Below are 62655 nucleotides of genomic sequence, written 5' to 3'. Positions count from 1 at the left end.
ATTTTTGGAAGCCAACTGAATGCAAAGTAGGACTAGATCTGGCTCCTTAATATTGATAATTTCCATGTTACAGCAATGCCTCTGCCTTATGTAAAGGTAACTTCATGTCCTGTCCCACCCTGCGACTCAAGCAGATAAAGCAATATCAAGCATTTATTCTAAAACACCCAATAATGTATATAATCTGTTTGGCCCTTTTCATCTCCTTTCATTTTTTAATCAGGGATGAGAAATCATAAAACCAGGGATGGCACCTTGGAAAGTGAAGAAACCTTTTCAAGAATCGCTGGGAGATGGGCTGTTACCCCAAATCCATACAAAAGAAGAAGGTTGGTGAGAAACTTGCTCCTAACTCATAAATTTATGATGCAACTGTCTGCCACCAGCTTCTGGTTGGTTTGGCACTGCCAATATGATGCAAAGCGCTCTTCATTGCATCACTCAAAGTAACCTCAAGACTCGCCCAAGTAGAAACTCAAATATTGAATTTCTTTCCCCATGATACTCACCTGTACCATGGCCATCCTGGCTAAGGCTGATGAGCTCAGCGATGGCTACCAGCGGCAGCAAACAGCTTGCCGGCACTGGGTGACAGTCAGGGTGACAGCCAGGGTGACAGCTGGGAGCCTGCGAGGGGGACAGGCGACTCTAAACACATGCTTAAACACGGCGCTATTTGCCCAATAATCGGTAACATCGAGAGGGCGACATTAAACAAAATAATAAATCGTGCGCTGAGCTTCAAATTGGATCCCTTTTTTATTTGATTTTGCTAGGATTTATTCCATTTGACAAACCATGCTGTTTAGAATACAATAGTGGCATAATCACAGCCCGGGGCCCTCATTCTTCAAGATAATGGGATACTTATTCATCTAAGGCAGGTACAAGTCTGTCCTTGGCTTTCATTTTACAAGATTACTTGTATTTCTATCTCGTTTGCAATAGGTGATATCTGTCAGAAAGCAATTTTCACCCAATTTGGGGTTCTTAATATTTTGTCTTTAAACTCCTTTGTTGTTGATTTTTCCTTCCCCCCCACCGCTTGGCACGCATTTGGCAAGCAACGTGCAGACAAGCCACCTTTCCCCCCCCCCCCAGCTTTTAAACAAATAAATAAATAAACAGCATCTCTGGCCCTGTTTACATAGCTCGACGATTTATTAGTTAAGCGTGACAGCACAGGAATTTTTCATTGTACAAGACGTCCTGGCTGGTGTGTGTTCCACTTCATCGTCAAGAAAAAGAGCGCCGCGCTCGCTTTTGTGTGGCCTGACAGGCTGTAAGTTCAGCAGATAGGAGCCAACCTCGTCCCCCCAGAGACGTGCCAAAAAGCAGTGTTTTACAGGCCAACCAGAGGGCTGAGCTGAGGTCCCGATTCAGGCTTCGAGGGCTTAACTTCAACATTTTTTTCAAGTAATGGTGAATAAAAAGTGTTGGGTTTTTTTTTGTTTTGGGGTTTATTTTGCAGGAGCACAGTGATTTTTTTCAGGTATTGTTGAGAAATGAAAAGAAGAAAAAAAAATGGCCCACTAGCAAGGTTCTGCTTGGTGCTAAAAAGAAACATTTGTTATTTCAGTTAAAAATGAAAGGAAATGGGGAAAAAGATGTGATAATCTCTTTGAACCTAAAAAGTATTTAGATAAAATTCTACCTGTTTGGGCTATCAGCCCTTCCAGATTCTCTACGTGAAAAGCTCTTCTCATTGCCCTGCTTTCCCATTTCCCTTTGCTTATCCCTGCAGCCCCCTGTGCTGCTTTTGGGTCCCCCAGGTTAATTTGTCCTTGAATTTTGATTGTGAAAATGCAACACCTCCATCTTGGTTGATGATTTTCTTTTCTTCTCCCTCTTCTCCCTCATCCTTGCTGATAGCTGCAGGAACGTGGGCAGATGTGAAGCCCCCTCCCAGCCCTGGCTCTTGTGCTGAGACCTGATGGAGACGTGACACATTCCTGCAGGTAACGTAGCCCTGCAAACGTCCTGGGAGGTGGAAGGACTTACAAACGCAGGTGGAAGCAAAGCAAACAAACAAAATTGGGGAAAAGGGGCTGAAATCAAAAGCTCATCTCTCATCTCTCTTTGTTTAAGCCAGTTAGAGGAGTTCCGTGCAAAGAGGAATTACTTTGAGGTAACTCAGACACCTTTCTTTTCTCCGTGGGTGTCTCCAAAGGCAAAACTAATTCACTTCTTCTGCTCCATCAGGTCTCCCCTCCATTGTTCCCCACTAATGTAATTTTTTTTTTTTGTCTTACTTCAGAAACATTCCTGCCTGAGTAATCGTCTCCAGCACAGAGAGCGAGGAGAGGAAATTAAGACGTTATTGAGGGTTTGAGAGATATCTCATGTTTCAGAGAGGATCAGGCGGCCTTTTTTTCCCCTTTAAGGTGTGTGTTACGGGGAGGTTAGGCAAACATGTTGGATGGCTTAGCTGTGGGGGAGATGGCTGGGGTGGAGCGGGGCTGATGTTCAGGAAGCTGCGATGCTTCTCTCGTCACAGCAATAAATATGTCCTTACTTCCACACGTGGGTCTGTCTACAGCAGGTGATCTCTTGGGGGAAGAGTTTCATGTTCAGTGGTCTCCAAGGGCAATCACAAGAAGTTTTTAATAGGTGGTTCCCAATTTTACTTGGGGAAGGGAGGAGGCTGGACTACAGGAGGTGTCAGACCAGATTTTTTTTTTTTGGTGGCATGAAGCAAAACTGAAGCTGACACATAACTTTTGAGTTGTTCTTTCACTTTCAACAACCACAAGCTGAAGGAAACTGAGCTGCTTCCACCAGGCAGGTGATTTATCTTCTTACAGGAAAGTTCATTTTTTAACTAAAGAACAACGAGACCTTACACATGAAAAATCCATCAGCAAAGGTTCTTCCAGGGTAACACAGTGGATTTCAGTTTTTCCCACGTGTTTCCCAGGGCAGCTGTGGAGACCTGCATGGAGATTTTAAGCCAGATTCAGAGCATCTTTGTTTTACTCTGCTCCTTTTCATGGAGTCCTTGAAGAGATGGTGTCCTGTCCCCAACAGCCACCCTGGCCGTGGCCACCAAACTGCTGAGATGGTTCACTTTGCTTAATTCACAGAGCCTTTGTGGTGCTTGTGACCTGTTGGTTGACTCCATAAGAAAGAAATAACGGAGAAATTAGCATAAATATTGCACTTGGGATTAAACTGTGCTTGCAGGTGCCTTTGCAGCAAGGGGTGCAAAAATGATAGCTCCAAAGTCGGTCTGGGAATAGCAGGTGCCTCACCTGAGCTTCCTGATGGTGTAACTTTTAGCCTCCCAATGTCCTGTGGGAAGGAGTTCCCCCAGCTAATGTTGCACTCTATAAAACAGGACCTCCTTGGTTTGTTTTGCAGGTGATGGAGTGACCTTGGGTTTGTTCATTGAGCACCCCGGTTCTCCCCAGTGCAAGAGGAACAACCCCACGGTTTGGAGGCTTTGCAAACTGCGGGTGAGCTGTGCTGGGAGCTGGACAGTCACAGCGTGCGGTGGAGTGGAAAACAGTGCTGTGCAGATAGTGTCACCAACACGGAGCACTTTATGTCAGTTTACAACATTTTTATTCTGTCTGTTATAAACCTACCCAGATTTCTCAGTCATGTCCTAGAGTGGACCAGTCATTGTGATGTGTTTTCCCACTACTATTCATACAAAAAAACATAAGGAGATTCTCTCCAAGGAGATGAAAAATCCTACTAATGTCATCTTTTATTGGACCTTTCACTATGTTTATTGAAATAACCTCGCACCCGTTTATCCGTTCACCCATGTGTTTTCTTGCGGATAAGGTGCAATCCAACGCTTTGATATTTCGCTTTACTAATGCAGAGAGAATGTGTTTGAAAGAAAGCCAGGCTGAAGGAAATCCGTACCTTGCTGGTGGACTGAATATGCTTTTTGCCTCTGTGTGTGAATGAATTAACTTTGCTTGAGCTCCCTGTATTCCCTGCTCAGGACTTGGTGGGACGACGATTTCCAAAACCTTGCGGAGTGGATGCTGCTGAAAGCTCGAAGGTCTATGAGCATGGCCTCTGCTCTGGTGGCTTCCAGGAAAAGCAAAGTTGAGAAACGGACTTGGCTTGTCCCAGTGCTGCCCTGCTCCCAGCAGGAAAACATCTTGAGGTGCAGGTTTGTGAAAAAGAAGCAGTATTAGGGCTGCAAGGGCGCAATACAGACACCCTGCTCCCAGTCCTGCAACGTGGAGGTGAGACTGGGACTAATCGCAGGTCTTGGCTGAATCCTTGGTGAATCAGGGCTTGGAGAAAACTATTTCTTTGATGTCTGTTGATTTCTGTGGAAGTCAGACAGCTAAACACCTTTTGGGCTCTGGGTCTAACCTGGGAAGCGTGGTGTAGGTAAGGTGCTGTCCTACCACTTCTGCACTTGGATGCTATCCTGCCACAACAGGAATGGAAGTATTTTCCTCCATAGACTGCAAAAGGCAAAGGATCAGCTGCAGTCTGACGGTGGGGAGGCTGGTTTTCACCCCACCAGACAATCACGGTCACCTGGGGATGCTGGACTGTCCGTACCTGGTGGTGGGAGAGACCAGAGGAAGGGGGCTGAAGAATTTCCCAGGGCTGAGAAAAAAAGCCAGCCTTCATCAAAAAAAAAAGGGGCTACAAATCCTGAAGACACCAAGTACAATGGAGGCAAAAGCCTCAAGTGATATACAGACAGAAGTTGCAGGTATTTAAGTCACTTAGGCATTATTAATATTTGCTTTGTCAAAAGTGAGATAGGTTTCTCTGGCATGTGCCTTGCAGCAGGTTAAAATAAAAGACCAGCATGGTCCCTTCTGGACTTGCAGCTCCTGAAAACAGAGCCAGCCCCAGTGTGTAATAGGATCTTCGCTGGTATTCCGGGGCTTGAATAATATTATGGTGACTTTGCATAGATTTTGCCCTTAATGCAAATAGGGAAATGATTTTCTAATCAGGTAAGATAAGGCTGAAACATGATAGATAGAGTTGGACTTGTTAATGAAATATAAAGAAGTAGACTGTAGGTCCATAAACTATTCTTTAAAATAATGCAACATTTATAAAAAAATGAGTTTGGCTAACAGTGATGTGAGAGACCCTTGATGCAAATCTTTGTAATGAGTCCATTTCGATGAGCATTTGAAAAATATATATGTATTTATTTGCATTGATATGTTTATATGGCTTTACATATCAACTTAGTCAGGAAAAATTGAATAAAATGTCTCAGGTCTGGGAAATGAGAAGAGATTATGAAAAGCAGATTTAATATAGCACCGTTTTTTGATGTTTGTGGCACATTTCATCATATTGCCAGAGACACCCAATTACACAGCTTGCAGAGTAATCAGCAAATGGGGGATCTGAAGGAGAATATTAACTGTGGTCTTTTTTTTCACCTTCCTCCTCCTCCTTTTTTAGCAAATATTATGTTATGCTTTATGGAAATGGATCAAAATGCCACATGTGCAGTTAATACTGAGCTCTGGAGCTCTTTCAAATCTTATTTTTCCCCTCGCATTGTATTTTTCTGGAACAAACCTCCTGATAACTTTAGGACATGGTTTTTAAGGCCAAAACATCACCTTGAACTTCCTGCAGGTCTGGGTTCCAGTTTTAGCAGGTGGCTGACTTTACCTCATTGACCTTGCACGAGGGGCAAAATCAGGTCTTATTGTTAATTGCAGATAACCACGTGCGAGGACGTGACTGAAGCTCATCCGTTTGTTTCCCTCTTGGTGGAGGCAGGAATTGACTGAGCTATTTGGTAGCCTTGAAGGTCACAGGCTCTCCTTATCCACAGGGTTTTTAATATTCAAAGCAAACCTGTAACTGCAGTGGAAAAGGAAATCTAGTGATTAATATTCCCCTTATTGTGGAAACAAATAACAATGGTTGCAGTCTAGGACAATTGTGGCTGGCTGATATTTTGGGTGCATGTGATCAAACAGTCCTTGAATGCACTGATGGAATCGGGTCGTAAAAGTTAGAACTAAAAATATTGCAGGCAGGGGTGTTCCCAGGCTCTGCCCATATTCCCACTGTTCCTGGCCCTCTGCCCAGCTTAAGAGAAAGTCACTTTTCTTGAGAATGCCAGAAAAGTTATTAATCATTATTACAAATGTACTTGCTTTTTTTTCCTGATGACGTTTTCCCTACTATCTTTTTTCCTCTACGATATTTCTACGGTTGGGAACAGAAACAGGGATGTCATATTGGTGGGGGGTGACATTCTGAAATTGAATAATTTGATTCTTTTTCAAGAGCTTCATTATCAGATGACTTCAGGAAAAATTCTCAATAAATTCTTTCCATCAGCTTCATCAGGCATGAAATTAGGCCTGTAGCCAAGATGTAAAGCCTTTGACATCGCTAGCAACTTCTTGCCCAAACAGAAGTTTTGCCGTGTGGGTTGTGTTCAAACTAACCCTGAGGGAGCAGCAATGTAGAGGAATGAGCTTTGTAAAAGCATCTCCACTGTCTTCTCGAGCACAGCCCACCCTGGCTTGCTTGCCATAGAAAAGGGAACAAGTCTTCCATCAAAAGAACAGAAACATCTCCAGCATTGCAGGAGATCATTTGAGAATGGTCAAATTTACGCCGCACTGCTGTTTTTAAAGACAAACTCTCCGATCAGGTCTTTCTGATCACTGCCCCATCGGGCAGGAATTTATCTCCTGGTTCCTGGGAGGGCAGCACGATGTGGGCACCGTTACCTGACCCACACCCCGCATCCGGGTTTTCTGCACTAGAAGATGCCTCATAGACACGACTGAGGTACAAACCAGGTCAGCCTGCTTGCATTGCCACCCCTGCTGATGGGCTTGAGTAGTTGTTAATGAAGGATTCACAAAATAAATTTTCCTTGATTTTTTTTTTCTTTTTTATTAGCGGAGTATGAAAACAGGCAATAATTTTACAGAAAGCAGGACTGGCACAATTGGTACATAGCATCATGCTGCAGCTTTTCAGAAATGTATATAAACTCTTTTTTTTTTCATCTTTTACCTACCAGAATAAATAAATATGATACACATTTGAGTTCCTCGATAGTGAATTCTAAAGCACAAGGTCTTACACTACAGCTCAATTTTACAGCGATCTGTACAGTATAGTACTTTGATTTCCTTTTTGTTCTCCTTTAAAAGCCTTTGTTCTTTTGCAAGATAGGTTTGACACACAAACACGGTTACACTTTGGAGCTAACTGTACGCCTTGGGTCAGAAGCTGGGAAAAAAAAAATAAATTGATTGCCTCTTGGCATGAGAAAATAAACCAAAAAGTTATTTTCCATTGCACAGACACATCTAAACTTCTCTGGTATGAGATGGCCCTGCTCAGTAGCTAGAGCTGTTAGAAAAGGCTCCGGCCATTCGTAGGGCACCAGAGGCACTGTTTAACTTGCTATGGGTTTAATGTGTGTCTTCCTCAGGCAGCTTTTGCCGAGGGCTTTTAGCTTGGAGCCCAGACTATTAAAAAAAAATAATTGTTTTTGTTAGAATGTGACAAATCTTATATTATTTACAAATTAATTCTGGGGCTAAATTTTGTCCTTAGCTGCATCATTGCTCCACTGAAATCAGTGCGATTACTCCACTATGGCATCACAGCAGTTCAGAGCAGTGGCTGGGTCTTGCTTTACAAGTGTTGGCATTAATGAGAGCTTTCATTAATGAGAGGCACCCAGATTAACAGAAGAGGTGACATTAGCACCTCAGCTTTTGCACCTCTTCCCCAGGCAGCCTGAGAAAGCAGGGGACAACAGGGACGCTGCTATCTGTGCAGCTGGGAACGAAACAATGCGTCTGCAAAGTCTGTGGAAAACAGAGGACATTAATCATTACCCGGCTGTTTTGTAACATGGTGGGAAAGTTGCACACACACACACACACATATATCAGAGTGGGGGATATTTTGTTTGTTTGATCTTGCTTTGCTGGAAATTTGTTTGTTTGGGTGTTTTTTGTGTTTTGTTTATTGCACCAACCTTTTCTTACCCCTCTGCTATGGATTTGGACTGAGAGCAGACCTACTCAGAGAAACAGCCTTTTTTTTTTTTTTTTTCCCCACTCAATAGAAAACACAGGAGATGTATTGTGTTGCTCTAGAATAGATCATAAAAAATCAGCAAGGGGTGCATGGAGGGGTAAGGAGGGAGGAAAAGAAAAATCAACACGGCTTGTAAAAACCAGCAGGAAAGTTCTCTAATTGACTTTTTTCAAGCTTAATTGAGTTATGTTTCATAGCTACTGTAATTAAACTAATAGAATATGTTGGATCTCAATTTGCATTTCCTTTCTACAGAGGTTTATTTAATCCATTACGTATGAACTCTTCAGAAGTGGCCTGAAGTTGCTCAAAATTATCATGTCACTGGAAGTACCCCATGTGGCACACAGGGACAGAAATAGCTCCGGTTCCCTCCTCTGTGTCCACCTGCTTTGGTTTTTCTTCAGCAAAGATGAGCATCTCCTTGGCTGGCTGCCGTGGCAACAGAAACCTAGGGCTGGTCAAAATTCTTCACATGGTAAAATACCTAAATGAGAAATGAGGTGTGGGGGGATCTGCTTGTTGATGGTTATTGTCGTGTTTGGGAGTGGTTTTGTGTTTCCTACACAGAAAATAGTGATTTTTGGTGGGGCAAATACAGGCAAAATTTCTCTCTTTCTTTATTCCCCTCTTCACCATCAAGGATATTTCCACTTGTTTGGCAAAAAATAAAAAAGAAGAAAAAAAGGAGAAAAAAAAGGTTCCCTTTCTGCCTCCCAGCACCATTACTGGATCTTTTCTCACTGGTAATATTTAGTATTTCTCCTGCACTGTTTAAATACCTCCTTTATTTTGTTAATATCTATCAGACTTCTCTTGCCGAGTAGAAAACATTTAACTGCAAACTCTTACCCTGAATAGTACGACCCGTTCTCTCCTGGGCCCTGATCCTGCGAGGGCTGTAGCTAAAACACTTCAAAATTGGGTGAGCAGGGTTTGGAGCTGTAGCTGGTTCACCAAAGAGAGGCACCGTAAGCAAAGCCATAGGAAGGGGAAAAGACCAGCAGAGGAAATTTCCAGATACACAATCTGTTTCAAAATAGGAATTAGGGAGATTATTTTTTTTTTTCCCAATCTCTCCATCGGTGTTTTTAAAGGACCGGGCATATCCTTTTCCCAGCCTCCATGCCATTCTGTGCATTTATTTGGCATTCCTTTCATGCATTAAAAAAATCAACTTGATCGTCTGCATCACGAAACACAAAAGGTTGCTTCTCTTCTTGTATTTATCTCCTTGCGGCTGAAGCTGTAGCAGGGATGCCCTGCCCCAGCACCAAGCTGGCACAGCATCCAGAGAAGACAGATTTTTTTTAATATTTTTTTTCCCCCCATAATATTTTCTCTATCTGACGGGCTAGGATCTCGGGGTTACACTCTTGGCATTTTATACCTGTGATGGAAGAAACTGTGTTATATCAACTGCAATGTTTGTTAAAATGCAGCAGATGTCTGCCTGGACAGTGAGGGGAGTGAAACCTCATTCCATTTTGTTTCTGAGACTCCATCAACAACTTCATTTTCCAAAATAGTTGGGGCTGGTGGAAGGGAAGGGAACAAGCAGACCTCACCTTCTCCATCACAGATCAGAAGGGATTTGCAGTTCTTCCCACCTGAAAAATGTTCAGGTTTGTAAAGTTCAAAGAGGAATGATGCAGAATCTCTTCCTTTGGTCTTCCTGCTACATTCACAGGCTGGAATTGGATGGAGAGTTTCTCCCTGTGTTTTGTTTTGTTTGGTCAGAAAAAGCCCAAAAGCCTGGAGGCATTAAAATAATATGCAGGAAAGAGTCAGTTTTGACAGATAATTCATTATTAAACTTTTGCAAGCTGGGAGCCTAAATTCTAGCTTTTTTTAAATTTCCAAATCAATTTTGGCTTTACGTGTCAGCTTATTCCCATCGTGGATGTATAATTTTTACCATAAGAAGATAAAATCCAAACTGGGCATAAAATACCTCAAGGGCTCATATATATTTAGGGCAATATTTTTTTCTTTTGTTTATTGTTAAATTTTAGATATTTTCATCCTGATTCAGAATGGGAGAAATAATCTCCACGTAAAAAATATTCTCACGCCCTGGTCCAGGACCAGCTGCACCTCGGTCAGCTGCTGCATCACACAGAGGCAGATGAGGATGATACTGAGCAGACGTCTCTGGGGACTGATGGAGATCCAGACATCTCCTCTCCCAGTTTGCTTTCTGGGCTGTGCTGGCCTCATCCTGATGTCCGTGATTTTAATGGCATGCCAGATGCTCTGCCTGGGAAGTTGCTGGTAACTGCTCCAAGCCTGCTGTGAGGATGTCAGCGATACCACGGGAGATGAAGGGGGTCAGGCATCAGGGCTGGTCGAGATGTGTGAAGGCAGAGAATGTTAAAATGAATTTTTGTGCTGAGGCACAGGGAAGAGTTTCTCTCCAAGGCTCGGTGGGGAAGGTCTCGTCTCCCTCTGGAAGATCACGGCAAATCTAGCGCTGGATCAAGCGAGCTTATCTCCTGCTCTCCCTGTCCCCGCCTTGCAGAAGCAGAGCATAAATCCACATGTTCTGACCTTCCTGTGGCAGATGGTGCGGTATCCACCGTGACCTATGGTATCTGCCCTGATCCCAGCCGTCATCGGCCTGCCCAGCCCTGTGGTGCCCAGGCAGAGGAGAGATGTCCGTCTCACCTGGGACAGCGCAAGAGTGACTCAGACCCTCTGTTCCCTGCCGGAAACACCCACTGGCACGAGGTGCAGTTCCGTGGGCATCTTTTACTATTTGAAGAAGAGCTGAAGTCCAGATCTGGTCTCACTGCTGATTACCACCCTCATTCGCTTCATCAGCTCAGTCTAGACTGGCAGCAGGGAACAACATCAGAAGGGGTGTTAATTAAATTTGCAGTTTCTCTGCTCTGGCAAAGCAACTGCATAGCCTACCCATGTGCTGAGGTTAGCAGGAGGCAGAAAAAAAATAAAGGTGAATATAGCTTTATTGAGGAAGGGGAAGGAGAAAAATTAAAGCTTTGTTCTGGTGTCCCTGGTGTGGGTGACAGGCTACAAAAAAATGAAAACTGGGACTTTCAAAGGATCTTTTTGGAGACAGTAAATGTACTTTGGTGGTTTTAATTTAATCAGACTCCTTTGAAAGTGGCAGCCAAAAATCTACTTCCTATGAATACATTTGGTTTTGGCAAAGTGGGAGAATTCTGCTGATCACGAGGGCTGATTTGACAAAGTCAGAAAAACTAAAGCAGGAGACAAAACCCTAAAACTGAAGTGTTTGGCACAATAGGAATATTTAAGGAAGATGTTCCATTCTCCTTGGAAGCTGGTGTGGTCGATTAGCTGCCCCCTCGGGATGTCTGCTCTTGCTACAACTTTATGAGGGACAAAACTTCGTTTCCCACCAAACTTGGCTATTCTTACGTCTCTATTTGAAGGAGTTAGATGTTTTTTCAAGAGGCATTAGTGGAGTTGAAAACACTCCTTTCCCCGTGTTTTAAGAGGTGATTTGACCCCTGGCTTCTGCCAGGTGGGAGGGAGACGGGCAGGAGCCTATGGGTCTACGCTTCATGCTTAAAGCAAGTATGGACCAGCGGATCATCTGTGGTGAATTAGCACAGCTCTGCCCAGTGTGTTAGTGACCGACCTGGCTGAGACGCTTGGGATTCAAACCCAGCACCTGCCACAGATTCACTCTGGATTTTATGCAGTAATAGAGATTAGATCTGGGTATCATCCCTCCCTAACGTTCAGGGTAACAGCAATGGGTTCAAAGGATTTATTTGGTTTGTGGGGGAAAAAAAGAAAAAAAAAAGTGATTTGAGTTGGCAGAAACAGTGCTTCTCAGCAAGGAAAACCGCCCCAGATTGAATGACGGGTCATTCCAATGAAATGAGGCTGAAACCTTACTGAAATAATTTTGAAGCTGGTGAATTTTGGTTACTTGCAAACCTTGTATTTTTGGCCAGTTTAGCTATTCCCCCTCAGCTCCAGTGAATACAAAGAGAACATAAAGCCCCTGCTTATCACCTGCTTTGCCTCCAGCAGTTCAGCATTTTTCACTTGTTATATTTTCACTTGCTAACCAGTTTCTGAAGCTGCAAGGCTTGAGGGTAGAATTTGGTGATCAGAGTGTTTTTCTAAACACAGCTTGCATTAATCAAGTTTTTGTCAAAGAACCATATAATTCATGGTGTATGAACACACCAGGAGTTCATACAAAGTTTTTATTATTCTCTATTGTCAAAGTTGAATCAAAATGCTCTCCAAAAAGAAAACCCCGTAATTTGTAAATAGAGGAGTTTACACTTCACTGAAGATCAAAGAGGAAACAATCTAGATCAAAAATAATCCTCTGAATTTGGCTTTCATTTTTCTCCCCAGCCAGCAGCATTTGGCCAATAGTTTGTCCTCTCTCTTTGAACAAGTGCTATTAAAAAGTAAACAAAAAATGCTTGCCTTAGAGGAAGTGCTTAAACAGGAAATTCACCTTCACATCATTTCCCAGCTGTTATAAAACTGGATTTAGCAGAGAAGGGAGAAGTGGAGCGGTGAAGTGCACAATCATTTTTCTTTGCCATAAACACCTTTAGGATGCTGACCCAAGAAGACCAACTAGCTACGAGCTGAGATCGGGAGGATGGCTGATTTGTTACTTTGATACTAGCTACTAAAATTGAGAAGGAAGGGGGAATAAAAGCAAAAGAGGTCACAGTTCTGTAACACTGACAGTAACACACAGGTGATGGGTGCTGTCAACATTATAAACTATATACAAGACAAAGCAGGACTCTTTCTTTTCCCAAAGAACGCAACAACAACAAAAAAGGTGTATATAACATAGTTGGCACATTATCGCGGGGGTGAGGAAAGGGGATTTCTCCTGAATGTTACAGGTTTAACTCACGGCAGTCCAGAGGACAGTTCGTCTGTCTAAACATACATCCTCTCCCCCTTCCTCCTTAAATATTTAGCGAAGACCAGGCCAGTAGCAATGTCTGATGCAATCATGGTGCTAATATGACATTAATAAGTGCAAAGTTTTCCCTGAAAGGGAGCACCTTACTCCAGGAAGAGATGAGGGTGGGCGGTGATTGAAGGAGTGACATGTCTCGTGCCAACCTCTGGTGCATCTTCTCACGGGCAATGGTAGCTCATCCGGCAGTCAGTTGGGTAGGGTGTCAAGCCCAAGGGACGCCGCGTGCTGCTTTGCCCGGAGCCTTAGGTTCTCAATACTCGTTGTTTTACTGTTCAGGCTTGGAAGGGAGCTGGAGGCCTGCAGGATGGGTGAGGACCAGACCTGCTGAGCATGGGAGAGCGACTGGTAGTACGACTGACAGTGCAGGGAGCTCAGTGGCGCCATGTTGACGTTCATGCCCAAGTAGGGCATGGCAGACGGTGTCCCCATTTCGAAGGAGGAGTAATGGACCAGGTTGTTGGTGGCCGCCATGTGCTGGCGGAATTGCTCCTGCAGGCGGAAGAGGCTCAGGGGCGAGGAGGAGTAGGAATGAGTCTGAGCCAGGCCACTGCTGGATGAAGGTGTCACAGTCGTGCTGATAGGGGACTCTGTAACAGGAGACACAGGGGATGGGGGTTATTTCTACAAGCTGGATGCAGGTGATGATTGGCACCCTAGTAGGGTTCGGACCGCAGCATGGGCATCTCTCTTGCATCGGGGGGGGTGAACGAGAGAAGTTGTGTTAGCTCAGGAGGACTAAACACGTCTGTTCTATACTTAACATCTTACTTCCTAGAAATGGGGCTGACCTCTTTGCTATGGCTTTCCTGCTGCCACTGGGCACTGTACTCCCCAAGCTCTAAGCTGAGCAGAGGGTCTTTGGTCTTTCTGTACTCCTGTTACAGTAGACATCATGCCCTCCATGGGTCCTGTTTAGTGCCATGGACAAGAAGACAAGTCTGGGCAGCCTACCTGCAAGTACCCGTGCCATAGGGAATAAGGGATTATACCCAACCACCAGCATCCCCCTTGGTACGCCAGGTCCTGACACCAACCCCCATCGAGATGCTGCCCCTCACCTGCTTTTGGGCTCGCTCTCTTGCAGTTCAAAGCCTTGCCGTCCACACCAGGGCTTTTGTCCACTTTAGCCTCCTCCAAGGCGCTCTTAAACTCCTCCTCTCTGTCGGTCTGGTCCTCGGGTGCAGACTCGCTGGCCGACTGCTCTGACAGGGTTAGGTTGAGGTCCGTGCCTACCTCGCTTGGGAGGGTCTGGACCTTCTCGGTGTCTGGGGTGGTGGCCTGGGTCTCTAGCACAGGCGGCTCTGTCTTTCCCTCACTGTGGCTCCCTTCACAGTCCTTTTGCTTCTGCAATTGCTCCTTCTGCAGGCTACGCTGCTTCTTCCGGAATTTGGCCCTCCGGTTCTTGAACCAAACCTTCAATTCCACAAACAGCAAAGAGGAAAACTGGTGAAAATCCTGCTTAGTGCCAAATTCGGCATCATTCAGCCCGGGAGCTTCAGGGGAACCCCAAGTAATGAGTACTACAAGCCTGCTGTGCCCAAATGTCATTCCACTTTGTTGGATATTAGAGCTCTACCTGTTTTCAGTGCTTCTACAAATAGCACAACAAATATATTTTTTTAAAATGTCCAGCCTTTATGTTGATTCTTTAAGCTACTCCACTGGTGGTGGTTTTTGGGGGTTTTTGTGGGTTTTTTCCTAAACTGGTTAGGCAGTTGTGTCCAACCAGAATGTCTTATAGCTGAGTCTGATGACATTACATTGGCTTACAGTAGGGTGTTCTGTTAGTTTCTAAAATAATTCAGTTATAAGTGTACCAAAACTCTGGCAGCAACACCCAAAATAAGTAATTAAAGGCACAGGCTGTTATCTGGGAACTGAATTTAGGGAAGGAGGAGAGAATCATGGGTTTTTTAAGCTAAATCAGTAAACATGGATTGGAAGAAATATATCTGCAAATCTTGTTAGTGTTGTTTGGTTAATTGGATGAGGAAACAAAAATTTCGAAGATCAAGTTGTCTTGACATTTATATGAAAGAACTATTTTTTTCTACTGCTTATCCACTGCACACTGAAGAACTTACTATTTAGTCTTTCAAAGCCCAGCAATGCAAGGACCTCCCCAGCAGCAGGTTATGAAGCATGTTGTGCTAGTTGAAATTAAAAAAAAAACACAAACCAATCCTTGGCCTGAGATGTTACAAATATTGACACTGGTGGAAAAGAGCAGCTGGAATTACTTGGGTTTCTGCTCTTCTGAGAAAGCCAGAAAAGCCTTGCAAATAAATAAATAAGTAAATTTCTGTTGATGTTTCTAAAATTTCCCTCAAAGAAATGTGAAAGAACAAATGAAAACCAGTGTACACTTCAGACAATCCTAAATTTAAAAAATGTGCATGTGGATTAAGAATTTCTTTAGCAGATGTGTGACTTCAGATGATTTTTATTCCCCCCACTCCTGCCTTTGACAATTTTACTGCCCCAAAATCTTTGGTTACCTTGGAAGAATCTGGAAAGGTCAAGGGAGCTGTCAATCCTTTGGGAACCCCGCTATATTCTTCTACACATCCCCACTCACAAACCCACAAAATATCAGTACCTGGACTCTGGCTTCAGGTAGGTTTGTGCACATAGCCAGCCGCTCTCTCATCACCACATCGGGGTAGTGAGTCTTCTGGAAGGTCTTCTCCAGCGCCTCCAGCTGTTGGGCGGTGAAGGCCGTGCGACTTCGTCTTTGTTTGCGGTGCTGGGATCCATAACGTGCCTCCAAAATGATGTCTTGAAATGTACAGCCGTTGGAAGACAAGAAAAGTGGCCAATTTAATTATTGGAATTTGTACACCGACAGTCGAATAAAGCACTTGCTAACCCAGATGAACCTACAAAACCTTTTTTTTCATAGCTCTAGATCTAATAAAACACATACACACATTTTTCTGGTTGAGGTGTCCAAGGAGATAAAACCTCTGACTAGAAAGCCTATTTTGGAGAAGGAACCTCTTCTTAAGGCAGCTGTGGAAACTGTTGAGACTCTGATGCTAAATTTCATTGAAATAAGCCAACCTGCTCCAACATCAGTGGGTCAGGACACACAGATGCCCAGATCCCACTGTGGCATAAGCCTCTTTCATTAAGAAACACAGTCTAAAACAAGGTAGTGTTGTAATCATTGTAACCATTGTAATCATCGTAACTATTGTAATCAGGAGAGGGGCCCAACATTTTGTGTCACGTTCTTCCTTGAAGCCAAAGGCAGAACTTTCGTAGGCTTCAACACTGCCATGATGCGCTGCGCTGATGGGTGGGAAGAGTCCACGCAGCTCAAACACAGCTGCTTCTAGCTCATTTTGTGGGCTGCAGCTGCATTAGAAGACATGCACCTTCTCAGAAACTAAGCTGAGCTGGCTCTTCTTTAGTGTCTCGTATGTAGCTCACTGTAGTTTTCAAGGCATGATATTGGAGAGCTGTTCTGGGCTCCAGTTCAGGAAAGCACTTAAGCTCATGTGCTTATGCGTGTTTAGCTTGAAAGCACGTGCTTTACTGAGCGCGGACACTCTCCAGCATCTGGGGTGGAAATATCAGCCAGGAACCAAGCCCAGCCCCACTGATTGCAAGCCCAGAGCTCATGTGCTGAGCTCTGCTCAGTAGAGGAGCTACTCAGAAGGTCTGAATTTGCAAACTATGCTTGCAAAATTGATGGCAGAGAAGAAATTCAGACTAGGGAAAATCTGAGGCTCAGAGTAAAGGGCTTATTATTTTACCAGAGGCCTTATTATTGCACAACAGTTAATGGGAGCAGAAAGATCTTAAATCAATGAAAATAAGTTACTTTATAAAGAAAAAAAAAAAAACAAACCCAACTCAACACCCTTTATTATGCAAGTTGGGACACGCTGTGCTACAGCATTGGAATGAAATAGTCTGGCGAGAGGTTTGCTCTCAAAGAGGAAATGCAGAAAGAACAGTGTCTGGTATCATTTTTAATTCAGTTAAGAATGTGACTTCCAGTAGAAGGGAGGAATGAACACGCTAGAAAACAACCTAACCGAGAGAAAAGTCGGCGTTATCAGTGCACGGAGCCAGATGAAGGCTTTTGCTGCTGTTTATTTGCACTTTTGTCACAAGCATCGTGGCATGAATGTAAACAATAAAGCAAAACCTGCTGCCAGGCCAGCCCCAGAACCACACAGCCAGGTTCCAAATATGTCGGCTAACGAGCGTAGCAAATCAGCTTTGCACCACTAAAACATTCCTCTTCCAAACTTCCAGCTGTTTCATTCTAGGTCAGCATTTGCAGCGCCTTTCTGGGCAATTGCCAAAGCCACGTGGTTTTGGCAACCTGGAAAAGACGTGATCAGGCTAAAGGTCTCCGGCCAAATACAATATAGCATTGGTTGCATACAAGAGACTTTTGTATTCGAGGTATCAGAGCTCTTCGGGGAGTTAAAACACTGTTAGTAGCTGCCGCTTTGAAGGCAAAGAGACCGTCCTTGAAGCGTTCAGACAGAGCTCACAACGCAGCCAGGCGAGGAGAAGGGGAGTTCCAGGATAAGAAATTGAAGCTACCCCAAAATGTTTTACAAAGCTAACATTTGTGTTTCAAGTACAAAGAATCAGGAGAAAGGACACTGGTTAAAGACCCTACCTGCAGGCTGGAATATTCACAAATTTCTAGAGTAGAGGATAGACCTACCAGCTACCCAGAGGCAGCAGCTCATGTATCAAGTTTGGCCACTCCAACGAGAGCCAACCAGCAATTATTTTAATGTTTTAACTATGTTTTCAGGCTTGGTGCAAGAAGAATAATATAAATAGCAGGTGACGCTTTGCAGTTACAATCAGAAACCTCTGTTTTCTGACTTAAGGTCATTTGCTTTTGTGCTGCTTTATTCTGACTGTCCCTGGAAGGCAAATGAGATCTATAACCCTGCACTGAAAGATACTCAGAAATAACAGAATGTGAAGCAACTGCACAAGAACCAGCTTGTACATATGTAATGCCTACCCCACCAATGATAAGCAGACAAGGGGACTGTGGAATTTAATTTGGAAAGTCTTCCAGGTGGGTTATTAATTTTAAAGATAAGAGGTCAGAAAACCAATTGAATCTCCCGGTCAAGAATATGAGAATAGCTTTTTTTATTCTATTTTTTTATCTCCTTCTGCTTTTACCCTAGTTAGGGTCAAAGACGTTTAAGTCCTCCATGCTCTACTGTGGAAGATACAGGTGATCACAAAAATCTTTGAAGAGATCCTTGCATCTAGGAAAGGAGCACCTTGACACCCAAGGTCTGGAAGGCACATTGCAGAATTCAGGACCATCTGTTCCCCTCCGACCACCTACAGGATGAAAGGATGAGGGAAGGAGGGGATGGATGAGCAGGACAAGGAAAAGGCCCACCTGTCATCACTCTGCAGCCCAGCAGTAGAGCCAGGATTAGAGTCCAGGTCTCCTTGATCCAACTTTTGTTCCCTTTAGATGAGGACAGTGACTCCTAGCTCTGCCTTACAGCCCCCCAGAGATCCCACAGCCCACAGTGAGTGGTCTGAAGAACCGTGCTAAGGAGGTCACTACTAGCAGCTGGATAAGGGAACATTGCTGGCATGAAGATTTGAGGGTCATTTGTGGTTCACTGATCCAAAGAGTCCAAGACCTTTACCACCATGCCTTCATGAACTACCCACCTAGGAGGGCTGCCCTGAAACTTCTGCATCCTTAGTTTGACTTAAGCCCATGTCTCTTAAATTTAGCCCACTAAAGTTGTCTGGGTAGATTTTTTTTCCACCTACTCCACTTTTTTTTTTCCCCCTTTAATATCAGACAGCTAGAAAGCTATCTTAAACCACATGTGTAATGTTCAGACAGTCAGGGAAGATCATTCCATTCTTGGAAGGTCTCTACAATCACATTTACAGTATTTTTTTGCTTCAGCTTTAGTATGCTGGTTGTCAGGTCAGGTCTACCACACTGCATCGAAGGCCTGACCAAAACGGGGATGTTGCAGCTGTTGACCATTTGCATTGCACTAGCGTTTGATAATCTCAGCCAGATCTGGGTGTTTTGTGGTAGGCTGAAATCTAGTGCAGATATATTTGCCCTATCGTAACAAATATTCTCAGGTCTCCATCAACTATTTTTGAACAATTCCCCTTACCAAATCCTAAATACTAGCTGGACTTTGCATTTTCTTCTAATGACAGTATCAATGTAGTGCTGTTACACTCACGCTTGAGCATAGAAAAACAGATCAGATGCTCTGGAGCAGCAGCTCCCATTCCACCATCAACAACGCTGTACAAATAACACTCTCTGGGCAAAAAGTCACATGTGAGTTTCTGTGAGCCTAAAAATCTCTTTTAGGGAAAGCAAAATACAAAAGCAACAGAGGGAGCCAGCGAGACCTACAAAGAAATCATCGCCCAAGCCAAGAGTTAGGATGCCCAGGAAGAAATAGGTCAAGGTAAGACCCAAAGAAGATCCAAATGATGATCATCTTCCAGAGAGAAAAAGTGTTTGGTAGGACAGGAAATGGAAAATAGTTGCAAGAAGGGGCAAGTCCTGGGCCCCTTGGTGGGACAATCCAATTCACTGCATGCTCATATTCATTGTGCTGTTATTTACTAGCAAGAAAGCAAATTTTTCTGCTATTTTTTGTTCACCTATTAAAACATATTTCAGTGTCTTTTTAATTCAATCCCATACAGTGGGGCTGTGTCCCTTCTCACCCCTGGGCTCCCCAGCCATCGGAGGCCAGTCTGCAGCAAGGGGCAGCAGTCTGCTGGCAGCAAACACTGGAGGGCACATGTCTCCTGCAGAGTTGGCCACATGTCCAGTATCCGGGACCACACCATGCCAGTTGGCTATGTCACACGCCAACTCCCGAAGAAGAGTTTCACTCAGAGCAAGCAACAAGGGTGTTTTTGGTTTTTTTTCCCCCAGGGAAATGGCAAAAGCCATGAGTTGTTCTTACCAGCCAGTCTCTCTGCCAGGGTGAGGGCATGCACCGAGGGCCTGTAGTCGGGGGCATGCTGGGCTTGCTGAGCTGCCTGCTGGTGGAGGTTGTACATGGCGCTCAGTGAATTCATGGCGTGGAGGGAGTAACCATTCACTCCATAGTGCTGCATGGCGACATAAACCTGAAAAACAGCAGCCAGAGGAGAGAAGTGCTTAGGAACGTGCTATTCCATCATCCCGGAGTCTCAGCAGAGCTTTGGAAACACCGAGCTCAAACTTAAACCGCAGCAGGCAAGGCTCACTTCCAACCTCCCAGCTCCAACAGGTTCTGGGACAGGAATCAAAGTACCTCCTAAAGCACCAGTGACACCAGTCTGGCTTCCAGGCTTAGAGATCAGCATCTGACTATATCCCACTCACAATATGCTGAACAAAATATAAGAAAGGATTTTTTTTTTTACATGCCATAATAAAATATGATATATTATTGTTACTTCTGATGAACTGACCTAGCTGTATTCCAGAACGAGCTGGGATTTTGTCCCTGTCATTGCCTACAGTGGTCTGTTCCATAATCCCATTGATATAATGCCAAATAATCTTTCTTATCTGAACCCACTCAAGCATAATTTGTTTCCATTCATTTTTCTTAAGATTCTTCTTAACAAAACACAAATTATACCAGAAAAAAAAAAAAAAAAGCTTGTAATGTAAAAGAAAATAAATCCACAGTGTAATAGGACCAAAAAATGTTATGGCTAAAGAGGGAATTAGGGTTTGCAATAAATACTGACATTTCATAGCTCAATAACAAGGAAATTATTTCAAAAAACTAATGGCTTTTTTCTTTTGTGAGCTCTGCATGAAACTTCAAGCTGTTTTTTTCCTTACGGACCATCTGTAAAACTGAGCTAATATTGATCTCAAAAGCTGAGTGATGCTTCATTCATCCCTGTTAAAAATGACCAAGGCCCTCCAGGATGTTATTTGTGTAGTTTGTAAGACATCAGAAAGGAAGTTGTGAAACATTTGCCAGAAAAAAAAAAAATTTAAAAGCACCATTTACATAAGCAAGTCATTGTCTGGGAAGTCAGAGAAGTCAGACCATTCACAGAAAGAGGTCCAGCTGGACTAACTTAAGGAAAGCAGACAGGTTATCTAGGAAATCTCTTAGAAAACAGTTTTGATCACTGAGGGGAGGTGGTTCAACTCCCATGATTTTAGGAGAAACCTGATGCATTGAACAGCAAAAACTTGAATGAAAAATTATCTGTTGTTTTTTTCTGTACTGAGGAAAGACCTTCATTTTTGCCTGTAGAAGATCTAAACCATGGAGGACAGACTCTCAATGAAGAGGAAGGAATGGAAACCAGTTGGTCCCACTACGCCCTCTGCTCTGAATTCTCATTCTCTCCCACACCACCTTGATGTAGGAAGCACAAACATGGAGTGACCTTGCTTAACATCCAGAGACCAAGCTGTAGTTCCTGGGAAAAGGAGCTGAATTCTGTGTTGTAAGGTCTAGCAATGACCTGGGGCATCTTCTGGCTTCACCCTCGCAAGCATCTCCCGGTCGCGGTGCCCAGGAATGGAGGAGGGAAGCCACACAGCTGGAGTGCAGTCAAACGCCCAGCCAGCTCAGGGAGGTCCTCATTGCTCTGGGATGTGTTCTTTTGACAGAGTGATTTTGGGTCATGAGTGTAAGTGTTGCCTTTGGGATTATCTTCTCAAAGAGGCTGCAATAATTACAAACCAGTAATTTGGGAATCTAGCACCCAACCTCATTCCTGTTTCTCCAGTCCCTTCTAGTCTGCCACCACATCATTTCAGTGCCAAGAGTGTGGGTGGAGGGTGACAGATCCAGGTGTGGTTACACCTTGAAGATCTGATACATGCTCTGATGCCACCTTCATCTGTTTTGTGTCCCCCTGTTCACCCACTCTGGATTCACTCCCCAATTCTTTAGTTTTTAGACTCAAAAAAAAGCTCGGTGGCTATCCAGTACCTACACAGAATCGTAGAGTATCTCAAGTTGGAAGGGACCCACATCCCACCTTGCTCTGCACAATGCCAGCCACATCCTTATGGCTCACAGAGAAAGTTACTATATATAGAGTATAAGAACCCCCCCTCCCCACCTCCTACTTCAAAGTACAGGCAGACAATTTTTATATGAATAGCTGATTTATTGAAAAATGCATTTTTAGGGTGCCTGAGACATATTTTGTAGTTAGTTCTGGAAAGCAGGGAAAAATCAGATCGCTTTGTTTTATGGCATCCAGACAATTAATTTTGAATTCATTTTCAAAATGTTTCATTCCAAAATTTACCCTAGTTTTTAGAAAAGCACGGACATCCCCAAAACAAAATAATAACTTTCATCTATACTCTATCACAGTTTTATTCACTCTAACAGGAGAGAAAGCCAATGCACAGCTTTGCTGCTTGTGGCACATACAAAGGGACAGGAGCATGTCCCAGTGACATGTCCCATCAACTGGGAATGACCTGCATGTCCCCAACCCGGACACTTCTCTGGATGGTTTTGGCGATGTCTGCAGCAGCCTCACCCCATCCTCGGCATGGTTTGTTTCCGAAGAGCATCATCCCACCCCAGCCTGCAGCAGTGCTCAGCACACACCAAGCCGGCTCGGCGCAGCCGGTTCCCACCGGCAGCGAGACCACCGCAGCCAGCCAGAGAGTCGTTCGCTGCTTTGCTTTCACAGTTCAAGAGCCAGACTGGCTCTTCTGGCCAACGCGGGCGCGGAAACAGAGGTTTGCAACTTCATTTCGCCTCCTCCCTTCCCATCCCCTAACTTGTGAACCGGCTGGACGGTTCCACCAGCTTTGGCTGGCGGGGTGGATGTCTCAAAGCTTATTAAGTACCTGCGTGTTTCATGAAAACCATTTGAGGACACAGAACTTATTAACTGCCCTGGGCTGCCGCCAGACCTCCGTCCTTAATAGACGCTGGAGAATCCACACCGGGGCTCAGCCTTGCCAGGAGATACGCGAGGAGAGACTCCCCAACTCACAGAAACACCTGTTTCTTGCCTAATCCCCCTTGCATGCCGTTGGTTGTGTACCAAGCCGGCACATTAAGGGAAAAAGCAAAGAGGGAGAGGAGGGGAATTTTCCCATGCTCAACAGTCTTCCGAGGACACTGCCAGTGATGTTGTGTCTGGAGTCCAGTGTTTCCACTGAAACACTTGCTTCAGGACAATTTCAGTTTATTTGATAGTTAAAAGATGCTTTTACATGCACATTTGTGTTTGAACAAACTCTTCTGAGTGGCCTAGAAGAAATCATATGAATTGAAAAAACCCCAAAATAAATAAAAAGCAGAGGACTTAATAATGATGGACTCATGACAGGAGTCAATACCCATCACCGCTTTAGTGATAACTGCCTGGCATGCTGCGGTGCAGATGACAGACAGAACTTCCTACCCACTTGTGCAGCAAATGTATCATCCCAGATTCAGTATAAAAAATGAGGGAAAATGAGATATCTTGCATTTACTGAGCGAGACTGTTCAGCCTAATAAGCAAAGTTAACTCAGACCGCAAACAGCTCCTGTTTAACTGTCAGCTCTGAGCACACTCCAACCCCAATAAATTAAATATTTAAAAGACATCATGCAGCAATTTTTTTTAATGGAGAAAGCCATTCATCAAGCCACCGCTGTGTTTCACAAGCTGTCGAATAGTGCTTACACTGGTTAAAATAATCTTTATATTTCATTAAGCAACCAAATAAGCTGATCCCTCCCCACTGGCTGTATAGATGGTTTTAATTTTCAAAATCTGCAAATGCATCTTTTATGTCTCTGGGTGGCTGGAGGGCCTCAGGAACAGCCACAGCCAGGAGAAGGATAAGAGCAAAGTTTGAGCTCCTGCTTTGTGAAGGGTACGGGCTTGAGTGGTCATTGATACAGCTGGGAAGGTAATGTAGGGTATATCCTGAAAGAAAAGGGATGCCTCACCCTGATTTCATTCATCAGAGATTACTGAAGAGCTGACAGCGGTGGAGAAAGGAGATGGAAGCTGAGAAAAGGTGCAGGAAAATGATAGGTGAGAGGAAAATCTCTGTGCAGGGTGAGGCTAGCCTGGGTTTGCCCCTGCTGAGCGGCTGCGGGCTGATCCTGCAGCGTTTGCTCCGCACAAGGGGATGGATGCCTCCGTGCAGTGCCCGGGGCTGGCACCTCCTGGGGCAAGTGATCTCCTCCTGCACGGTCCCTCAGGGCCACATCGGTGACTCTCCTAACCCCAGCATCAAAAGACGTGCTCTCTCCCAGCTACCCACGTCCCACAGCACCAGGCTGTGGGGTCTCCACGCCGTGCTCTGCGCCCTGGGCCAGACCCTGCCGGGGTTCCCGCTACTTCTGCCTTTGCAACCCCAACATTGCTACCTCAGTCCCAAAAATTTTCCTACAGCATTTTACCTCACTTAAGTTTTCACCGTGGAAGTCTCAGGAATGCTGTGCCCATTTTTCTTCCCAAGCCCGCAGATCCCTCAGGCTGCAGAGCCCCAATCCATCTGCTGTAGCCTGCCAGGATCTGGCCTCACAGAGGGGACCAAGGGTTCCCCTTAGCTTTAACTGCTGCTGGCTATGGGAAACCCAGGTTTCTCCATCCTCTGCACCACTTAGGGGCCAGGCAATGCAGGTCTCTGCCCATCCCAGACTAATCCAAAGAGCAGACCACTCTTTATTCAGCTGCTGCTGTTCAATCTGATACAAAACAATTTGAACATCTACCAGCCAGGAACGGGAACCCCGTCATCTGGAAGCAAAGCTGCATTGCTCCCGGTGCAACGCAGCCCCTGTCTGCCCCTTCTCTGCAGTGGCCTTGAAAATCTCAGGTTCCCATGAAGTCATAGCACAAGAGTGGTGCAATTTATTGCACACTGCTTAACAGTGTTGCACATAGAGGAAATTTGGCCCTGGGCTTTAGTATTATCGGCTTTGTGTTCTCAACTTGTGTAAAAGGCTTTAAATTTCCCTATTTAACTGGTAACTAATTTTGCATCCAGACGTACAATTCTGTCCTGAGAGAAGATGCAAAGAGGAGAACTACAAATTTCCTTGCCAGGTGAAAACCCCTATTCCTGGTGGCTTATGTTTGTGTATGTGTGGAATTAAAACAGCTCTGAGAACAAGACATCTTTTAAAAATGAGATACTGAAATTTTCTGCAGAGTACTTTGTAACAAAACATCCATATTTTCCCTTCTATCAGGGGAAAAAAACCCCAAAACCCCAAACCACAAAACCCACCCTGGAGCTGTATTAACTGCAGACAAGAGTTTGACATGGGGGACATTTTCTGCTCGCTCTTCTCCTCATTTCACCCCCATACCCCCCCCTTCCCATCATCAGTCCGTACCTGGCTTCACCTGCCAGTCACACACAAGGCCTTTAACAAAAATACACAACTGACAAAGCTCATTAAGGGAGAAACGTATCGATCCCTGCAGCCTGTAAACTCAGGTGTCACTTGTGCTGGCCACAGAGCTCGTGTCAGTGCTGGAGAGCTTGTCCCCATGCTGAGCTGTCCCGAATAAGGACATCCACGGCAGCTCCCTGTGCCGACTCTGCTCTGGAGAAAAGGAATTTTAAACCAAGACAGTGGTTTTGCTCAAGTGCATTATTCTGAAGTAAACACCCATCCCCTTTTCTCCCAAATCTAAACTGTGTTGAGATAGAGGAATTCTCTTCAATAGCTTATTCTGGCCAGTTTTCCCAGGTAGAAGTAAAAAACTATCTAGGACAAGACTCTTGCCCTTCTCAAGCAAAGGCCATTGGGTGAGAAGGGTTTGGGGCTGGATGTAGGACTCAAAGCTTTGGAGGGGCTTTGAACCATTTTGTCTTTTCCCTTCAGTTGTTCCCCCCCAATACTGAGTCATCCCAAACTCAAAAAATCCTGCGACTACAGAAGTACTGATGTACGCAAGATGCTCAGGTGCCATCATGACGAATGGGGTAACAAAACCTATGAGGTCAGAGTTATAAAGACTAAATTTTTCTTAGAGGAGACAAGAAGAGGATGCCAGAGCCTGCTTTTGACTGATGGGCACTGTGAGGTGTTACATTATCATTTCATTAAACCTTTCCAGAAATTGGGGAGGGTTGATGATGGTGGGGGAGTATATGAGGCCTTCTTTATGTGAAAAATAAGCTGCACTAAAAAGTTACACCTGGATTTTGACAACTCATTGGTAGAAGTGAATTTTAACACCATAGTTCTTTTCTGATGAAGAGAGACATTTGCCAGAGATGCATTTGAAGTTTGGAAGAGCTTGGCACCGTCTCAGGTCTGCACCCTGATGCAAGACACAGCTTGAGCACAGGAAAAGCATCAGTTAAAAAAAAAAAAATCACGAAAGACAAGTTTGGTGCTCTTGTCTGGTGTTCGGGGTCCTGAAGGTGACAGGAAAAAAAATAGGAGCAGCCCTGTAAGGTAAAAATAAAAGTGCAGTTCTCCAGCCCGAGTGCCTGCTCGGGTGGTACAAATCGCTGCTTGTGTTTATGCAAAGCACAGGAACCCGTTGTTCATTACTAACAGGGAACGTGCAAACGGTTTGTGCTAACAACGTCCCCCGTATTACCGCTGGCAATAAACACCATCAAAAATAAAATCACAACTAAATATTCCCCCCTCTCCTGGAGCTGTTCTGCTTTATGATTTTATGCTTTGAGTCCTTATTCAGAAACACTTTAAATCAGCAAGATAAATAATGAATCTCTGTCTCTTCTTATCTGACAGTCTAGGAAAATAGGCTCACACTATACATGGACATCGGTTTTATATGTATTTGATACTAAATGAATTACATACCTGGGGGGTTCTGAATAAATGATCCTTGCAAGAGGTTTTCTTCAATTATTTTTTTTTAAATATCCCTAAATCTTTAAGGTATATAAAGGTCCAAAATCATGGAAGATAATAACCAGCATGTCATAAATCAGTTTTGTTCCTCACGTGAGATTGCTGAATGTCTAAGGAAACAATCTCACCTTTGTAGTGGATGAAATATAAATAATTTGAAATACTGGAACACATCATATTTTCTCATTCAAACGTCAAAGTCTGAGAGAAACATGCGCCATAAAAACAGGCTTCCAAAGGACTTTTCTTATAACTGAAATAAAGGAATTGAGAACAGCTCTCAAAAAAAAAAAAAAATAATCAAGATTCCCCATTTCTAATCTTCCTGAAAAATTTTTACATCTGTCTAAACCCCTGGATTTAAGTGCAGTTCTTTTCTTAGTGCAGAGTGGAATCTTAATTAGACCTGGTCTAGCTGAACAAGTTGCAAACCACTGAAAGCAAAACTTGACCGATTACACCAATTCTTGCAGCTCACGTTCAACTACTACTACTGACCTTAGTATAAATGAAAAAAATCTTTTTCTTAAAACCAGGAGGTTTGCTAACAGCTGAAATTTGGAAATACTTTCAGTTAGGGACACAGGTTTTGGGTAGACCTTGTCCAATAATTGCCTCTTCTGGGGCTGTATTGCTGAAGAGCACAGCAAGTGTATTTGTAACGCTCATTTATTTGTAGCAGAAGCATAATAGGATGTGAAAGGGTTTGTGAGTTTTATAAAACAAACCTCAGAGCATCCTGCTGAGATGGGGAAGTTTTATTGTAGGGTTCTACAAACTCAGACACCAGGTTGTGAGCGGCTGAGTTAACAGGACCTGGCTGATAGGTAACTCACATCAGTTGCGGTGATTTTTATTTAAGACTTTTGTGAAATCATCATTGTCCCGTCCCCCCCCAAAGCCCCAGATAACAGAACCAAGTGATTGATTAGACAGTTCCCAGCAAAAGACTTCCCAGCACCTCTGTTTGCAGAGGCATGCTTCAAAGGGCAGGCTCACAAGGTCTGAAATAAAATAAAATAAAGATACTCTCGTAGTCTTTGCTTTTGAGCCAGTTTTAAGGCTTGGAGCCCAGTGATTTGCAGCGTAGAGCTGGGATTGGGATCACTAAACATCACTGTAATGCTAAATCTCTTGCTTGCTGTAATTTACACATGACGATCAGTGCTTACAGATCAAATCAGTATAAATGCACCTCCCTTCTCCCCTTCGGAGCAGCGCTCAACCCTCAGTAAAAGCTCTTGTAATCTATATTGAAGCAGAAACATTTTCCTGGGTAAATAAGAAAAGCTCTTAATATGAACATCACTTTGGCTTTAGTTTCAGGATCTCATTCTGCTTCCAGCTTGGTCAACAGGAAAAAAAAAAAAAAACAACAACATGTATTTTAGATTTCTTATGATTAACAACAGAAATCGAACCCTGCAGCCCAGGCCAACCCTGAGGACTTTGAATACGTACAGACCAGGTCTGCCAGCATTGGTGCTGCATGTTCCACACCTGCGGATGTGCAACGCAGCAGCATCCCGCCGCAGCCAGGCTCTCACATACCTGTGCTGCCTTTCTGTTCTCACTTCTTGAGACCTTACGGCATCTCTGCCTTAAACCTGAAAGCACTATGCAATCAAATTACTGAATTCACAGCTTAAACTGTTTAACTTGAGTGTTTATATATTAAAAAAAAAGTACTTTTCCTCCCTCACCCCATCCAAAACAAGCATGTTTCTGGCTTAGTTCTATTTGCACGCGGTTTGTCTGGCTCAGCCCTTCCTCTCACTTTTGTGGAAATGGCTTTGCTTGAGAAGCATCATTTCATTTGGCTTAACGCTGGCAAAGGGAATTTTCCAAACCGGACAATGGAAGAGGTCCAGACTTCCCAAACTCTGCCCTTCAGGGCTGCTGGCAGCACGAAGGGCAGCTCACCGCTTGCTCTCTGCCCCCAAACCAGTTTTGCCTGCAGTCGTGCAGATCGCTTGCGTGAGCAAATCGACTGGCTGGAAGGGGTTCAGGAATCTCCAGTGTCCCTGGATAATGGAGCCATAACCTGGAGGATTTTACCCATGACGTGGTCTCCTTAACAGGACAATGATCTACAGTTCTGTGTTGAAATATGTTTTTAAGCCTGCATCATTTAGTAACCAGGACTTCTGTCTGTCCTGAGCACCACAATCATGACACTGATCTTAACCTCCTAGCCCTGAGCCCTAAAAAGGGAGAGCAATCACTGCAAAAAGTGCTGGCAGAAGGGAGCCCTGACAGATAAGCTTTGTAAAGATTTGCTGAGGCAGTTAAAGACATTCCCTCCTGCTGCTCTCAGGTGCTGCCAGCACAGTAGCTGGGCTGGCAGAAAGGACCGTGTGCTTGTTTCGGGGGCTCCCGGTGCGATGCCTCAGCCGGGATGCTGGGCTCCAAGGGAAGCAACTGGTTTGAGGCGTGGAGGGAGGGTAATTTCTCCACCCACCATCACTATTCATCAAGTACATGTAAGTTGGAGCCCTGCATTCTGGGTGTTAAGCTGAGAGCACTTAGATATGCACACGAGGAGAAGAGAGCAAGGTGTCTTTGTAAAATGCAGTGGTTTGTGTCACATCGTTGGAATTTGACCTACTTGGCACAAAATTACTTTCCTAGGTGCTCTTTCAGCTGGTTAGCTGAAAAGCTGCAAGGCTGTGACACCAAGTGCAACTTTGCTTGAAGCTAATTTTGGAGAGATCTAAAGAACAAGCAAATTTTGAAGGAGACAGGAGCTGAGAGTCTGAATCCAAGATGTTTCTGTAAGTACAGCTGGAGCCTGGGTCTGCCCCTGCAAATCATGATTATAGCCCTCAAAACTAGTCACAAAACACATGGTGGCAGTTGCTTCTGCTCAGACCAAGATCAGCTGTAACACAAAATGACAGATAAGTCCTACCTTAGTCCAAAAGAAATAAAAAAACGAAATCATGAAAGGCAGCTCCAGCAAGCCATGCAATCGTAGGGCACATCTAATACCTTAAAAAATAAGACAGAAGTTTGACTTTTCCTTCTTTACAAGTGATAACACTAATTTTCTTCCTACCATTTAAAAAAAAAAAAAAAAAAGCTGTTTGAGCTCAATAGCTTTTACGAGGGAGTGAAAAGACTTGTACCACCTTAAAACAGGGCCATGAACTGGAGTTAGCAGCAGAGCCAGGGGCCAGGGAGCACCGCGGGTGTATGTAGTGCTTCCTTTCCCGTAAGCATTTGGATCCATACACCGAATTAAGCCCAGTTGCCAAGGTAAGCAATATATTTTGGCCACCAGCAGGTGATCTGAGCTTTAAAGAGCTGTATACTTGTAAAAAAAGGCAGGGCAGCTAAATGTCCACTGGGTTTTGCGGGGAGATGTGCAGTCCTCCAGCAGAAGCACGTTTACCCGGCTTGGGCTAACACACGCTAAGAGCACGCAGAGCCGCTGCCTGCTTTCCCCCAGCGCTCAGTGCGGTTGGTATCAAGCGGCTGCAGACATGGGGTTTCTGCAGCTCCCTTGGCAGGAGTATTTCTTGCCCCCGAGATCCATCAGCTCGCTTCTTCCAGCCCAACTGTTTCTCTTTTTTTTGGAGAATCCTAGCGTTGTTCCCAAGCATCACCCCCCTCACATCCCATACTTTAAGTTTGAACATCTGGACAGTTTAAAGTAACATTTCTCATGTACGTTTGCTCTAGCCATGCAGAGGCTGCAATTGGTCCTAAAAGAGTTGTGCCAGCAGCTACCAGGAAGAAACCACATTGGTATTGTGGTCCACCCACAACTTCAGGCTGTAAACACCCGTTTGCCACCGTTTGGATAATTGCTGGTCTCTTCTCGTCCCAGCCCTCCCTCAGAGCCTCTCTCCTTCCCAGGAATTATTTTTGTACCAGATGTGCTTCAGAAATCATAATGGGTCTGATCCAAACCCTGATGAAGTCAAGAGAAAAGAAAAAAAAAAAACAAACAACAAAACAGTAGCTTTTGGCTTGGAACAGACTGGCAGGAAAGACCCAGGGTCTGGCTAAGCCCAGCGCACCATGAATTAATTCCTGGTTATTTAGCTGCATTTCAGAATTCTCCATCCTCTTTGCAACAAGCGTATTTTGATGGACATTCCCCCAAAGCAGGTTAGTTTATCAGTAGCTGCATAGGATTGGAAAATTTGGGCTTTATTGAATCCACATTATCCGGCATTTTCCCTACTTTATGTTTTTGCCAAATGAGGTGGGGAAGCTACAAACATTTCTGTTCTGACACAAGCGGTAGAAATCAGCACTGAACCTTTTGAAAGGGTTCAAACCCAACTGACATTCATCAGTGCCTCAGCAGAAGAATTTCCAACTTGACAAGCTGAATTTTGGGATGCCTCTGAAAAAAAAAATCAGTGAAAGAATAACCTGTGTTTTAGAAAACATGGGCTGCTTCTAGCTAAAGGGTTTACCCATAGCTTCACGAGCAAAACCAGTAGGTAGCCACATCAGAAGAGCTTGGTCCTGGACTTTCTCTGCAGCACCTTTGTTCTGGCAGGGCTGGTTGTGACGATGACAGAGGGAAGAGAAGCTGTTCGCTCCGGTTTCTTTTCATCCGATTCCCCTCTTTCTCAGTGAAGCGTTCCTTTAGAGGATAAAGAGACTGGGAACAAACCCCACTGCAGTCACTCCCTCTATGATTACATTGTGCAAAATTTGCCTGGCCAGCCTGCCCTTGTCTCTGACTTGTGGGAAGCTCCTCTGGCTCTGTTTCTTTGATGCAGGTAGTGACCCCAGCACTAAAGAGAAGCAACATCTGCCCCAGCTCTGTGAAACAGAGCTGCATCTTCCGAGGCAGCAATAATATCACCGCAGGAGCCTGCTGATTTGTGTGAACATGAGGAAACCGTCCCACTTAGACATCAAGATCTCTTTAAATTAGCATGGAAAGCTAAACAGCCAATCTAAACTGGCCTTCTATGTACTGTCGGTGTGATTTGGGACATTTTTTGCATTGAGTAGGTTGGCGTAATTTAATACAACCTCTCATCAGTCATGGGGTAACTCAGAGTTGAAGTCATTCTTATCCTTTCAGGAATTTTCTGCCCTTACAGTTCTTAGTTAGAATGGAAAAAATTAACTTAGAAACATGATCTGGAAGCCAAAGGGTTGTAGGTCCAAGTATCTCCAGCTGGGGCAAACAAGGAACTGGGATTGACTCGTATTGACTTACTCATGAGTGAAAAGCAAGCATGGAAGGGAAAAGCTAACCAGTCAATGTGCCATCTGAGATGCAGGTATCAAGAGAGAAACACAGAGCAGTGAAAAACTGCAGACTCACTCTGTGCCCTCCACTGCATGAGGAGTGTGGACCATGGATGGTGTAAAACCTCTCCTCCGCGGGGTGAGCGAGCCCCATCCTGCTCTCCCTAGGCCAGGCAGACAGCCTCCTCTGCCCCGGGACACCCCTTGGGGCTCAGCCTTCACCCCTCATCGAGGACCCGACTCACGCCCCGTGGGTGGTTGAGGAACCCAGCACCCACTGGGGGCGTGGGACAACCCGGCTGCTTCAGGTCAGCTGTCCACGGCTTGGAAACTCAGAGGGGAGGGAAAAAAAAACCAACCAACAAAACCAAAACACAAACCAGCAGGGATTGCTTGGAAAGCTGGGGAAGGGGGATGCTGGAGGTTACCCCCGCAGCCCACCTCGCTGAACCCCGGCCCCCTCCTTCCCCGGGACCTGCCGCCCCCCGCCCCGGCCGAGGACGGTCCCCACCGAACCAGCTAAGAGCAGATTTCGCCCCTCGTCTGCTTTGTGCTCCGTGCAAAGGTGAGAAAAGAGGGGGGAAAAAACCCCAAACCCAAACCAAAAAACCTCCAGCTCTGCCTTTGGGGAAGTGGGAGGCTACTTCAGACAAAACTGTTATCCATTAACATCCAATTATCACTTGGTCCAAGCCATTAATTATAAATCAGCCTCCTAATTGGGATAATTAGCTCTCTGCTACTTAATGTAGTATGACTGATGCGTTCGGAAAGAAGGTAATCACTCCATTTGTTTAGCGTTAGGAGAACAAATCCAACTCTCATGGTTTGATTTCAGCCTTAGCCTCCCCCCCTCGACCCCCCATCAGCATCAAAGCTCTTTGCAGCCCCATTAATTGTTTGGGAATCGCGGCGGGGATGGGCACACGCAGCTCCGCGGGGCTTTCGGGAGGGCAGCCCCCGGGCCGGGGGGAGACCGGGCCCGCCGCTTCCCCCCCCCGGGGAGGATTGCTGGGGGTTTTGGGGATGAGGGTTAATTAGAGCGGATGAGTTTGAATCCGAGTGCGACCCACAGGTACGATCGCTCCGAGGAAGAGGGGGGCTCTGCACCCCCACCCCCCCCATCTTCTCCCACCGCGGCCAGGCCTCGCTTTTAGAAACCATTTCGGGGAGAGCGGAAAAAACTTTCCTTCTTGCTTTTTAATTTTTTTTCCTCTCCTTTTCCCCCACTTTCCCTGGATGTCTCATTAATGCCGGCTGCTCGGCGAGCCGCCGATAGCTGCGGGACATGATTAGATATTTATTACTGTCATTTACATGGAAAACTTGAGCTAACCAAGTGGAACTGGAGGGGGCCGCCGGAGGGGACGGGATGGGGCGGAGGGGGAATATTTCTTTTTCCCCAGCTCTGGAAGCCGAGCCGGAGCACGGGATACAGCCGGAGCCCGGCCGGCTGGAGCGGCGGGCCCCCTCGGGGACGGGGGTTTTGGGCCGAGCCCTCCCCGGGTCCCCGGCTTTGATGCCCCGTCGCTTCGCCCACGTTTCGTTTCCAAAAGGATCGGGCAGCGTTCGGTGAGCGCATCCCACCGGGAAACGGGGTATGGTCCCCGCTCCCTCCTTTCCGCTGTCCGGGCTCGCCGAGGTGACCCTCGGGAACACCAGGGACTCGGCCCGGGATGCGCTGACCCTGATCCCCCCCCCAGCCGCCCTAGGTTCTCGCCTGGAATAAATGAAGAGAGGGGCCGGAGCAAGGCGCCGGCCGCGGAGGCCCGCAGGTCCCCGGCTGGGGGTTTCTTGCCCCTTCTCCTCCCCCCCCAAAAAGAGGGGCAGCCACAGCGAGTCTCGCAGTCGAACCGCATCTCCCTCGGAGGAGAAGCTTCCCTGAGAGCCTTGCTTTGGGCTACAGGAGCCCGTGTCTCAAAGCGGGAACCCTCTCCCATGGAGGTAATCCCCATCCTCTCCTTGCCCCCGGCAAGGGACACGGGTCCCCGGTACCCCGGGCAGCCGGCGCCGAGCGGGGACACGGACTTTTCTCCGCTCAAGTGCCGGCTGCGGCGGAGCGCCCACCCCCCCTTCCCTATCTGTTATCCCATGGCCCGGGGGGCGACTCTGGCGGAGATGTATGAGATCTCTTGCGGTAAAAATATGCATGCTGATCCCCATTTGGTTAGCCCTATAATGGAGGTGTAAATAGGTTTCGACTGCGAAGCCCTTAATTTATCAAGCGAGCCTGACAGCGCAGGTCGGGGATTTATATACCTCTTAAAGTGAGAGCGGGGGGACGGAGAAGGACGGCACAGACTGGCCCCCCAGCTTTGCGGGCGGATCCCCGTCCGTTTTGCCGTCTAACCTTGCAAAGGGACGGTGTGAGGGAGTGATTTTCCCTAGAAAGGTTTCCTAGCGCTGCCGGAGTCTTGCCGTCCCTTGCTTTCCCTTCCGCACTCAACTTCCAGCGGCACAAAAAACAAACAAAAAAAAAACCCCAACAAACCAAACCCCACAACTCCAGAGCCGCCCCCTCAAGCAGGACCATCGTCCGGTCTCGCCCTCTCTCCCGGCCGCTCTCGGGGTGGTTTCTGACCCGGCGAGCTCTCACCGGGCTGCGCAGCTTATTAAAACATTATTAAAACATCATTATGTAAATGGCGGGGAAAGTTGCGTTCTCCCCCGCCTCGGAGCCCGGCAGACGGAGGTATGCGCTTCCCTCACCTTCGGGTGCACGCCGCTCTTCCCCGACAGCTGCCTAAACCCACACCGGAGCGGGCCCACGGCCCCAGCCCACGCCGCGTTTCGCGTGAGAGAGGCCCTGGGCTGGTAGTTGGATTTTCGCCTTTTTTTTTTTTTTTTTTTTTTGAGAAAGCATAGTATATTCTAAATAAATAAAAAAAAGGGACAGGAGCGGATGAGGTTTGCGCTGGAGCCCAGGCTGGGCTTCCCCTCCTCCGCGATGCGCGTATCCCTGCCAGCGGCTCCTCCGCCGTGCTCGGAGTGTCCCCACGGAGAGTTTCCCTCTCCTCACAACCAGCCCCGAACTCCCCCTGCATCCCCGACCCACCCGTAGCCGCGCTGCCCGGGGGTGTGGGTGCGTGTGCGGTTCTTACCTGGGGCGGCTGCGGCGCAGCCTCTCCGCCCGCCGTGGGAGCGGGGACACGCGTGGGAGCCCGGCCCGCGCGGGGATCGGGCGCGGCGCTGCGCCCCGTCCCGCCCTACTCCATCCGCCCGCGCTGGCTGCGCGCTGCCTCCGCGCCCGGCGGAGCTGCCATCTACCGGGAGGCTGCATTGAAGAAGGATTTTTAAAAGGAGCTTCATAGCGACCCGGGAGCTACCCAGCAAGATTTTCAATGGTCCTCCACCCTGTCAATCAAAACGGGGCTGCTGATACACCCCCCCCCCACACACACACCACTTCTTACCAGTCATTTACTCCAAGCCGAGGTGTAAACGCCTAATTAAATCCCTGAGAGCGGATGGGATGCCGGTGGAGGGAGGAGGGCTAGACCTAGGGCTGGCGGGGGTGATGGGGTCCATAAAGCATAGGGGAGGGAAACCTGCCTCCCCCCCCCGCTTAGCACCACGCTGGAGCAGACCCTGAAGTTTCCCTCTCCCCTGATGGCCTCTGTGTGGTGGTGCTAGTGGGGGATAATCTCCCGGCGTTAATTACAGAGCCGCCGCGGCCCCCCCCCCCCCCCTCCGGCCCAGCTTAGCCTGCTGCGCCCCTCGGCTGCTCTTTAAAAAGGGGGGGGGGGCACACGATACGGACACGGCATATAGAGATAAAATTAGGAAGAATGGAAGAAGCCCAGAGAAACTGGGGGCGGCGGGTCCGCAGCCCGCCCCGTCGGGGAAGCTCCGCTCCGGCAGCCGGGAGCACACGGGCAGCTCTGCCGGTGCGGGGGGGGGGGACGGACGGGGGACAGGGAAGGCAGAGGGAGGGAAAGCGGGCAAGGAGGGGAGGCCACGGGGCTTCGGCGGACAAGGAACGACCGGTTAACGCATCCCCCAGCTTTTTAAATTTTTTTTTATACTCTCCCCGAAATATTTTTTTTCGGGATGTAAAAAGAGGAAAACCAGGTTTCCCTTTCCTTTTCTTTCTTCTTTTCTCTCTCTGCGGGATTTTCACAGGTACTTTCCCGTCCTGCGGTCGAGCTGGTTATCTGGCAGAGCTCACTAACTGGAGCGGTGGTTGTGTTTGCTTTTCAGCTTTGCCATGCCTTCGCAGCAGAAAGAGCAGTTTAAAGCCTTTAGAGAGATTGCTAATAGATGCCAACTCCTTGCCTTTAGATTCTCTCCCAGCCCAGGAGGATTTAGGATGGGATTGGGAGACGAGACGCCATTTCAGGCTCCAAAACACCCTGTTTTAAAATGACTGCGGGTAAGAGGATTAAAACAATAATACCCTTCTCTTCTTGAAGGTTTTTTTTTTCCCTCTCTCCCTCCTATAGAAAAGATTTCTTCTCCCAGAGCAAAACCGTTTAGACAGGAATTAAGGGAACAAGAAAGAATAAGAGGGGGGACACCTTTTAATTTGAGCTTGATATTTTGTACAAATTCTGACCAAAAAAAAAAAAAAAGAGGGCGTCGGTCTGGCTCAGGACACCAGAAGGCTCCAAGTGCCACTTTCTTGTATTTATTTTTGTTGTATATATATATTTTTCCAGAGGTTATGGGGTACCAAGTGATTGTCCCGGGAAAGAGAGGGAGGAGGTGAATCTATTTAAATCTACTCCAGCCCTCACTCCGCCAAAGTCCCTCTTGCTCCCCAAGAAGGAGGGGAGCCCCTTGCATTGCCTTTCCCCCGCACCCTCTAATTAATAACCACCCGCTTTTGGCCGGGAAACCGATTGAGGGAATCTCGCCGTTTTGATTGCCGTTATCGCTTTTTTCGAGGGCGTTTTTCGGGACGCCGTGCCCGGGTCGGTCTGGGCACCACCCCGCAAAGCCCACGGGGAATCGCCCTCTTTGCTTTTTGGGGGTGATTCTGCAAAGGGATTTCCCCCCCTCCCCGAGTTTGCAACCGGCACCTTCCCTACTCCGCTAATCACAACGAGTTGAAACGGGGGACGGCGGGGGGCGGCCAGGCGATGCTTTCCAAAATTCAGCGACCCCCCTGGAAACCCCCCGTCGCCTCCCAAAGTCTGGCTGGGAGCAGCCTCCCGGACCTGTAGCTCGCAGGAACTGGGGCACAAACCGCAACCCCGGGGTACAAAAACCTGCTCAAGGGGCCGGCAAACTTTGCAGGGCTCCTTCGTTTAATGCAGCCGGGAAGGGTCTCCCCGAGTGCCGGGGGGGGGGGGGGGGGCTGTGCCAGTCGAGGGGGGGGGGTCCTCTTCGGTGGTTTCTGAATTGTCGCTTGCAGCCCAGGCACAAAATCCCAACCCCTCCAACCGCGATTTCACCATTGTCTCGCCTTTCTGCTCGCTGAGCTATTAAGTACGGGAGATTTTGTGATTGCTTCGATGAAAAACCCTTAGTTTTAATTCCCCGCTTGCCCCCCCCCCCCCCCCCCCCCCCCCGCGAAGAATTAATAAGAGTTTCCCTCTGTCTTCAGAAAATCTTTCCGAGCTCTCCAGCGACGGGATTTCTGCTCTTTAACCAGCCCTTATAAATAAATAACTGCGTTTAATTCAGCGCGTCTTCGCAGAAACGAGTAAATAGTGCATTTAGGGCAGCTCGGAAAAGTAACCCCAGTTTGTCCGCACAATTGATTTGTCACATTTCCCCCCCCCCCCCGCCCTGAGGTATCGATGTGGGCAAAGCATCAGGAAATCGGTCCGAGTTGTGTCGAGATGACAAGAGGGTTCTTCTCCAAAACGCGGGGAGCCGAGGGAGGGATGCGGGCTCAGCAAGAGGAAAGGCAGCCCCGGCAAAGGGCGGTTTGCAGCGGGGGGTCCCCCACGAACCCCCCTACCCCCGGCCCCGCTCCCTCCCGAGCCGCCCCGTCCTCCCCGGGGCTCCGCAAACTTGCGGCCGGCACCGGGTCCGACACCAAACCTTGGCTTGGCTGGGCAAGAAATGGCTATTCCCACCCCCGCCGATAAAATAATAACAACAACAACAATAAGAATAGTTTATTAAAAAAAAACCCCAAACCCACGAGGGAGAAGGTGGGCAGAAATCGGGTATTTTTTGTGTGGAAGTTTTGCATCGCAGAACAAAATGAAATATGAAAATACATAAATTTACCACCCCGACTTGATCCTGCACTACAAGGGGGGGGGGGGGAGGGGGGGAAGATAGGGGAATTTGTTAGTTCACCAAGTAGAAAGGACATTTTATTTTTCCGTTATATTAACGGTAATATTTTGGCTAACTGGCTGGGTCTATACATGTACCAAAAAAATCCCCTTCAAAAAACATTTTAAATGTCTTTCCTAAGTGAACCGGGAATTTCAGGTTTCCATGTAGCCTCTAAGACCCCTCACCTGCATGACGGGTGCAAGGACAGCTGCAACTTTTAATTTGAAAACTGCTATTTGGAAGGAAAAAATAAAAATCAGTGGGACGATCGGGGCATAATGTTGGAAGAAAATTGTGCTTTCCTCGTTTTATTTGGAAATACGTGTAATTTCTGTATGCTGAGTATTTTACCCCCCATCCTCATACACAGACAATTGTGTGTTTCCATGTGTAAGGAATCGTGGCTGTTTCCTTCAGAAGAACTAAAACCAAAGCCTAGCTGGTTATGTTTTAAACGGCTAATGCATTAACTCCCTCCTTCTCTGCCTCTTTGGGGTTTTTGTGAATTTTATCACACCTCTTACCAGGGCAGTAAACTATGCTAGAGATGCGGGCATTTAATTTTAGGTTGAATAAAGAGAAATAAAGCTCCGTCCTTGGAAGATGCACAAGGAAGAAAACTGCAAACACTGACAAACCTCCTTACCCCTGGATCTACGGCAGATACAGCGCAAGATGGTTTCTGCTTTCCTCAAATTATAACGGCAACAACGTCTTAGAATAGCTACTTAACTAAATCAAGGCCACTTTGCTTGGTTTTATTTTGGGGTTGGTTTTCGGGGGGTTTTTTTGGGTTTTTTTTGGTATGGGGCATCTTTTGGGGGGTTTGAAATGTTCCAGACATTGTCCAGTACTTTGTCCCCGACGCCAACCGCATTCGTGTGAGACCGAAAGGGGATTAACTTGTGAACTTTTAAAAATCAGAACTTAAATGAGAGGCAAATCTAGGCCACAGCTCATTGTGGGAACCGTTTCTTAAGCAATTAAAGCGAGAAGAAATTCCTCGCAGCCTTTTTCCTTAAAGCAGCTTTCTGAAGGATTTAAGGAGGACTAGTGTCCGGTCCATCAAGAAAGATTTAAACTGCACAGTGATATAGAAAATCTCCACTTGCTCTTATTTAAAGGGGCACTATCACCATTTCCATAAGACCCTTGACATTGTTTCTTTAATCTTGTTTATAAACTTAAACAGATTTAAAAAGTTTTTTTTTTCTCCTCCCTGCCTCCTTTTTTTCCATGAATTCATTGAAAATATATTTGATGCAGTATTTGAAAAGAGACCAAAACAGGCTCACTTTTAAGGATTTTCTGTTACTAAAAAGTCTCAAGCCACAGCTTGCTCCATTTCTCCTTTTGCTCTTGGAGGTTTGGAGGAAAGCGAGATTAGTGGGAAGAGAAATTTATATTCTTTTTTCCTCTGGGGTCAACTATGCAATAAAAGTTCCTTTCTCCCCAAATTACGAGGAGACAAAGCATCTTTCCCCAAAAAATCGACTCAAACCTTCATCCAATGTTTGCGGTTTAGCACATTTTCCCTTGGCTGAGAGCAGAATTATATCCTAAGCAGCCTCCTGCAATGTCAGGTTTCTTTTACTCCCTTCCTTCCCTTTCTTTGCCCCACTATACTTGTGCTCTCTCCGTAAGTCCTGGCTGTTGTGGCTAGTCCCTACCCATATTTAGAGGTCAGCCAGTATTTCTTACAGCTTTTCCAGTTTGAGCTACTTACTTGGCAAGGTTTTCTGCACAGCATTAAAAAATACCTGCTAACCTTATTCCAGCAAAACCAGTTGTTCCCCCTTAAGTCTTAAAAAGAAGAAGAAAAAAAAAAAAAAAGAAAGTGAACACCTTGGAGTCACCAAAGCTTTTGGTGTTTATAGCTAATTAATAGCCCTAATGATATTTTTCCAAGTCCATGAATACATTATGTTTGCAATCCAAAAAGGCGTTAGCCCCATTCAAGGGTACTTCAACATCTGCTCATTTAAGGGCAATTAATCATTTTGATATATGGTTTAAAATTGACTGCTTCCAAGGGACTTTTTTTTTTGACAAGAATAACAAAGCAATTTGCCAGGAGCCATCTTCTGGACATGTTATTAGCAGAGCCTTCATCTTAAAGAGGGTTTAAAAAAAATCCTCAGATTTAGGTACCTGCTTTAAAGGGAACCCAACACCTTCTCTCTCCCGCTTGCTTTCTTACACCTCCTCCAATTCTTCATCTAGCCTTTCATTCCTCTGACAAGAGTTAGAGATCTCTTCCATCTTAGACCTGAAGTTTATACATTGATTGCAGAGGCATGTGGGTTTATAATTTTGCCCCTTGAGGAAAAGATGAGCTGAATGTCATGAAATATGGAGCAATCTCAGCTCCTCCTCCCATTTCTGCTCTTCCTTAATTGGGATAATAATTAGTTTTATGTGTTTGAGTAAAAATACTTCATATTCCCTCATTGGCCTCATCCCTCTCACAAAAGCAGCCAAGGGATTTTTTTTTTTTTTTTTTTTTTTTTGCTATTAACTGCAGTTTGTATCTGTAATAAGGTATTCCTTAGTTTAGTCTATTTTTTAAAAAATACCTGTAAGGAATCAAATCTACCAAGAGTATTAGGGGAAAACAGCCAAAGAGATCAATTTTTTCAGCCTCTGGTTCCTGGTAAAAGTGTTAGATGGGAGAATGTAAAGGGGAAGTCTCTCCCGTGCAGGGAATTTAAAGTATAGTTATGACGGGCAGATCTACTTATTTATTTATTCAGTGAATCCCAGCTGTGTTCAGAGACTCCAGCAAAACCGGGAGCCTTTTCTAGCCCAGGAGCTGCAGATGAAGTGAGGAACAGGAGGGCATCCAGGGCGAAAAGAGATAAACAGGAAAGGTGATGAGAAAAGGCAAATAAATAGAGGAATGATGTGCCCAGCGCTGCCTGCAGCGCCAGGGGCAGAGCTGGGAAGAGAGCCCTCCCTCCGCCGTGTCCCTGCTCTCCGGGGAGCGATGGCCTTTGGGGTCCGGCTTCCCACAGGGACACCCCACGCCTGGACTGCTCTGTCGCAAAGGCACAGGTGGTTTTCTCCCTTTCTTTTCACAGGCTGCCTAGAAAGAATCAACAAAAGAAATTTTGCAATAATATATCAGAAATGTTCCTATTTGATTTAAAATGTTGCGGGGGTTTGTTTGTTTGGTTTGGTTTGGTTGGGTTTTTTTCTTTTCAATGCACCCAAAATTCTCTGTGTGTTAACGTCTGGGTTGGATTCAGAGCCCTTCATCTATGTCTTTCCTCTGGTCAGGGAGCATTTGGTGTCTGAGCTACTCCTTGTCCTCATCCAATTTTTATCCACCAGTCAATTTAAACAACGTTGTTTGCTTAAAAAAAGTTATCTAAATGAGTGGAGTTGTTTTAAAAAACGTCCCCCTTACGGAAGATTTGGATTTTGATCAGGAATTTGAAGCCACCCTCAAAATAACTAAATAGCCTGGGGGGAAAAAAAAAAAGCGCCAACTGGGGAAGAAATGTGGGTGGTTCTGATTCAGCTCTGCTGCTGTGATGTGCTGCAGTTGTAGTTTGGGTGCGAGGCATCTCCTTTCTCCTCTGAGGATGGAGCGCTGTGGGCAGATGACATCTCCCAGGTCATGTGGGGGAGACAGCGTGAACAGGTTGGACCATCAAGCACCACATTGCCAAAAAGGACCTCCGGTAGATCCTTGGTTTTGAGATTTTCTGACAAAAATTTTCTTCCTCCTCCCTGAGGCTTGAGTAATTACAATTTAATGTCATTCCAAACCCTCTGCCTGTGTATTTTGCTGAGAATCTTTTTTAGAGAAAAAACTCGATGAAACATCTGAAAACACCACACTGTTCAGTCAGACCCATAGTTGGGGAGGGCTTGGGCACAGGCTGAAGGTTCAGCACATCTGCTGCTGCTGGAGGAGGAACTGGGGAAGCCTGACCTGCCCAGTCCCTTCCTGAAGGGTGGGCAACGTGGGGTGTTTATTTGTGACCGTCTCTCCCATGGATTAATTTAGGGGGGAACAATCTCTTGGGGCTTTACAATGGCCATATGGAAACCTGACATGAACAAATCCACCCACCCATCTTCACAGACTTCCTCCATGACCTGGGTCCGCCTGTGATTTTAATATTCTCCACGGTTGTCAAATGCACGGTGGGATGCTGCCTCTCCTCTGACAGGCATTTCCTCACCAGAAAAACCATTCCTTGCTTCTTGGAGAGGTGGGGAGCTCTCCATGTGGCCACTGCGCTCCAGTTTGTTATTCACACCCCGATGGGACTCATGGAAAGAAATGCATGTGTGGAGGGAGGCGGTGATAGGGATGTTACAGCTCCTGGAGCCGGTTCTCCAGCTCCTGGAGTGCTGGAAATGTTATCCAAGAGGAAAAGAAACTCCAGAAATTTGCTTAAATTCAAGTTCTGCCCATGGGCTTGGCATGGACAGACTCTGCTTTTTCTAGCTAGAGCCTCGTCCCATGTGAGTAGCAGAGGAAACTCAGTCTCTGCTTTGCCTACCTTTGCAGCACCTGTGATTCAGGCAGCTGCCATTAGCTGTAGGGATATTTAATTTGTTTTTCAAGAGCACAAGGTAAGTCCCTAAGAGGACTTGCTTTCTTTGGGAATGACATAATGCACCTACCTGTGTAGGTACAGGTCATGTAAGAACTTTGAGGCAACCAAAGAGTTTCTGACCCTGATTTTCCCAAACCCTTAAGCCACTCTAATAGCCTTCCATTTCCTTAGCTTGAGATCTAACTCCACACTGTGGGATGCTCCGAGTCCAACATCGCCGTCTGCTGTGGTTTGTCCTTCAGAGCACTGATTCTGCTTATCCTTGCAAGAGAGACTGCTCTTGCAGCTTGGTTGCATCTGCATGGACCTAGGCTCAATGTATATTGGGAGTGTGGTTATCCTAACCTACCATCACTGAAACCAAAGGAGGGCTTTGCCATTGCCATTGATCTAGCCCTTACCTCGCACATCAGACCCAGAACTGGATCTCCCCAATCATCTTTTCAGAAAGAAGTCCAAATATCGGTCTCGTGGACATCAGTGCAAGCTCTGCCTGTCCTGGCAGCGAGGCTGGATGCAGTTCAGCTCTGTTTCACTGGTGTACATCCAAAGTAATTTATTCAAAAGCGATGATATTTATCTAGATTTACATCATTTAACACTATGTTTGGTCCTTTGGTAACGGATGCTCAGATGCATGACTGCATTTATTTTGTACCTACCTCTGAGCAAAATGATAGATATGTTTCCTGGGGGATAAAATCCATCTCCCAGGCACAAAGCCAGGCTAGCTGTGTTTTCCACAGAAGAAATTTCAAGGACATGAGGAAACTGGGGAAAACAAACTCTCCCTCCCAGATCAGGAGTGTGGCTCAGTGGCCACCTCCACCAGCACTTGTGCAATAGTGGCTCCAGCCCATGTGTTGTGTTTTGAGCATCCGGAGGAAGTGTTTCAACCCAATTTCCCTGCATTGGTCTCTGTTGCGGGGATGCGTTGGCTGAGGCACCAGCAATGATGCCATCTCCTGTGCCACCCCACCGCTGCAGCGGTTTTCTTCAAAGTGGAGACAAAGGAAGGGAAAGGAAAATGAGCCCTGCTTAGTTTTGGGTAACACATGACATGAAATATGTTAGGTAAATACATTATTAGAAATGATTTGTCATCCCTTTGCCTCTCTCAGCTGCATGTAACTCTATCTCCAGACTATTATAGTATCAAATATATTTTACAAGAGTTTTACCTACAGGTGACTTGCTCTTTATTACTGGATGTAGGCAAAATCAATACTTTAGTAACTAGAAGATCATTTATTTTGCTTTTTGAAACATTTTTCAACAGTGGGAGAGCAGCTAAACCCTGCGAAGCTATGATTAAGAACCACAAACTCTACCTTCCTTTTCTTCTCCGCCTCCTAACCCATTTATTGACTTAAATAGGTAATTTCCAAACCCAGAACATCATCCTGAACAGCCACTGCTGGTGCATGGTTTTCTTTTTTTTTTTTTTTTTTCCCCTTGCAGACAGATAATTCTTTAAACTTGGGTAATTTCAAGGGGGAATCAACTTAATATAAATGTACCTGTCACTGGTTGAAATAGAAGCAGATTCTGGCCTTTCAATAAGGCCACTTCTGCAGTCCCACACTGGGGAAAAATCAAAAATTGCTGGGAACTGATAATGCATTCCTCCAGCTCCCCAGCCCTGATGGAGTTCAGTCAGGCCAAATACCCCGGCTGCTTTTATGTGTTTATTTTACCTTCTGATTTGTTTTGAAGGTCATATGATGCAAAGATGTCAGAGAGGAAATGCTTGTTGTTTAGGGAGGTTTGTCCCTAAGTCACAGCGCTCTGCTGCCAGTGAGTGCCCTGCAAGGGAAGGAAAACTCAGCCTTCAGGTGCACGGGTGGGCAGAAACAGATGACATCTGTATCCCACATCAGCCCGGGGTTTTATTCACCCTCCTGTGAGCTGAGGGGAAGGGCATTCCCCCCCACAGCGATGGGGAGGAGTGGACGGGAACCAGCAAGCATGAGGAGGAAAAACCTCCCTGCAGAGTAGCAGCTCTTCAAGTATCTTTTGCTCACCCTGGGATGCACTTCCCACCCATCCCAGCACTCGGCAAACTTCTGATCCAATGACAATCCATAAGGTGGTCCCTTTGGGGTCAGCCAGCCCACCCAGGGTCCCGTCCCCATCTCATGCTCCCTTCCAGCAGCAGGAGTGGGACACCAGCTTTAAGGAGCTTCCAAGACCATAGGGTATTATCTGCATCTCCCAGTTTGTGAGCTGCTGCTGAGACTTTGTACCTCTGTTTCGCCCCAAAACAAGGAAGAAAAAGCCTTGGGCACCTTGCCAGCTTGCACGTCTGAAGGGAGCAAAAGGGAGGAGGAAGGTCTGCTGTGAGAACTGATGGACGATTTTTGTGTCTGCTCACTCTTCTAGGTGGGAAATGTGGGCTAAAATATTGCCACTGGAAAAAAAATCAGAAAGAGAGGTGGGTCCAGGTTTGGGTTGATCCACTCTGAATTTGAATATTTGGGATTTCTTTTAATGGTTGCAAAACACGTATTTACAAGTCAGGAAAAATAATAAATTCTATTTCCCAATGGAGCATTGTTGTCAGAGAGCTATATTTCTGACATGTGAGCCCACACTGGTTTGGTGTTTCTGGAGGACAAACCAGAAGGTGTTGTGCGTAAGTCTAGTTGACTTTTTTGGTGGATCAAGGGAACCTGCCTGACCTTCGGTCCAGCACTGGAAATGAAGCCTGGCTAGAAAGCAGGAGCTGCAGGAGAAGAGGTAAACCAGGCAGTAAAGCCCTAAATGCATCAGAGATACATGGAACTTCATGTTTAATTTTCTTATGACAGAGAAAAGGGAAAACCAAAACAGAACGGATTTTCAGAGCACCGAAATAATATTTTTTTTTCACCTGAAAAATAAAATGTTTTGACTTTTCCAAGTGTACTTCTTCCACCCTCCACAATTGCTATTCTGCAGGAAACATGAAATCTCCACTTTCTTTAACTTTATTTTGGACCGAAAAATGCCAAAACAGCCGGATTTCCCTCGGATGGGTGTTCTGAATCTCACATGGTACAAGCTGCTGTTGTTATTTCTGATTTCTAGCCTGAGAGATGAAATGGCAAGGAGTCCATCCAAGGGGTTAGGAAGATGAAGACACAGCTCACGGCAGGGCTGAGCGTGGCTGGAGCAGACCTTGGCTCAGCATCCATGTTGAGTCGGATGGAGCCTGGCTAGTGAGAACCCATGGTACCTCTCCCCTGGCTTGGGAAAATATTGCTTTATTCATATAACACCGCTCTCATATTGTTCTTTGTTTCTTTTTCTCAACTGCTGATTGTATCCATTAGTTGTAAAGGCTTAAACAAAGATAATTTGGCTAATGTGCTATCATGAGTATTTTTCCTGCTTGAACTCAGCATGCCTTTAGTTTTAACAAAACTTCTCAACCAGCTGTTGGGTATCAAGTCAAACGAGCAAAGGTGTTTACTTAAAGGTATACGTACGCACATATTTGTATACCCATGTACAGATACATACACGAGTGCATGTGTATAAACTACACTCTCCAGACTGTATTATTTATCATCTGGAATGTCTTTTGATAAAGTCACGGACCTTCAGAATCACTTGATTTTCCAGAAAAATCACATATAATAGTCTGCAAGTGACAAGAGGGATTTTTAGGGTTTCTTTTTAACAGTTATTATCTCTTTTAATGAAATCTAATTTCCTGTTTTGAAGAGAAGAGCCTGATTCCCTCACTCTATACAAGCAAGGATGCTTTTTTTTCTTTCCGGCACAGCTACGCAGGGTCACACACACAGGGGTTCGCAGGGCAAGGAGCCCCTGGACCCTGCAGCCTGATGTAGTGCTGAACGTGTATTCTCACAGCTTTGCTACAAGGGCTGTGGTTATCAAGGCAAGACCTTGTGTCCCCCAAAATAAATAGAAAGCAGGGGGACGTACATGAATTGCTGTAGGACGGAAATAAGTTGGCTGTCAGGAGTTTTGCTGGATTTGAGTTGGGGTTTGTTTTTTTCCTGCCACTCGTCCCTGCTTTTGAAATGATCTTGTCATGCAGGAGTGGTTGGAAAGTGCAAAACCCCTTTGTGTTTTGATTTGGGTAGGGGTAAATCTCCCCTGTGTAAAAAAACTCAGGTTTTTGGAAGTTCTTCGTCTCTGCTAAAAAGAGCCAGGCTGTCTCCTAATGCTTGGAAGGCCTGTGGACAGGGGAAATGATGTGCCATCACCACTTGGTGCCTGGTCTTGATTTCTTTCTATTTTATTTAAAGCTGTTTTGTAGCAGGATATTGTTACGTGGGGCTTTTCCACTTTTTCTTTTTCTTCTCAGACTCATAGCAGAGCTGGCTCAGGACCTGACTCTGGCTGGTGGAGACATCTCATCGGCACATGCCAAGATTTAAGCATGCCCCAAAGATGGGAAGGCTGAGGACTGCCAGCCCCCCGCATGGCTGGCTGGTGTTTGAATAAATTAGATGCCCTCGTCTCCCGATGTCGGATGCCAACATGTCTGGAGCAACGCTATGTCTTCTTTTCATCAGGGTTTGCTGATGATGGTCCGAGTTTCACCTGGGAGAAATGCTGCCCAAGCCCCACTGAGGTCTTGCCTTTCCCTCGCTTTTCTCTTGCCAACCCCAGCCGAATTTCACTGATTTTGGAGGAAAGTCACCATCGGAAGACTGGGAGGTGGCGGTTCAGGCGGTCTCACCCCCTCCGCTCCACTATCCACTGTTCCCACTAGAGGTCTGGCCATCTCGCATGCACAACGTGTCCGGCAAAGTTTGTGTCAGGGGGTTTAAACTTTAGATTTGTGTGACCAAGGAATTCCCAATTCTGTTGCATGTGTTCCCCTGTCTCTCCCTCTCCCCCCCGTCTTTCTCTTGGCTGTGAAACAGCACAAGGAGACTCTTTGTATGCTCCTAATCCTGAAGCAACACAGCTTTAGCAACATCCAGGGATAAAAGCACCATCAAACCACAACTTTATGGGGGCAAATCTCCTCTAATCCCTCGCTTTAGCTAAACAAAGCTTCTTGCCCTAATCCGCTATCGCTTTAAAAAAAAAAAAAAAAAGCTCAGATTTTGTTTTTAGTAAGAAGATGATCCAAAGGACTAATTTTAAGAGAGACTAACCAACTCTGACAGCTTTTAAAATAGACGACAAGAAAATAGATGCAAACTTCCCTCTCAATTCAAGGGTTTTCAGGCTATGCAATAAGAAAAATATCCAGGGTTTAACTGCTTTCCTTTAAGCTCACTCTTATTGTATTAAATGCTCTGACCAACTCAGATTCAAATCACCAGGCCTAAATGCCATTTGATCTTTAAAAAGAGAGTTAAAAAGTGTGCATATTATTCCCAGGAAGGCAGTCCAAGGAAAATCAATTATCATAAACAAGGATTATATTACACACACAGTCAATATGGAAAAACAAACACGATGCTGATAATGGGCTGTTGAAGTGGCTCACATCTGAAGCCACTTTGACTGCGTTATAGTTCTTTATTAATTTAAGGATGAGCGTGTGTAAGCATGGTAACGAGGAGTAATCAAGCTCTTAAACAGTCAGGCCAAGCTTTCAGTCCAAACCTGAAATAAATCTTGACTTTTCTTCCCTTTTAAAATTTTTCTTTCTTGCAGGAGGTGGGAGAAGTGTTACAGTTTGGCTTGGGGGCTTCAGTGTGTGGTTTAGTGCTGCTTGGCTTCAGACGCAAGAAAATGTTGAGTTCAGCGGAGTCTTGGGGAACCACTCTGGTCCCCTGGGGACCCCACTGGTTTGGGTGTCAGCAGTGAGCAGGCGCCCATCTCACCTCTCCCTGGGTTCTGTGGGAAACCAGTTAAACACATTGGTTTCATCTTCTGGTTTATATCTCTACACTTGGCAGCGTGGGGATTTTTGGGTTTCCTTCGGTGTCTAGTCTGGCATCCAGCAATCTGTCTGGAGGATGAGGAGGATGAAGAGTGGGGTTGTTATAGCATCATGGTTTCATCCTTACTCAGGCTTTGCTCTGGAGGAGTAGGAGAAATCTGCACCCACATTTTTCCATCACGTCTGATACAGCCTGAACACCTTGCTGATGTGAGGAGGGGGACATTGCCATGGCTTTGTCCCCTTGATGCACCTGGGCAGGGAGGGAGGGATGGATGCAGGTGCCCACCCATCCGCTCCGCTCCCATGCTGTGACCCTGCCCCAGTGCAGGGATGGGACCTTTTCTCATCACAGATCCTTCCTTCAAGCTAGCTGGGGAGCAGCAAAAAAAAAAAAAAAAAAATTTCTGTCCCCAGGGGAATTCCAGCACTTTGAAATGTGGTTTGGTGCAAATCTCACTGGGAAGTCAAAATTATCTGTGGATAATTTTGGTGTCATGACGTCAAAGGACATGAGTAAATACCGAATATGGCACGAACAGTGTATTGAATAAAACTGAAGCTGCGGGAATATCTTGACATAACATAAAAGTAGAAGTTAAATAAAGTGAGGAAACTCCCCCTCACATGGCAACTTGCTGAAATAAAGCACTTTTGATGCTCAGCGCGCTGAGAGAGTCTGGGCAGATTCTTTGGATGTTTTCCCATTATGAAAGGTTGTTGAGCACGACATGTTTTTGCCACGTGTTGGGTAATCACAGTCAGATGGGGAGTGGTTCTGCCTGAGGCGTTCGGAGCATCCCCCATGGACCCAGCTCATGAGGGATGCCCCAAACCCCTCCTTGCTGCTGCTCATCCTAGCCTGCACCAACAGCTGTGGACCCCATTTCACCTTTGAGGAAATCCACTGATGACCTCCAAGATGCTCTACCTGGTGTTACCCGGTGCTGATGCTGCACCCCAGCGGGCACACCTGACCCGCTGTGCATCTGTGAGAAAAAGCGTGTTTCCCTGCAGCCCTGGCTGCCCGGGCGCGGGAGCTTTGTCCTCGACTAGAGAGACGTGTATAATCTTTGGCTAAGCTCCCGCAAGACCCCCAGCTTCCCTCTGCTCAGCCACACTGAAAGGGCCCTTTTGAAGTCTGCCTGGCATTGCGGGCTGTGTTTGCCTGCGGAGGGTGTAAAACTGGTAAACACCATTTCTAGATGAAAATCTCCAAAGTCTATATCCTTTCAGCCTGAAAGTTTCCCTTTCTCATTGACCTGTGCCCAGAAATGACTCCTGATTTGAACAGCAAATAGTAGCTGTCTTTCCCTCCACAGCTAAGCCGTTTTCTTTTCTTCCTCCTAAAGCGAGGTGGGATCTTTTCATGACACCCTTCAGAGCAGCCATCCCGCTGCGGAGGGGAAGGAGAGGCAGCAGAGATGGCAGGTGCTGAGTGGAGCCCCCATCATGGCTTATGCAAGGAGCCTTTTGTAGACCTGATTTTTCCTCTGCAGACTCAGACAGCGGTGGTTTTCCACCAAGTAAGGATGACCCTGCAGAGGTGTTGTACCACAGGGTTGGGATTTTTCGGAAGCAGCCTTTGGCTTGGCCAGCATGACATCAGACTGCTCAGCAACAGGTTAAGTTTACGGCATCTCATGTCACCTGCTGATTTTGTTTTGTATTCAGCACCAGATGTGGAACAGGGAAACCCCAGTGGAGGAGAAGCATGATCAGTAGGAAATTTAACACTTTGAACCCCAGAGCAAACATCCACACCCCCTGTCCCAGCCCCACGCCGCAGGACAGGGATGAGCCAGCAGGTTGGGGACAGCAGCCCACAATCAGGTCCAGGAGAGCAAGTGTTGGGTGGGATGAAGGTTTCAAAAGGCAACAAATGTGTTTTGGGGTGGTTTGGGGTTTTTTTCCCCAATATGCTTCTCCTAACTGTTAGCCTTTGGGAAAGCTGTGATTGTCACATGCCCTGGGGAATGCAGCACCGGAGCTGGGGGCTCTGCCTTTCCCAAAACAGCTGCGGAAAGTTTGCAGGTAAAAGGGGCTCGAAAGAGCTTGGCTGAGAGTTGTGGAGGTAATGGGATGTTTTCTGTCCCTCTGATGGAGCAGCCTGGGAGAGTTTCCACAGGTCACTGGTACTTTGCCTTTTCAGTGCTCTTCCACTGGAGCAGGACAATGGGGAAAGCGCCTTCATTTGCTTTTGTGCTAATGAAGTCAAACAAGCATCAGGGAATTTGCACTGGGGCTCTGTCTTAGGGGTTTGATCTGTATTAAAAAAAAAAAAAAAAAAAAAAAGAGAGAGACGTTTCTTTGGGTAAAGCTTATCCCAAAAAGCATCTGGTGGACTGAGGGCATCTCCTTTGTTTTCAAAAGTTGGGTAGCGACTGGGAGTGGGGGATTTTTGTCCCTAGATTTAGATTTGAATCTATATTTTTTCCCTGTTCAGGGAGAAGTGTGGGGATACCTGGTTTGAGCTCATTGCTGGTAGTCAGTCTGTTCACTGAAAAATAAGTTGCAAAAGTCTACAACATGGCCAGGAATCCCATTTGTCTCCACCCTTAAATCTCCAGGTCCAGGAGTCATGTGATGGTTCTAGACTATCCACTTTGACTCTTACTCAAGCTGCAGAAAGGCACTTACATATCATTTTAAAAGTCTGAAAACCAGAAAGGAAATCTGTGTCATTTTGCTTTATTTTTCTTTCTTATCTCTTGATTTAAAAGTCCAAGCTATGGACAAAGGCACTGAACAACCCGGTGGGAATATTTTGAGGCTTAATGCAATTATTCAGCATGCTGAGATATTTTGTAAGACTGTAAAATCAACTCCTTTGTTGTCTATATGAACCTGCCTGAAATCTATGGAGTTCACTGTATCACTACTACTGCAATATCACTTCTATTTTTTACCCTAACGAAGTGCCTGGAAGCAGAGTTTTGGTCTCAGATTTTGAGTCTGAGGTGCAGAGCATCCAGCTTTCTTCTTCAGCCTTTTCTACCCTCTATTGCTTTTCCTAACATTTGATGTGAATAGCTCATAAAAAACCCTGCAAAAAGCAAGCAAGCAGCAAACCCAAACATGTGCCCATTGCAGCAAATGCTGGAAGAAATAAATTTAGCTGAAAAATCCCTGTCTTGTTTTTTTGTTATATTTCTTTCTCTTGGATAAGGCAGAAGAAGGGGGAAAAATTAAAATCCCTTGGTTGCAAAAATGCCTTCAGTCAAGTTCTCTCTCTTACTGACAGCTCAGTTCCAGCTACAGGAGTCTTAATGATATTTTGGCCATAATGCCAAGAGAAGCAAGAAAGCCCCTTCAGACACCAGGAGCTTTCACCCGACTGGAACAGTAAGTAGACAGCTGCAATGTATCTTTGAACTCAGGCAGGAAAAAATGGTTTGTTGTGGTGTCCCTCCTCCTCTCCGCGTCCATCTCACTGCACTGGCACAGCGGGTGCTGGTGGCACGAGCACCAAGGAGGTTAGGAAGGGAGGATGCTGGCTTGGTGCTAGCTGATGTTCCTCTCGCCGGGGTGTCTCCTTCGCCTGTCCTGGGGGTGTGTGGGTAGGACACAGTGGGGGATGCCTTTCGCCCTTCTAATTGTACGGGTTGTGCAGGTGTGCCATGGCTGCAGACTTCACTCTGGTCACCAGTAAGATGTGTTTCCAAAGGTTCCTGTGGAAGGAAAGTGGCTGGACTTTGCCTGGCCAGCAACTGGTGTCACTGGTGCCTGTCCCAGTGGACTGTGACACTTCACGGGCTTAAATGTTAGAGGTTTGTATTAAATTGAGGTTGAGCTAGGGGAAAGGGATCTGCTGTCCTCTTTAATGTGGGTCTTCTGGGCCCTCCAGCTCCCCACTGGTCCAGGTGGACTTCTCTCCTGCCTACAGCTTGGATCAACCTCACTAAGCTCTCAACAGTTGTGTCTGGCAGATGTGACAGATCTTGTACCCCAGATTTTGGATCAGGGACCTATATTCCTTTTTTCTGCTGCTGACATCAAAGCTTCAGTCTGTTTCTGACGGTGACCCTGTCCTTGGAGCAACCCTAAGGCAATACAGGATTGTCCTCATGGGTGTACAGCCTCGTGGGAACAAAGGCAAAGGGCATCGCTGTGGAGACTGTGTGGTCCCTCCTGCACCTCTGCCCTAAGAGGATCTCAGAGACGCCCCCACCTCTGCCCAGCCCTTCCTTGTGTCCTCCTCAGGATGGAAGGCAACCCGAAGCAGTCTGGGAAAGATGCTTAGAAGTGACATCCTGGTGCTTCCTGATGCTAGACCTGCAGCTGCTGGGTGCTGTCTCACCTGTGCTGGGTTTGGCAGCCGACTGGGATGCTCACTTAATAGCCCATCTGTAGAGGTGAAGCCCCAGTCCGAAGAGGAGTGTGCCATACTCCCAAGGCTTTGGGTGCTCAGTGAAAGTAATTTTCAAAAATGATCTTTTACCCCTTAATCAAAGTCTTTATCCATATGTCTTAGTTGCCTTTAAACCCCAGCTGGAACCATTTGCAGATCTCTCTCAGCTATTGGCTGATCCTAAGTAATAAGCACTAATGTTTGAGCTTCAAAATCACTTGCAAAGTTGCAGTCTGGTAAAGCCATCTGGTTGAAATCTGTCAGTATTTATTATCCACTGGAAGTTTCTCTATGAACAGCTCTGATGCTGTCTTTCGTTATCATGGAGAGCTGATCATATTAAACTAATTATAGGGAATAGCTGATGACAAGTTCCTCTTTAATCTGCAGTCTTTTTTTTTTGAAGCAGAATTAAGGTCATTCTCTAAGGCCTTGATTTTGGAAACTCCCTGGCAGCAGTTGTTAGCTAGGTTAAAATATTTACAAATCCATATATCTTCTCTTGCTCCCGTTAGGAATGAATAAGCAGGGATTTGTCAGTTGGTCTCAAATTCACCATTGTTTTAGAGGTAGTCAGTATTGTTCCCATGTACTGCTTGCACCACGTGGGGTGGGTAAGAGGGGCTTTCACACATTCAAGCTTGCCAAGTCAATTTTTCTTAGTCAATGTTAGGTTGCCTTTAAATCAACATAATTTGTTTCCCATCCCTAGACCGGGACATACCAGGAGAGTGCCAGTCTGGTCTGTAGGAGCAATGAAACAAAACTTTCCAGGCTACTAACGCTTCCTTGGCGCCAGGTTGTGAACTGGAAACAGCCTTTGTGCAGACTGGTCCCTGACTGCATCCTTAAAGGCATCTGCATGCAGATGGGGCAGCTTGTGGGGCCAAGGTTGGGCTGCTCAGGGGAACCTCCTGATGGGCAGGTTTGTGCCCCTGCAGTCATTGGTACGGATGTCCTGGAAGGAGTCACCAAGACCCGGGGACGGCTGGCTTCAGCTCTGCCTCCCTGGTCTGCTTGCTTCAGTTTCCCTGGAGCTAAAAACAATTCCTTATGGGGAGGTAGGAGGGAAATCTCGGTGTTTTCCTTTAAGTGTTGGAATCCATTTCCTTTGGATAACACACAGGTGCATCCCTTTCCATCGCCTTTAAGAGCCTAAAGTTACAGCTTCTGTCCACGTTCTGCTGTGAGACCTGGGTAGCAGCTTCTCTGCCATGACAGGCTAACTTCTCACTTGCATTTTTCCTCCCATGTGGATTTACAGGAGATGAAGAGTTTGCCTCTTAATGTTTATAAAGCCTGGTGAGGACACTGCTTTCCAATTACCTCCATACTTTAAAAAATATTTTCCTGTAATATGATGTAATTTATAGCTTGAGCTTACTGCCAGGTCCCTAGGATGTAACTTGGTATGACTGCCTCCATCTCTGCAAACAGGAGCAACTGGCGTCCTTCCCTTAGGGCTTACTCAAATACACTATATTTAATAAGAGTTAATCCCTTTAACACAGTTGCTGGCCTTGCCTTTTAAAATTGGATTAAGACTGATGCACTATAGAGAATTTTTAATGCCAATGAACTCAACCTGTTCTAGAAAATGGAAGTTGTAAACACGGTACGGATGCTAAGAGCAGCCTAACCCTAGGAATTGGCCTTGGGAAGAGCTGCACAATGGCCTTTGTCACACCTTTAACTCGGCAGGACCTGAAGGCAAATCTGCAGACAGAAGAGCAAGGCTATGAAGAGTTCAGCTGATTCTCTGCCACTCTCTCAGAGGCGTAGTTACGTGGCAGCCAGGCAGAGAAAACACTTCTAGTGCAAGTGTCCTGAAGAGGAAAAGCACCAGCACTAAGACAGTGGAGAAGTCAAGCCCTAGGAGTGATCTTAAGACTGAGTAAAACTGTTGCAGATCTGAATTATTACAGGAGAGGAAAAGTGAAGCAAATACATTGTGTGTGTGTAGTGATCGACAACGGGTTGTGAGACGTGTGGGTTAAAAAGAGCTGTAGAAGGAATAGTTCTCATTCTCCTGGAAATGGCTTTGAGAAAAAATCCTAAGCTACATCCTTTTGGGTTAATTTTCTGAAAAGTTTAGATAGTCTTTTAACATATATTTGGGGACAAAGTGTTTTACCTATAAATTTTAAATGTAAGTATGTATCCAGATCTGATCTTGAAGGGATCAGTGAAGGTTTAGCCCTAACTTTTCACTCAGACGGGTTTCCTGAACTCTAATTTACTCCCCTCCACAGCACTGAAGTTGTCCATCTGATCTCTTTTTTCAGAGCAACGAAGAAAAAGAAAATTAGCTGATTGTATATGTGCCTGGATGTCAGATGCAAATGCAAATGGGGCAGGATGGAGGCTGTCCTGTGCAACAACACGCAGACTCCGCAACACAGTTGGGACTGGTGTATGGAGCCGGGCTCCCCACACGGAGTAAGGCTGTACCGAGGGGCAGCTGGGACTTGGCTTGATTTATTTCCTCCATACCTTCCGTGCTGTTTCTAACGTCTTTTACTTTCCAAAGCAGTAAGGGGAGAGAGGTGTTTGCTTAGCCTCCTCCATTTGCCCCATCATTTGTAATGTGAAGCCATAAAATTAAACCCAGAATATCTCCTGCCTATTGATAGGCATTGGCAATCTCAGATCCCTTCTCCCTAAATAGAAGGGGCAGTTCGCTGACACAAGCAATTCCCAGACTGCAGTGGCATTTGGTTGGGGGGTGTGGGAGGGGTAAAGGAGTAAACAGACCTGGGGAACTCCAGCTTGACATAAAAAACAACGTGATGGATAGTCCACAGTGACCATTGGCTCCAGTGGCTGGAGGACAAGAGAAAAAAAAAAAACAAGCAAGAAAAAAAAACCACACAGGACAAGCAATCTGCAACCAGCCTAGGAAGATTACTGCCATAAAAGCAATGCTGGAAGGGGCTAGTTATCAAGTGGAAAACAAGAAAGTACAACTAGCTCCCCAGTCACCAGATTTAGGGGACTCTGGTTGGAAGGTTCATACTCTGGTGGGCCATTAGAGCAGAAACAGAAATGGATGCAGTAATCCAGAACATATTGAGTCTCTAGGTTACCATGAAATATAATGCAGGGAGAAATGAATTATTTTCCAAGGGAAGCTGTAGAAAGCACATATACAGACTTTTTTTTATTGGAACTGTGTTATCAACAGTCTCTCTTAATAGTCGAAAACAGCTTCTTATGTTTTTTATAGAGTTTTAAAGATCCCTCTGGACTTGTCTGGCGGGACTGGATGGGGGGAGCTGCAGGCAGAGGAGGGAGTGGGGAAAGAGGAGAAGGGAGGTAAGTGCTGTGAGAGTTAGCACAGTGCTGATTTCCTTGGGCTGTCCCAGCATTTGGGTATGGTGCTGCATTGTATTAATTTTGCCTCACTGCTTGCACAGAAATAATGATACACATTGTCTTGGTTACAGGTGGAGCCTAGCTGCCCTGGGTGTTTTTCTTTGCAAGAGGGCGAACCAACATGTCTCCAAAAATAGATGGACATCAAAAGATGTGCCTTAATGCCGTTGGTACCCACCCTAGAATAGCCACAGGGGATGGTAGAAAAGCAGCTGGAGGACCCCCCGGACAGCTAAGCTCCTCCTGATTTTGGAGGTTCAGGATCATCTCCTTGTTCTCCTAAGCCCACGTATAAAAAATGAAAGAATTTCATGAAATCACTCTTATGACATTGGGACTTTAAATGTTTGGGAGTGAGAATATTAAGGCAGATCTAGGAGGTTTTGATGTATTTTCCATGCACAAAGAGTGGTTTTATGCTTTAACATCTGTATCTGCTTCTAATATTAACACCTCATGAAAAAGCTGCTGATGCTGACATGCAGTTGTCATAAAATGAATCCTGAGGTTATAAAAATAATGTGTAGTAAGGTTTCTTTTGCCTTTTCATCTGACTTCTGAAGCTCTGCCCTCTGTGCCTGTCACGTTTGCAAGGCTTTTTGACAACCATAGGTAGAACAAAGAGGAAAGGGAAGGGGAAGGAGAACGGACAGGGAAGGGGAAGAGCCCAAACAAGCTGAATTGCCTGTCTTGCAGGAGTTGAGGTTTGAAGAAACCAGAGCCAGGGATTCAAATTGTGAGAGCTCGCAGCAGAGATTTTTAGCCACAGGAGTCCCTCCAAGGAAAAAAAAAAAAAAAAAAAAAAAGCTGAGTTCCCATGACGGAAAGAGCATGCAAAACCATGAAAATCACTTTACTTTGCAATAGCCTGCCTGTGCCTGGAATTAGGCAGCTGCCTCTAGAAGCAGCTTCTGAAAGGTAAAGACTGCTTCATGCAGGAACCAATCCACCTGCCAACAACAGGGATATTGTCTTCAAACCACAAAGTTGGACTCCTTGGAGTAAGTGAAACAAAAGGAAAAATCAGTCCAAAACTCAGAAATTTACTGAAAAAAAATGAATTATCTCAATCAGAAAACATGTTTGATATTCTTTGTCTGCCTACTCAACATCACTGTGTTGTCTTCTCCCTGTTACTCCACAAAGTTGTTCAGTAGAAGAGCTCATAGCTACAGTTTTTACTCTGCTTTAATATTAAAAAAGTACCTATCTTAATGAATTTCTTAAAGTCCCGCTGATGCTATACTCAATATGTAGAATAGAATAAAATAGAATAGACCAGGAGTGTAAACAGAGTCTCACTTCAGCCCTCTATGGAGAGATGCTGATGGTAGGATGGACTAACATCTTCACTACAAAGTGAATTTTATTCTAAATACAGAACACAATAATTTCAGAGACCCAGGCAGTGATCTGGCATAGCATATAGTTTAAATTGCCTTTTTTTTTTTTTTTTTTAATAGCTAAACAGAGAGGCTTAACATTTACCTCTTCAGTTGTCCCCTGCTGACACGCGGCCCTCTACACCAGCTCCCACCTCGAGAACCAGCCTGCAGCCCTGCGGATGGATGAGGACCCTGGCAAAAGCCTTAGGAAGGCGTGGGATGTGAACTTCTCAGCGTGGTGGGCTGAACGGGTGGGCAGGTGGCTGCGCTGCCCTCCCGAAGGGAAGGGGGCTTCTCCAGCCGCCGGGTATCCCGATGAACAGAGATCCCAGCGTGGCACGTGCTGGAATTTCTTTCTTGCTGTGCCAGTTTCCAGGTCTTGTGGGAGCATTTAGGGTGGTGGTGGGGGCAGACTGGCACAGATTTATATGCCAGGCTTGTCTCTAGCTCTGACTCTGCTGTTCCGCCTGGGCTTCCTTCATTTAGAGTCCTTTGTTACAAAATGTAATGGATATCGCCCTAGGAGCTGTTTTCAATTGCTCGTGACGACGTAAGAAACAATTAGGCAAAGCATATTTTTGTTTATATCCTCACTGCCTCCTTTCCTCTGAGAGATTTAGAGATCCCTGGCTGCTTGGGATATTATAACGTTGCTCTTGGAGGCAGGATCTGAATGAATCTCACAGGCTGGATTGGGGTCGCGGCTCGCCCTGGGCTGGGTAGGGATTGGAGGAGGAAGGTAAGGGGAGAAACTTGAACTGAAAATAGCAGAAGAAATGGAAATCCAAAGACTTTAATTTTTTATTTGCTTCAAAAAGGTTTCCAAAGCCACCCTAAGGGCAGTTTATAGACTGGTATTGTTCTACTGACAAAACCTGCAATGGGCACTTCAAAACGTGCCGGGCTTTGACCTGGGATTGAAATCCATATTTCAGTGCTTGTGGCTGGTCAGTCAGAGCCATTTGGCAGATGATCCAGGCGAAGATGGAAAAAGCAACGGAGAGCGTGGGGAGAAGGGGAGGCAATGCTGGCCACTGAGCTGCAGGCCGGTGATGCTGAGGCCTCTGAGCACGTGACCCCATGAGCTGCTCCGTGCTGGGGCTTTCCAGCGAGAAGCCAAGAAGCAGAGATTGTTGTCACATGGGCTGTGGGGACACCAAGCTTGAACCCATCAGGCTGATCACTCTATCCTTCTCCTAACACAGGACTGATCTCTACTGGATGTTACTGCATGGCCTGTCTCCTCCCAAATGGCCCAATTAATGGCGTTGCTGCGGTCATCCTTTGGGAAGAGGGCTCTCCCTCTGTTAGACATGTTGCTGTGTTTGCCTGGAAATGGACCCGGCTTATAAACACAAAAAAAGCCAAGAGCAGCCAATGCCAGCGGTGAAATACTCTTGCTATCTGCAGGCAGACACAACGCAACCCCATGCCCCCATTAGGGAGGGCAGGCCCCTTCGTCAGCTTAATGAGCCCAGCGATCTGCATGCAAACAAGGGTGGGTTGGGGGGAGCATTCATCACTGCAGAAAAGGGCTTGGAGATGCTCACAACACATGCCTTGTCCTTGGGAAATTGTAGCCCGAGGATAACATAGTATTCGGACCTTCATCTGGCACAGGGAATAAACTGGAAGCTGCCTTTCTCAGTCATTTCAAATAAATCTCAGTTACTGATACAAAAGGCTCTCAGGGGGTCATTGATAAACCTCAGTGTGAAACCCAAACAGCACAGCTACCTCCTGGTGAGGAAGGAGCAGGTTTAGAATGGGTTAATTAGAAAGATAATGAGCTAACAAGGCTTCATTTCTGTTCAGTGGTTCAATGAGGAATTCATTAGAAAGGCTTAATCTAACTGAACAATCCCACGGCTTAGAGAGATTGCCCATTGATTGCCAGCCCAAACTGTTTATTTACAGGTTTTTGCTGGCTGAAAGGTCTCATTCCTTTATTTCTAAGGCCATTCAGATGTGCCATAAGGAGAAGTGTGTCCCCAGAAAAAAGCAGTAGCAATAAAAATCTGGCAGTAAAGCCAGATGCGAAGGAAAATGGGATTGATGTTCCCAGTAACATCAACCATCTAATTTCAGCGTGTTCCCCCAGCTGAGGATGGGGCCAGAGGAGTTTATATGTAGGGTTTGGGTGCTACTGGAAAGAGAGGAGAAATGGAAAGTTAGGAGAGAAAAAAAAATGGACCACAAATGCCAAGTGGGGAGAGGGTCTGGATCTGACCCCTCCAGCCTTTGTTTCTTACTTCGCTGCATAAAATGTGTATCATTTTGAAAGTCTTTTCCAGGGGTTCTCAAACACCCCAGGGAACCTTCCCATCTTGGGAGCGTGAGGTGCCTCCACAGGGTCAGGGAGAAGCCAGGAATGTGCCACTGGAGGAAATCTGGGAATCAAGTCTCTGCAGACAAATCCCCTTTCTTCTTACCCCTCCAGCAGCTACTCTTCTTTCCCTTCAGGAGCACTGAAGGCAGGAGGTGGGACTTAGCGCTGGCAAAGCTGAGGGATGGGCACCTTTCCAACCACAGGACATGGGTCTTCAGCAGAGCTGACACTGGTGAGATTCACTACTGAAATCAATGCTGGGCTGGGTTGCACAGAAGTCCCAGGAGGATTCCCTTGTTGAGATCAGCCTCTGATAGTACCTCTTTCCTGAGAATGGACAATTTGGTAAAATTTCAAGCCAAATCCTCTGTTAATGTACCCTTTTGATGATCCCAGCTCTGTTTTAGAGAGGTTTCCTTCACTGTTATGCTGGGTTGCTGTTTTGGTTTTCTTTTTTTTCTTTTTTTTTCCCCCCTAGGGAAGCAAAGCTGTGTGGTCTGCTCCTGGAGACTAAACCAATGTGGTTTGTGTCTGGGAATCTTGTACCAGAGCTTCCACCAAAACCCATTTATGAAGAGTTTGTTCGTGACCTCACCCACCCATCTAAGGGTGCTTTTTAGCGACATGTGATGGGACATATTTAGTGGGGAGATTACTGTCCTGGACAAGGGGGCAGGCCTTCTAAGGAAAGATAGCACCTTTGATAAGGCCATCTGCTAGTGCCAGAAAAATGGTCAGGATGATGAGTCTAGACACGAGCGAGGTGGAGGGCTGGAGGCTTTTAAAGATCCCTTGGGCATCGTCCAGTGGTGTAAAAGCGGAAAAAAACCCCAAACCCTAGAGTGCCTTTAAATAAATAGGAGACTGGTAGCTGATCTGCCTCGAGTCTTTGTAACCTCTCTGCGGTCGGTGAACACGACCTGTCGATCAGAACCATTAGGTTTGCACCAGTGAAAGAGGCTGGTGGTAATTTCTAGATGGAGTACGTTAGAGTCACATTATATTTGCTGAGCTCTTTAAAATCTTGCTAGATTAATAGCCTTTAAAAAAAAAAAAATCTATCTTAGTGCCACATTAACCACAGGCCACAGTGTATTAACTGACAAAACCCAAATTGTTCTTTAATATTCCTAAAGCTGGTGTTAAGCACAATAAGAACAATTTTCACTTTGAATAAGAATCTGACCCTGGATTTGCCCTCTGCCCTGACCTGGGTCTTTCTCTACAACCATGAGGGACCATGTGGAGTCGTTCTGTGCTCCCTTGAAAAGATGATAATTAAAAAGCATTTGCTTTCAGATTTTTCTTCCATCTGATTATCCCTTCCCCTTTGGTCCCTCTCCCCTCCTGGATGTGCAACTGGACTTTCCATATATTTTTTTTTTTTCTGTATGATCACTTGAATTCCTCTGTTGGAATCATAGCGCACAGCAGTTCAGCTTTTATTTACTGTTATGTTGGACTTCCTGGGGTTTATTTATGGGAGACAGAAGCAACACAGCCCACTATTCAGGGAGTTATTCTGCTGATGTGCTTGCTGGCTGCGTGCAGGTTAGTGGCTGTCTTTCGCCTCAGTTTTCCCATCCTGTAAATCCTGAATAGGAATACCTGTCTGGAAAGCACTGGGTGAGCTTTTAACTGAGTAACATTAATTATAGCTCAACAATGAAGAATATGTCAGAAGCTGGGAAAATTTCAGCATCAGTAGCAAGCTTTCCCCCCCCACCCCCGTGCAATATGTTATTAAAAGGAAGAGCTTGCCATGTCTCTGGTGCCAATACCTGGACATTTACGGGGTCAGCTTCAGCATCCGCAGTTAGTGCTTCCAAGTGATTTGCAAGCGATATGAAACCTCATGCTTCAGGGCTTAAACTGATCTCCAGGTGTTAGGATACTTCTGTGTAGTCACGGACCATTTGCCATCAAGCAGTGTTACTGCACCTTCTGCTAAAGTCACTGGTGCTGGTTCCTGGCTGCCATTAGGGATGCAAGTGCAGAATATGGCAACTCCCGGCTACCTAAAATTGCAACCAAAAGAGGAATATTTGGAGGGAATAATCAACCACATACAATGGAGGAGACCTGCAGAAACCCAAGCACCATCAGTTACACATCATTGTTTAATGAAACCTCTTTTCCAGCATCATGTTGGCTTGGGAGGCAGACATCTTCCTCCCTGCCTGCCCTCCTGCCTGTGCCTGCCCCGCTGAGCATCGGGGCACTGCTGTTATCTCAGTGACCAAAACAATGAAGCTTAAAAATGCCCTTCTCCTTTGGCTTTTTTTTTTTTTTTTTTTTGAGGACAGATTTCAGGCTGGATCAATCCGCTGATCATTGTGGGGGGATGGAACAGCAGAAACTTCTTAAACTAGTCCAAGGAATGGCTGGGCCTCCCAGATTTAGAGCAACTGAGGAAACCAGGGCGTCTTTTTCTGGCCAGGAAATTTTTCTCTCCTATTTGGAATCAAAGCAACTGTTACGCA

At 46.0% G+C, this 62655-nt stretch overlaps 1 protein-coding gene across 1 annotated transcript; it reads right to left on the bottom strand.

Annotated features, from left to right (window-relative positions):
- Positions 1–13183: 13183 nt before the first annotated feature.
- Positions 13184–35344, bottom strand: DMBX1 (diencephalon/mesencephalon homeobox 1). Its single transcript, XM_075760597.1, is given in 6 exon segments — positions 13184–13584; positions 14056–14410; positions 15597–15775; positions 19969–20134; positions 35166–35237; positions 35240–35344. Coding segments are annotated over 6 exon segments (1278 nt in total).
- Between the last annotated feature and the right edge of the window lie 27311 nt (positions 35345–62655).

This window comes from Balearica regulorum, chromosome 8, assembly GCF_011004875.1.
Source record: "Balearica regulorum gibbericeps isolate bBalReg1 chromosome 8, bBalReg1.pri, whole genome shotgun sequence".
NCBI classification, from domain to species: Eukaryota; Metazoa; Chordata; class Aves; order Gruiformes; family Gruidae; genus Balearica; species Balearica regulorum.
The sequence above is the reverse complement of the archived record's forward strand: the minus strand, read 5'-3'. Positions and strand labels throughout refer to the sequence as shown.